This window comes from Micropterus dolomieu, linkage group LG01 (genome assembly GCF_021292245.1).
Source record: "Micropterus dolomieu isolate WLL.071019.BEF.003 ecotype Adirondacks linkage group LG01, ASM2129224v1, whole genome shotgun sequence".
Classification (NCBI taxonomy): Eukaryota; Metazoa; Chordata; class Actinopteri; order Centrarchiformes; family Centrarchidae; genus Micropterus; species Micropterus dolomieu.
The window spans coordinates 10,369,860-10,426,666 of record NC_060150.1 but is presented as its reverse complement, the minus strand read 5'-3'; the positions used below and the strand labels follow the sequence as shown (position 1 = coordinate 10,426,666).

General features: G+C 41.6%; 1 long non-coding RNA gene across 1 annotated transcript; it reads right to left on the bottom strand.

The window, feature by feature from the left end:
• Nucleotides 1-10,355: 10,355 nt before the first annotated feature.
• LOC123977292 lies at nt 10,356-34,269 on the bottom strand. Its single transcript, XR_006826624.1, has 3 exons — nt 34,201-34,269; nt 33,343-33,533; nt 10,356-10,861 (listed from the first exon to the last, which is right to left on the bottom strand). It is a non-coding gene; the product is annotated as an uncharacterized LOC123977292 (long non-coding RNA).
• Nucleotides 34,270-56,807: the final 22,538 nt, after the last annotated feature.

Below are 56,807 nucleotides of genomic sequence, written 5' to 3'. Positions count from 1 at the left end.
GGGCAACCCTGCCTGGTACCCCTCTGGAGACTAAAGCATGGAGAAGTATGATCATTTGTTTTGACAGAAGCTCTTGGGGAACTGTATAAGATTTTAATCCAATCTATGAAAGAGTTTCTAAATCCAAATTTATATAAAGTAGCGAATAGAAATTTCCAATTTACTCTGTCAAATGCTTTCTCTGCATCTAAAGAAACAACTGTAGTTTCCAGGTTATAGTAGAGAAGTAGTAGAATAGTGGCATAGTCTATTATGTTAAGTAGCCTGCGTGTATTGTTGGTGGAGTGCCTGCCCTTAATAAATCCTGTTTGGTCAGAGTGTATTATACCAGAAGTAACCTTCTCTAGCCTTCTTGCTAGGGTTTTGCAGATGATTTTAAGATCTGCGTTAATAAGTAATATTGGGCGATAACTGGACGGGAGTGTGGGGTCTTTGTCTGGTTTAAGGAGCAGGCTGATATTAGCAGAATTCATTGTTGGAGGCAACATGCAAGTACCCCTAACTTGCATAACCATCCTATAGAATGTGGGCGCAAGTATTTCCCAGAATTCCTTATAGAATTCAGCGGGAAAACCATCTGGCCCAGGGGCTTTATTATTCGGCATATGTAAGAGAGCTTCCTGGAGTTCAGCCATTGAAACAGGTGAATCCAGAGCCCTGATCTGTTCATCATCTAACCTTGGCAAATCTATATTGTTCAGAAATGCATCAATGTTAGAGCTAGATGGGTCAATTTGTGATGTATATAAGTTTTTATAATAATCTCTGAATGCATTGTTGATTTCTTCTGGGTTATAAGTCAGATTCCCAGCTGAGTCCTTTAAGGAAGAAATTGTTATTTTTTCTTTATTCAATTTCAATTGGCTGGCTAAGAATCTGCCGGATTTATTGCCATGTTCAAAGTTCTCCAAGCGTAGTCTTTGCAACGGAAATTGGGTCTTTTTATTAATAATTTCATTTAATTCAAGTTTTGATTTTCTCAGATCATTCAGCATGTGCTCCTGTGGGGAGGCAGCAAGGGTAGTTTCTAATGTTTTTATTTTTTGTTCTAGCTCTAATTCACAAGATCTCTCTTTCTTTTTTTTGTATGATGAATAGGAGATTATTTTACCTCTTATGACTGCTTTTGCTGCCTCCCAAAGAAGACATGGCGAGGCTCCTGGCAGGTACCCGAAATGACCAGATTATCCCGCATACTAGGAGCCTGGAGATCGATGATCACTTCTCTAATGTTTTTATTGTCTGCTGAGAGCCGCGTCATTCCCTCCGTGAGGGATTTAACCGAACATTTGAGGACCTTGTTTTCCGCCGCGTGCTCAACCACCTGTTTCTGGCTGAACTCCAGGGATTCCCGCAGAGCCTTAAACTCTTTGTGAAGTACTTCCACCAGAAATAATCGGGCATCAATGCTAGACAATTTCTTGTCTATTGAATCCAGGATCTCTGTGAAATCTGCGCTTTGTGAGGAAACTGCTCCAGATGATGCTCCAGGTGAGTCTTCAGTGCGGTTTCTCTTTGATTTCCCCATGACCACTCGATGAACACTGGTCAATGTAAACTTCATGGTCCTCCAAACACTCGTCCTCGAGGTCCTCCAGTGCGATTTGACTGCTATTATTTGTTAATTCGCTTAAAATTGGCGGATTGTTTGTTTAATGAAATGTTTGTTTAGCTGCGCGCTGCCATGTTTGAATTGCACCAAGTCTCACGAGATTACACAAACGCTCACCGTGTCATCTCCTCACCGTGTTTGTAGCATTCTCAAAAGGCACTCTTCGAAGAATGAGACAAGTGGGCTAGAGAGAGAAGTACAAACCCTGTCAACTTTCTCACCTGACAAATTGCTGTGTGAAGTGGTATCTGTTAGAATTTCGGTATTGAGGCAGCCTGCCCCATCGTCTAATGTGTGGGGGAAAGGGAATTCAAATGTTGTTAGACAGTCCAATAAGCACTTGGTCAGAGGCATACTGACACCTTGCCCTGATCTCAATTCAGTCACTTGAAACTGGATGTGAGCTGCAGACAAGTGGAGTGAGAAACCCTGAACACCAGCCAGGCAGCAGCATTGTGAGCTTTCTGCAGATGTCTGCACCTTTCACTGATTATCTCAGATTTCTGTCAGTTTCTGACCAATTTTCTCTCCATCATCAGCTCCCTTGTTAGGAGTGTACATATGTTTGATAGTATTGTGGGTAGTGTTTCACTTGTGTCTGTCTCATCATCAGCGTGTTCAGAAGGTGAACATGTGTACATCCATAAATTGTATCCATCAGATGGGTGCATAATGTTTTCCAAGTCTGTTTGTGGTGATGAAACAGGAGGAATGTTGGATCTACAAGCTGAAAAAAGAAGAGTCTGAAGCAGTTTAACCTAGTCTTGTGCATATGGCAGTTATCTGGCTTAATTGCCAGGGATTTCCATTGCTTCTCAGCAGTTTAATCATCTCTCGCCGATTTTTGTGGGCCATCTGGAAATGATATGCTCTCAATTAACTCTCTTCTTCCCCGTTCAAGGTTTTAAGACTTTGTTCCACTTTGAAGTTGCTTCCAGGCCTACAGCAGACTGAGACTTTTCTTCAGCTTCACCTAGGCTGTGATGCTAAAACTCCGTTGTAGACGTAGGAGCCGCTGCAACTACCACACATCACTTATCTGTGGGCCTAATTTTTCCGTCTCTCTCACTGAGTCCCACTTTGTTTCATGAATCTGGTCCTCATTACTCCCGAAAGTGGAAAATGGCAAATGATTGAATAACTGTTGGATGAAATTTGGAGAGGAGCATTTTTCATTCACCAAGGTTGAAAGGTATGGTGACGTTTCTCGCAATAAAGCGTGCAAGTTGAGACGTCTGGGGCTTTAGATTGTTGCCTCAGCAACCCTGTTTCTGTTCTTGGTCCCTGTCTTCCCTGAAGTTTTGCTCTTTTTCTCATTGATGTGATCTCATAACCAGCATTTCTACACCTTTGTCAGAACCCCTACAAAGTGGTTGATTCTGTATTACAATATCGTGCCAGCATGACTAATTCTGTGTTACAGACTTTGAAAAATGCCATGGTTGCAATTGTATGGTTTCGAAATAAGGGTATTTGGACGAAGCCAGTATGCCGCGAGTCTAAACAAAGGTGAAAAATGAGCATACTCCTATCTGCCACCCTTGAATAAGAAAATGAGAGCAAACAGCAGAAACGCTCATAAAAATTAATTAACTTCATGAGGACGGAAAAAGTGATGGATGTTTTGCTTCGTTGCGTTTTAGTCTCAGGACCCTCGCCAAGGCTATAATTTGCATCCTTGCAGTGATGTTTATTTAGCAGCTTCAATCCACGCCATCTTCTTAATGCCACAAATCAATCGTCCCAACAGCCCTGTTCCCCTTATAAATAAATGAGAAAATGCATTTAGATGACTTTGTTTTTGTCTGTGCACCCGTGTGTACACGTTTGAAACGCATGTGTGGGATGGTGGGAGCAGGGAAAATCAGACTTTTGGGTATGAAGTCACATGGCAAGTAGCTAGGGGATGGCAGTGGGCCAGTTTTCCACCTAATGATGAGAACCATGTATCTGGTGCAACACATGCGGAGGAAGGTATGGTGTCAGAGAATACCAGCACTGCTGCATCATACCAACAGCTGGATGACCACCTCAGCTGTCCCTGATCCTGCCTTTTCTTCCTTTGTCCATATTATCGCTTTCTCAACTCTATCACCTTTCTCTTTTCGTGTCTACACCTTCTCTTCTTGTACTCTATTGTGCACACACACACCCATTGTCTGGTGGCCTCCTGTGTGTGTCCATATGGGAAGCTAAAAGCAGGTCAGGGGGAACCAGGGTAGGCTCCTTTTCGAGCATGTCACAACAGGATTGAATACTTCCCGCAGTCCTTGACACTCGATAGAGCCCCCTGTTTCCCTGAGCTCTCTGTTTAGATAAGGGGCTGCCCTCCCTTCTTTCCAGGGGCCCCCAAGCACTTACAGCTGAGATGCAGGTTGGAGTGATTATTTGTATGGGGAGACATGCACGTGCGAAGCCCTCCCCTCTCATTCCCCCCAAGTTTTATGTCTGCAAACTCACCAGCTCAGCAGGGTGAATCCCCAGTCCCCCCACTGCAACCTCAGGGCCCGTTCTTGCTGTTTATATGCAACAAACACGTTATTATTTATTTATACAGGAATTATTGCAGCATAAAGCAATAATGTTGCTGTTTGTCATTTTGCTCAAGTCTGGTGGGATTACCTGACTGAGTCATAAATGTGAAGAAAATGATCCCAGTGGGTTCAACGCCCCACAATTCTGAGGTGATTCTAACCTTTTATGTTATTCATAGAACTTACAGTTTATTTCACTTGAGTGAAAAAGCTGCAACATGTGGCTCTCAGTAACTGAGACATAATAAATGACACCCCAAAATCAGCAGTTTCTCTCTAAGACAAAACAAAAGACTTTGGTGGTGGTGATTGGGGGGTTGACTAATTCAAAGTTTTTGTTATTTCTGCTTTTCATTGAAGAGTTGAACATGACTACAGCTCTGTTCAGCATGTGTTGGATCCATGAATTAAGAAAAAAGAAGTGTGTATGTATGTCTGTAATCAGTAGATCTAGTTATCAGTTAGTATAACATGGAATAGCAGAACAAAGCAATGTATAGAAAAGAACAAGTATTAATTGCATGTCTAAAAGTTATCAAGTAGGGTGTCATTTTATGACTTCATTTGAAATATTTGGGAAAGCAAGAGTTCCGGGCAAATGTTCATGATTGATAAGAAATCTTCAGTCTAAGAGCTTGTTCCTATCACCACGACTGTTGTGAATCCTGTCTTAAACCTCTCTGGAACTTCTGTGAGAATATACAGCTGGTCTGATACAATCTTAACTTTGAAAAAACACCAGGATCTGGACTTGGTGGGCTCAGTAACTGAGAAGTGGTGATAGAATCATAAAATGCTCCACTTTCTCTGACTACCCACCATTGTCAAATCCTAGTATATGCATGTACTACTAGGAATAATAAGAGGTACCACTCAAATGTCTGTATGCTAAATATGAAGCTAGGGCCAAAAGACGGTTAGCTTAGTATAAAGACTGACAACAGGGGGTAAACATCTAGCCTGGCTCTGTCCAAAGGTGAAAGAAGAAAACTGCCTAGCAGCACCTCCAAAGCTCATATAAGCTAACGTTTGTGTGCAAGTCTAGCTGTTTCCCCGCTGCTTTTAGCCCAAGCCAAACAAACAGTATCCTGGCTCTTCATAACTTCATATTAACTGTACATACATGGGTGGGCGCAATCTCATCTTACTCTTAGCAAGAATTAATTTAACAAATATAAGAGACAGCATGGTTACTTTGCATTTAGTTTACTCTTTGTGCGTCAGTCTGAACAGTACTAAGAGTACATTCATTTAAGTTGTAGCTGGAGCAGCATTACCTAATGTCCTCTGTTTCTGTTTAATAAATGAAATACGTATTTTCTGTTAGTTACTTTGTTATTTTGACATTTATGCATGCAGGCACATTCCCTTTTAAACTGAATATTTGTTGTGGGAAACAGAGGATCCAGTCCCACACCACAAATAGTAAACAGTTGTTGAGAAAGCCTTCTCCTTTTCCAGCAGCCTCACACATCCTGAATGTGCTGTACTTTCACTCAGACAGAGTAGCCCGATACCCACTTTGATGAAAACCGTAGTGTAATGAGGAATGGCTCCTATGGCCATGACTCACTGTGTTTGTCCTATTTTTTTGGGGTGCCTGACCTCCAGCCACCACTATAATTTATCTAACACACAGTCAGAAAGAATTTACTTTTAAAAATGTTTTTGTGAATCTCTATTGTGAAGCGGGTGATTTATCTTTATGACTGCCCCCATTCACTTAATATCTGTGAAGCTGAAAATGAGTTAGCTTCTTGCTCAAGGACACTGGTCTATGGAGGATCAAACCTGGGACACCAGCTTTTATGGTCATCAACATGCAATGCATTATATTAAAGTTAAAACCACCTTGTGAACCTAAGTATTGATTGTAGATCAGATTTTTTGATTATAGTGTTATTATCCAAATTAAGCTACTTTTTCATGAGCAACACTGAATATAACTGGGTGTCATTAAACAGGGGGAGGCGATTTGTCCACCTGAGCCGCTGTGGAAAGCCAACACGTTCCACAGATTCCTGCCTGGTTCAGAAAAAGAAAAGAAAAAAGATCATTTGTGTATAATTGCAACCACATTTTGAAGACACACTCCAGTTCTTCGATGTCCAACATGTCGGATCGAGCAAAGACTGAGTGATGGGTGATACAAAGGTAAAGCAACTCTGTTATATCATTAATTTTTTAGAAGCTTATGCATTAATCTTGCTTGAGTTTTATTTTATTGCTCCCTGTGGAAGCATGGCCCATATTCCTCTGATCCTCCGGTCCCTTTGTCTTCCACTCTTATCTTTGTCTCTCTGTCATAAAGGGGCACCATTACAGGCTGTAGAAACAGTATTGTACAAGCCATCTGGTATCAATGAAACGGTTGCTTTGTGAGCTGCACTAATAGTCCAATGTATCAGAAGCCCAATGGGTCTGAAACTTGTTTAATGACAGAAAAGGCCAGTCAGCAAAAATGACTGGTTCTTAAATCACACTGTCATGGGTAATCACAATTCTGCAACAGTATACGCTTTCCCTGACAAATGAATAGTTTGCTAATTTGATGACTGAATACGTGCAAATACGTTGTTTTGTGACTCTCAAAGCATGAATGCAGAAGTTACACCGACATTTGTCCCGATACTAAAATGACAACAACGACCAATTTAGGGTTAAAATCAGGATTAAATCTGTACATTGTGTGCCAGTCCTGAATTGATTTAATATCTAATCATTGGTGTATGAGGTACAAAAGACAACAGACAAATTGGGGCCAGTCCCATGATTTTCCATGTGTGTGCATCCCTGAGTGCACTTAGATACATGTCTGCCTGCATGCAAATATATACACTCCAAATACATAGGAGATGATGTATGTGCACATGTGCAAATATACACATACACATGTATACAGACACGTGAGCACACAAACAGAATCCAGGTGCTTCTTGAAGCTGTTGTCAGGTTTTCAATGTCGGCATAGGTTTCAGAGGTCCTGGAGCAAATACCTTGCAAAACAGACTACTCCTCCAGTCCATGTGGATGCAATTCGTGGGTATTTAGAGCGGAAAGTCTCCACAGGGCTACTGGAGAGAAGTCGAAATTAAAACAGCACAGTACATCGCCTGTGCTAATTAACAGTTACAAGTCCCTCGTGTCTACTGTTTGACTGCGGATAGTAAACAGAGACCCTCTTTCATCTGTGCTCTTTGTCTTTCAGCTGGGATGTGGGGTGTCACCGGACATGTGGGAATACAAATTTGTCCTCTTTCGGTGCTTCAAAGTGCGTCCATTCATTCCAGCTCTCACTGGTGGAGCGCAGTGAAGCGTAAATGACATTCAGAAGATCTAGCACATCGCGGGGACAAAAGGAGGGGGGGGGTCTGTGGCACGTTGTTTTGTCTGGGGACGTCTGTCTTGTTGATGAGCTGCACTCATGTGACCCTGAACTCTGGAGGACCTCGCTTTGATCCTGCTTTGCGCAGGCAGTCACCTATCTGTGACCTTGTGCCCTTTCCTCACAAACTGCTGTTTAGCTCTCAAAGCCCAGTCAATTTCTGCCAATTCACTTAATCTATACCAGGCCTTACCCGTGATTTCAAAGTATATAGGGCAGTCTGATAAAATACAGGGCAGTGTTCCTGCTTTGTCCCATTTACAGGAAGCCGAGAAATGCATCCATCCATCGGCCGAGCCGTCGGCCCCATAACTCAACTCTCAGCCTGGGTGTCTAGTTCGCTGCGAGTTGTGCCTCAACTTTGGCCATGTGCTGCCCTGTCCTTCCCTCTATTTGTGTACTCTCCATTCATGCCTGTCTCCCCTCTTTCATCTTTCATCTGCCCATTTCTCCCTCCCCGTCCCCTTGATGGCGGCGGAGGTTTTGTTTGCTGTCAAACTATCGTTCTGGCCCTGAATCTGGGTCTCTGGGACTAGCTCGGCACCTTTCTTTCTCTCTTCCTACTCTCATCTCCTCCTTTTCTTTCTTTCTTCCATCCCGAGGGAATTCTTTGTGTTATTTTCCTCGCAAACAGATTTAGGGAGAGTCGTTAAAACTTTAGTAAAATATTTTCCACTCTATAAAAAGAAATTAAGTTTGGATCTACCGTTTAAGTGTTTGAGAGAGGGGAACGGAATATAGTAAATTGGGACAAATAGCGTTGGCATTTTTTTTTTTTTCAGGATTATGCTTTATTAGTGAGTGCCTACTTCTGAATGAATGGGCTACACAGAGCAATCCTTGTTCCTGTAAGTCTGTGCATCAGCTCTTCTCCCCCCCTTTAAACTCATATTCCTGTCAGGGGCCTCCCATATGTGCTGTGCAATGTGTGCTTTGTCAAGGAGGAAAGAGAGACCGACAGAAAAAGAGATGGATCTTTAGGGAAGGTGCAAGTTCTCTGTGTTCACTGTCCTGCCTGCCTCAATGCTGAGCCCGCACATTTTCCCCTCCTTCAGATTGTAACGGAAAGTTATGGAGAGGCTGTAATGGAAGAATAACTCCATAAATTTGACACAGAAGTCCTGCTAATTAAAGGAATGCAGTCAAGGCAGAGCAGCTGCATTGTTTTTGATACTGATTTAAAGCAAAGAGTGGCTACTGTTACTTTAGCAATTAAGATAACATTAAATTTGGCAACAAACAAGTCAGTAAAGTGAATAATCCAAACTACTAGATAATGTTACTCTCATGCTTAAAGTCCTTGTAGTGTATCACTTTCTTCCATATCTTGCAATGTGTATTATACCTGCTGCCTTTGTGTTTAAATCGTGACTTTAGAGGATTGACTGTTGGAGCAGTTGAGGGATTTCTCCGCCAGCCTCCACTTTCAGTCCAGAAACTATGCATTCCACCGTCTCTGCAGCCCTGCCGATCGTCCAGGTTCCAGCGCTAACAAAAACGTGAGCAAAAGAGGCTCTTTCTATTGAGTTTTCTTTGCTTTGGAAAGCGATTTCCCTTCCCGGCATCCTTCTCGTGTCAAGATGTTGGCTCTCAGTTTTGCATTGAGGTGCCCAGCCAAAGGTACGAGTCAATTTGTCTGTCAGTCAAAATAATAACTGCAAAGCTAATATTGCTCCTTATATGCAGTGATTCGAGGCTGTGCTGTACATCCTCATAGTTTTCTGGAAATGTTGAGACATTTAAGATGATTTCAGGAAGCTCTCAGCTTACTAACTATTTGACACTAACTTGTTGAGGTTTCAAATGAGGCCTCATTTTGGATTTAAAAGTACTGCTCAAGTGGCAATTCTTCAATGGTTTCACAAGGTTTATAGTAATACAGTCAGTGTATAGAATAAAATATCCGAACCATACTGGACGGTAATTCACAAAAACATGAGCTCTTTGTGTCAACACAGTCTTCTGAACAAGAAAGTTTTAACAACACCCCTGATTATTGATCTTTGTCTTACCCTTGACCCCAGCTTTAGAGAAAATTTAAGGCTCCAGTCACCACTCAGTACAAGTGGTCAAGCCTCCACTGGGTTAGATATATGAGCATCAAGGTTCACAGGCTCCAGTCAATAGAAAGTAGCCACTCAAAACTAAACTATCACACTTTATTTGAGCAATCCAATACGAAAAGGAGAATTTATTCCATGGACACAGAAAATTCTGTCTGATTAGCTGGCAGGTATCCCTTAAGCTGCTGAACATGAAACTGCATGAAACTACACTATAGCAACATTATTTTGTTCTACAGTAGGGTTATGTGAAACTAACAGGGTGTTCATCTCGGGGTTGGGTTTAAAAATGTGGGAGAGGTTGAGCAAAGGTCAGGATTAGGGTTACGTAAGATGTTGAAAAAGACACATGTGACCCTTTATTGAACTTTCTACATTTTAAGACAGAGGGTAAAAGAATGTACTCAACCAATTGTCCAAAAATGAATTCAGCTTTTAATATATAAACAAATGCAAAAAGAAAAACAATATGATGGTCAATCTGTGCAATGCTCATTGATTTGCTTATTAACTAAAAATGTGTGCCAAATAACCTTTTTTCAGGTCTTCATTTTCTCACTTGATTTTAGCAAACTATTTTGAAACTAATGGTTTTATAGAGGAGAATGAGATCTGATGGAAATCCGTCGCTGACACTAAACTGGTTTCCCTCCTAGCTCGGCTGGAAAGAAACAGATGGGCCCATATGACTCCAGTTACCTCGGATTCTTGGTTCATGAAAGGAGAACTTTTGTTTCTCATTCTTGAACATGACGGGTTTATTTCAACCAACGCTCAAAGAAAATACACATGAGGAAGTGTGTTTAGGACTTTATGCCCTCTGCTCTCTCATGAAGAAAACAGTGGTCAGGTTCTTGGTTTGTGGGCGTCGGTGTATGTACATGTAGCTTGTGCATTAGGTGAACTACTAAATCATATCAACTGAAATAATAGGGACCTTATCATAGACAACACCTGCATTATTATGCATTTTCACCTACTTGTATGTGTATTAGTTGTATGTTTATTTTTACCAATCTTTGTTCAGCTCATTTTTAGTTGAATGTCTATTTCTATCTTCCTGTAAAGACCAAATCTCAAGCAAAACTGTCTACTGGAAAGGTAGGCAATGCACACTACACAAACAAACAAAAAGTGAATGAAGTTGGGGCTGTATAAGTACTGAGGGACTAATGAGGAATGAGATGCAGGTGAGGAGGTGGGCAAACCTGGGGAAAATCGGCTGAGGGGAATGAGATGATTGCAGGGAAGGTGAGAGGTGAAGGATCTGAAATGACAGGAGAGTTAGTGAGTCAGGATTCAGGATCTGTGAGTCTATCTTCTAGATGGGACCCCTTGTGACCCTGCCCACAACACATAATGACCATAACTTATCAAGGGGGGTGTAGTTCATCAATAACAACTGAACCCTGGATTTTAAAACTTGCTATCTGACCTGGGGTCAGGTTTGGAGCTAGAAATTGCAAACAACTATATTTATTCACAGATGGAAGTCAGTGGACCGTTGACCGATCAGGATTTAGACACTAAAACCCTAAACATGAATAATTTTTGGCTGAAAAGTACTTTGCACAGTTGGTGAGCAGGATTTCCTATTTCACATTTCAAATAATCTTGGCAGACTGAGTTGCTCAACTGCACAAAATTTGTATGTGGTAACTAGGAGACTGTGGGTATTTCTCAGCACATCCACCTCCGGGAAGTGTGCAACAATAACTGGAAGAGTCATAGTGCCCTCTGTTCTTGACCAAAGAGTTGAATCACACCATGTGGCTCGGCATTAGTCAGCCCTCATTGCTTTTGTTTCCTGATGAGCCAAGGCATCATTAACAAGCTACATCAAAAAGCCCCTTTCCTGTTCCTCGCTGCAGCCTCCGTCCTCTGACCAGCCTCTCCCATGGAAACGTTAGGGTGGTGTGCAGGTGTGATGAGCTCCAGACTTGCGTCACTGTTGATATCAGATGGGAAGTTGTGGTTGGGAAGTTATGGCACTTCAGGGAGAGGGGGGATTTCTCTCTTGCTCGTGTTCCGAATTCGGTTCAGTTCAGAGATGATTGTGAAAAATGATTATGTCATTGGGGAAGTTGGCAGAGTGGTCATTTTAAGAAGGATTTCCCCTTTTCTCTTTTTTTTCTCAATGAATACCAGCATTGAGAGAAAACAGAGAAAAGAGGAAACTTGTTAGCTGTTCATTGGGCATTTTTCACAAGAATTGAAAGGGGATATTAATCTGGGAGCTACGTCTGTTTGTACGGTCTTCCGGTCTAAGTTTATTTCTGATAAACTCTCTGAGCACGGTCAAATATGGCTTTGATAGTAGCTGCAGCTTGTAATTACTTCAAGAAATCTTGAAGTATCCTCTATAAAACTCTCTCTCTCCTCTTATCTCAAAGTCTCTCGCTCTATTTGTCTCTAAAGGGTAGAGTGGTTAGGTGACTCCATTAGTATTCTGACTTTGCCTGGGAAATGGTCTCATAAACAGCTGGGAGCCACAGCAGGGACCAGGCACACAATGCAGTGTGTGCGTGTGAAACTGACATCATATGCCATGGCAAACTAAAGGCTTACTAGTCTGTTGCACACCGACCACCACAATAGACTAAGTCACCTTTATTAATTCGGGAACAGGTCGCGTGTGAATGCTAATGCTGTTATTATTTTCACTATGAGACACCCAAGGGTGCACAGCAGGGCAGTTAGCATCACTAAGCACAGCTTATGACGTAGTTAGGGCATGATGCATGCAAGGTTGGGCTGGAGTCACAGAAAAAAAACACATCTTAAAAACCAAGTGACATTTCCCAGGCTAAATACCAATGTCATTAAAGTAATGATCTGCTAGAAAAACTGTTGGGTGCCAGGTTAACAGCTTTTACTGTTCCATGCCATGAGGCAGGATTTATGTGGGTTAGTGGAAATAGTGGTGGCCAGTAGAGGAAGTATTCAGATCCTTGACTTAAGTAAAATTAGTAATACCACACAGTAAAAATACTGTTACAAGTAATAGTACTGTATTTAATATGTTACTTGATAATACTTATATACTTTTACTCAAGAAAATGTACTTAAAATATTAAAAACAACTAAAAACATTTAATGCAGAAAAATGGCCCTTGTAACTGTACTATTATATATTATATCATCAGATTATTATTACTCATGCATTAATGTAAAAGCAGGATTTTACTGTTGCAGTTTTTGAGGTGAAGCTCATTTGGAACTACTAACTAATGATTATTTTCATTATGTTTTGCATCCTTCCAGCTCTTTAAGCTTACGCCAAGTAAATGCCAGTCCGACATTTACTCTTGGCCGGTCTTGTTTGGTCACTCTGTCTTTATCTCTTCCTTGCTTCATCCGACAACGTCTTTTTTGGTCTCTTCATCTCTGCCATGGTATCTGTACATTCCTTTCTAAGAATGACCTGTTTGCTTACCATAAAGCATTACACCGTTGTCGCAAAAGGTTTTGTGCACGGGATTCCAATGCTAAATAGAATAGAATACAACTTTATTGTCCAGCCAAGGCCAGAAAATCATGTTTTCCGACTAATCACATAGCCAAATAGCAAGCGCTGAGTAGCAATGACAGCAGTGAAGCCATTCTCCCTGTTACAAGTCAGTGTACCATCAACATTATTTTGAAGCTGTTTAAGATAAAAATACATGTTGCTTTAAACTCAAGCGATGGATTTACTTGGGTGGCGGGTAGATGTGTAGCACGTCCAATTATCCTGTGGGAAACAAGAGTTTGCATCCCTTCGCAGACCTGCAGTTAATGTTCTTTTTACTTGACCCATACCAATGACGATGGTCATCGTGCACAGGGATCTACGTCCAGGTCAACTTGCCAGCCTTTTCTCTCAACTACCATTGTAATGTCGGAATTTATATACCTGAAATTCCTTTAAATTGTCAAATTTAAACTAAGTACATTTACCATAACCATGATCCTTCTCTAAGCTTAACCATACGGCTACTGACATATTGTAAAAAAATTTTAAAAACATGTAAAGACAAACCCTTCGGGGTTTTGTTTTTTGGGGGAATATTATTTTATGGTGAAAGGGTTGTATATCTATACATATGTATGATTTTCAGCTCTTCCACATTGCTCATCCAAATTCAGGGGAGATCAGTAAGTGATAAAGGCTTTGAGCTGGATTCACCTCAGTGTATTTCATAAAATGTGTGTTCAATATTGCATATAGGCACCGTGACCATCATAACTTACAACTTGCAGATGAGAAATAAACGTCTAATACGTTTCTTTGAAAACCAACCACACAGGGGTGACCGGGAGGAACACATATTTAGGGTTAAATGCAAGTTAAAGATTTATGGAGCTTTCTTTCAGAAAGAGTCTAAGTGGCCAGAAGTGGTGACAGCTTGCCCTTTGACTTGGCATACCTATTAATGGACATTATGCCAGGGTCAACAGCAAACACTCTAGTACGCCATTTGAGACGTGGCTGCTTCTTATGTAACGGGCTGCTTTCGAGAAAGTGGCTTCTGTTTGGCCCATGCAGCTTGAGGACAGCAGATCATCCAGCTGATAAAGAATAGTGCTTGCGAAGGCAGCATGCAATATAAAATGCAAATATATAATTTAACAAACGAGGTGATGTGTAGTGTTTGTGTGAAACTTTGGTAAACTCAAAGACCATCAAATATAGACTGTGACAGGTGGCAAGAACTTTAAATCACATCTTAGTATGAAAAGGCTCATCCTCTGACATGTGAAGCTTCAGCATTTTTCCCAAGTGTCTGATGGTCTGGCTGTGAGCTTCACATTCCTCTCCTCTACCAAAGTGCCCCATGCCTCAGGCGTCCGCAACTGTGGTTACATAACCAGCGCTGAAGCTGTACATCTTTGCAACATATTTACCTGAAATGGCTTGGCCCCTAATTGAGCCTGGGCAGCAACAGTGACAACCAGGGTCTGGTTTTCTTGAGAGCATATCAGCAATCAGAGTCCTCTCAAACAAATATGCACTACCTGGGTCTTCCTGATGCAGCTTTGCTCTTAGACACATTTTATTTCATTAATAAAACAAATATGAATGTATCCCTGCACTGCGCAGAGGGATGTTTATTCAGCTTTTCAGCACTCGATGAGGCTCGAGCCTGTTGAGGCCTTAACACAACACTGGTTCAGTGAATCAGGGGCCAGCAGCTCCCACTGACAGTTACACTCAGTTTGGGTTTATTACCTTCACACATACCAGGAGGAGGGAAGTGACCTCTGGTAGTCTGCTAGGTACCATAACACTGAATGCTGTATGAGTTTCTGCCTCATTGTTCCAACACAGTGTCATCTCTTAGTTTGAAAAATGTATCCAGTGGGGTGAGACCGTCCACTTGCTTCAGAAGGTTTAAATGTCATTATCTTTAAAATGTATTTGAAAAAAGGGTAGAACACTTCATTAGTGTAGTGGAAATTATGCTTAATTATATTGTTGTGACTATTATAAGACTCTTATAAGACCAAATTTACTGACTTGTTATGATAGATATGTGTTGCAGTGCAAGATATAGCACCGGGCAGAACTCCCCATTCTTTCTCATGCTTCAAATTATGTGAGGTATTTGGAAAAAGGAACTAAAATGTGTCCCAAGTGGATCCGGAGTGAGCAAGGGTATAAACTCTCACTTAGGAAAAACACTGAGGATAGGTAATTAAAATCAGAGAGCAAGCATAACAGATGGGATAGACAGCCTTACAAGTTATTACCGAGAAAGAGAGTTAAGTGACTCTTTAACTTTCTCTCCTCTCTCCCTTCCCGCACTAGTGATCCTCCTTTGATGACGGCCCACGCAAAATACGGCAAGTCCCACAGAATGTGCGCTTAGATAATTACTGTGCAAATCATGACGATCAATTACACAAGTATGGGAGGTAAGAAAAACAGTCCCTGGCACAAACATGCAAAAACACAAAAATATGGGATTGTCCGTCCAGACACATGCATGGCTTACAGCGAAGCCCACGTGCAGACATGAGACACCATCATTCACTCCTCCGCTCAACGTGCTCATTAAAATGTCTCATTTTAATGGTATTATGAATGGGGGTCAGGCTAGAAGACACATATACAGTGTGCAAGCAGTGTAATTCTTTGTGTTTGTCAGTGTCTTCAAGAGCGTGTTTGATGTTCATGTGTGTATGCGTGCTTTTGGGCATACAGCACATGTGTATTTCAGAGTGGGGTACATACGCAAGCACGATTGCATATTTCAGAATCCTCTGGTTTTCTTCATTTTCGCTACCGTCCCCTGCTGGAAACTAGGCGTCGACATTAGAACGCTCCTCTTCTCCTGCGTGTAAACAGAGTTATGCAATTGTCCCGCTGCAGATGATAAATGGGCAGGGGCAGCGATGAGAATCTCACGGCCTCCTACGTCAGCACAGAGTGAGAAACCCCAGCGCCAGACCTATCCTTGTAAATCATTTTGTGTGTGTGTGTGTGTGTGTGTGTGTGTGTGTGTGTGTGTGTGTGTGTGTGAGTGTGTGAGAGACAGAGAGAGGAGAAATGAAAACAGGAATGAGAGATGGAGCGCCTGTGTGGGCCAAGGAGGACAACAAGGCATGTAAACCGCAGATAGAGAGAGAAGCAGAATATGTGAGACAGAGCCAAGGACTGACGTCTGCTTGACCAAGCCAGTACAAGCACAATCGACATCAGTGACGTAGAGATCGCCTCAGGGGAAGGATTTTCCACCTTTCACTTTTCTAAGATTAATTTCCCTCCTCCGCTCCAGTACTCTTTGTGGTGTACCTTGCTTGTCTGTACATTCTGCAGGCATCACACAATCTCGGAGATGCTCACCGAAGCTAGAAGATAGTTGGCTGGCGATGTTGTTGTATCACACACTGAGCAACTCTTCTCCCGGCCACGTATTTACTCTTGGCAAAGGGAGGTCTTTCCAAGAAGGAGAATGATGACCTGAGTTATTGCTCTCTCCTGGTGCAGAGGATGACCATATCAACGCTGCAACTTTCAACAATCAATAAATTACAGATAAAATCAAAGCAGTGAGGAATTCATGTCGGGCTATGGACATCTGACTCTGCAGAAGAGAGGTGACGTGGGAATCTGCTGCATCTTGATGAGGTTTTACATTCACATGCAATGCAAATGCATGTTAGGCAGGGGTCTGAGAGAACGCATGCAAGTTCAAATAACTCTACAGCTTTTGCAGTTGCTGAAAAAAGCATGACATTCATGGATTTTCAAGATTGTTTAAGCATTCATTTGCACCAAAGCAATTAGTCAATTAATCAATTGTATCAACATGATGAACGGTCAGCAATCCATTAGCTTACTTATCAAGCTAAAATGCCAGTCACAGATTACACCTTCTCAGATGTGAGGATAATCTGCTTTTCTCTGTTTTCTCTCACTGTACAATGAATATCTGTTAGGTCTGGATTGTTGGTCAGACAAAACTAAGTATTTCAAAGACATCAGCTTGGGCTGTAGGCTGCATTTTTCATCTTTTTTTAAAATTTTATAGATGATTGATCAAAAGGATGGTCATAACTTGCAGCCCTACTGCATGTTCTTATACAGATTCTTACAACAATGGATTCTGATTAGTATTTGTCCCCTATATTACATGTTTCCTTAGGCAATGAAAAGGCTAAAGAACTTGTTTAATAACCTGCAGTGATTATAATACCAGCTATCATCCCAGTCCCATGTGTTATTCACATTCCTGGCTTTTGCTTTAATAAAACAGAATGCAATTGTCTGCCTTCAACAGTCAGAGCAGATCTCAACTTTGCACACAAGGTGTCTTTCCTCTCAGAATAACTGTCCAACTGAAATTTCCCCAACACACGCAACCTAGCCGGCAGCGGTCATTGTTGAGCACGAGCTCATGATCCTGGAAGCCGCAGAGAGCTGCCCCGATACACTGAGGCCAAGAATGCAAGGTGCAAGAACAGCAATTTCCCCCTTCCCACAGTTGTCTTAACACGTTACATACGGAGGCCATCATTATGGCTGGAGCACACTCCCACTGAGAGGCGGCGTGGGTCCAGGTAGAGCTACAGGATGTGGAAGGAGAGATGGAATGAAATGAAGAACAAGCCGAATGTGAAAGCTGATTTGGAAATAAACAGAAGCTTCTAGAAGGTATTCTCTGCTAAGAAGGACAGACTGTGCATACTGTGTGGCCTTGGGTATAATGCTCACGAGTTACAAGCAGTACAAGCACACTACAGTATGTATCCAATCGTAATTCATAATTCCGTATTGTTGTGTTTGTCCAGGTGTGTAGCAGCAGTCTATGGGGCATTGAAGGGGTTTATGGGGGGTCTTGTTTCTAAGATAACACCAAAACACAATTAACCCCCCATGACACATGAGAAGCACTTCCTGAGCTTCAGCTATACCAGCAGTTTCCCCTGCCAGCCAGCGCTAGAAAGGGGTTCTATTGTAAAAAGGTGTGTTTACTTTGGCCTGTCCTCACCTTTTTGCCATTACCTAACCCCCGCCACCCACACCCTCTCCACACAGACTGGAGACTTTGCAGTCGAAATCCAAACCTTATTGCAAATTACCTTTGTCACTGGAAAAAAAGCCCCTCTCATCTCCTTTGGTAAAGAAGCCAAATGTTATTTTGCTGAATATCAATGGCAATTTTTGGTGCGTGCCCCCCGCACATTCCTGGCAAAGTGCTGTAAAATAAACGGCCGGCCACTAACTTTCAACGAGCTGAGATGGAGGGGGCAATAGAGAAAACAAGCACACGCCAGCAAAATGGGCAACTGGTAGAACACAGGGCTCTGCTGTTTGTTGTTACAGATGGCCACGCTCTTAGCAGGCCTCCGTCGATTTTCATTGTGGGAGAGCAGAGTGTAAGAAGAATAAAAGAATCAATTGTGAAACTTGAGAGGTAGAGTGAGAAATCTGTGCTGAAGACACTGGAGGATTTATTGTGTTTGCATTAACTGTAGATGCTGTACAGGCAAGATGGTTCGGGCCTGAAAAGGGCTTTGTGTTGACGTCACCGTGAGCACTGTGATTACTAACTTCCAGTTCTGAGATTGTTGAAGATGAAAAGTATCCCATCACTGTGATGCTTTAAAAGCTAGGATGATTGTTGTGACAAACCCACAGAAAATGATCACCTGACTCTGCAGTTCCTCTCAGTGTTTTAGCATTTTTCAGCTTATTGTTTTGGTTCTCCAGCCCACAACTTTTGGTTCAGCCTCACCGCTCGTCTAGTTACACAAGGCGCAAGATTTTTACAGGAACTGCTCTTATGACCTCACGCCAGCTGCTCAGCGCCAAACAGCTGACAGACATCTTCATCAGGAGTTGGTGGAAAGGAGAGTTGGTGGCTGAAAGGAGAGTGAATACTGGTAATTATGATGATGTTTCTCCATATCTGCTAGGTGTGCCATTAAGCAACTGTTGGCTAACAATTTTGACATATCAACTTTATAAGATTTCACTTGTGTTAATAAGTTTGCTAATGTTTAACAGATAGGGAGATCATTTGGAAGATATGATATTAATTGAAATTCGCAACAATGAAAGACGTGAAGCATCAAGCTTCATTAGATGTAGGCCCATGAAGAGGGAACAGGATCTTCTGGAGTCTAAACATTTTCCTGCGATGTGAGGGATTATTACCAAAATTTTTTCCTCCTCATGCCTCTGCACAGGTAGAAATATGGGTCACCACTGCTATAGGTCAAGCAAGTACACACTAACAAACTTACTTGTTCCTCTCTCTGCTGTTTGAACATCAGTGTTGTTTTATGACCGGTACACATCAAGGCATCAGTGTTGAAAGCAGGGCGCTGCAGGTTTGTAGTGAAGAAAGTTATGATCCTCACCATCCTTGGACCATTATTACATGTGGTTGGACCTCATCTTTTACTCAGGACTACAGTTTAAACACTATCTTCTGTAGAACTGCTAACACACAAAACCATCTATTTGCGGTCGGCTCTGCTGCACAATCTGTAATCAAAGATTTGTGCTGCGGAAGTCATAAATACACACAAACACATGCGTGTGTATTAATCTGGTGGGTGTGCACATGTACATGTATGTAAGTAGATGTTAGGGTGCACGTGTGCATTCATGCATCAGTATTTATGCATGTGTTTTGCAAGAGGGCCAGAGAGGCAGGGGAGGTAACAGGCAAACAGCTGGCAACGGCTTTACACCCTACGCTAACTCAAGCACTGTTTATGCTTCACCGCTGCATCCCGGCAGAAACAGTTGGAGTTGTCACCGCTCAGATGCACCACCTTCAGCATACAGCCACCTGGAGGAAAGCAAAAAGTGAGTGGGAGATGAGAGAGAGAGAGCCAAGTTAAAAAAAAAAATTGGTGCTGTGCTTTCCAGAGAAACAAAAGTACGGAAAGCACAGAAATTAAATTACAAACCAGAGGAAAACAAGTGTGATGTCTAAGAAGAGGTGGGGAGTGGAACAAGGGAGAACATTTTAGAAAAGTTAAGCAATGGGCTAAAAAAAAGCTGAAAAACAGAGGAATTGAGGTGAAAAGCTGATAATAAAAAGGTAAGAAACACAGGTAGAGCTAGCCCTAAAATGTGAGAAAAGGCCAAGCAGGGCCTGAGAAAAAGAAGCTAGGGATGATCCTCTATGTAGGTACAAGGAAGAGCAAAGAGCTCTGAGAAATGGAGAGAGGCTTCCAGGCTGAAGTTCAAGCTCCCCTCCTCTTCGCTCTGTGGTTGCAATTTCCCCTTCTTTACTGTAACCCAAACCCAGGCAGCTCGTATAAAAACACTATCTGTGGGCTTGGAACGCACTTTGACGTCAAAAGGCTTTTCCCATGAGGCCACGGGGACCCTTCTCAACAGCGCCTGCCCACGTCAACAGAGGTAAGAGCGCCAAATCTCTCTCGTCCAATTGCCAAATTACTCTAACACTCAGGACGTCCCTCTGTGTGTTCCTTTGGGATGATGATTATATGGCGGAGCATGAGTTCACTAATGTAGGCCTGTGTTACTGCTATTTCCAAATCAAACACTGACCTTGTTGTGGTAGTGATCAGCTGTAAGCTTTGCTTTTTGTTACATGCGACAGATTAGCGATCTTGAATATAGCTACAGCAGTTCTGGCTAAACACAGAAAGGGGTAATTGTTTTTTTTAATTAGGTGATAGGCACATGTAATGCCTTGGGATGTTTTCATAGCACTTCTCAAAAATCATTGTGACGGTAAATGACACTCTTTCGTTTGTACATTATGGTCATAGTAAAAATACCCGGTACCTTTATTATTTGGTTAAGTGTTAAATATACAACACATCGCAAGGGGGTCCTTTTTATTTTATTTCATTCAAACTTTTGCCTAAAAAGTGAGTCTAACAAGATTAATTTGTATTAAAACTATACATTATTTTTAATAGTACAAAAAAAAACAACTTCAAGTTGACCTTAATGTTTTGGCAGCTAGTAACCAAGCGAGGTGCCACCGTACCTATGGAATGATTGTGACATTAAGGTGTGTATATTATTATATGTGTGTATATAATAATATTAAGATACACTGCTCACTTAAATATGCATGCATTTAACGTTGGTTTAACTAACTGACTTGTATTATAGTCTAAAAAATTATAAATATTACTTTTATTAATGTATCAAGTGATTTTAGGACTGCTATTACTAATTAAGCTCCCGCTTAGCTCCTCCAGTCTCAATTTTCTGCTGTTTCTAATGCCTGGACCAGAGGACAGCAAATGCATGAGCAGAATCACAACTGTGTTATATTAATGTAGATGCAGATTTCTGATACGTTCTGAAGTCTTTTCTAAGGTTTTGCATGCACAGTTAAGTGTATTTTCCATTTTTCACAACTAACTATGAAGTTGATGGACTCAGAGGTTAAGTGAACCCAGTGCCTGGCTGCTGGAAATTCATCGCACACCCAGACAAGAAACAGACCGGGACAACATCTGAGGACTAAGATGAAACACTTCAGGTTCAAGTCCAGCGTTGCAGTAACGTAACCTTGTGCTCTGGAAGAGCAAAGCAACAGCAGCCTATAAAGGTCGCACAAGCCCTACGGTTAACACCTGTTGGAATGTGCAAAACCCCTTTACAAAAAGCATCAACATCAGCATAACAACAACAATAACTGTGGCCTGGAAAACCAGTGGAAACTCTGGTTTCTTCGGCCTCCTTGAAAATTGTGTTGGTCCATGCTAGCAAACGTGGGAGGACCAGCTCCACTCTGTAATCATGCCTTCTCCCTCCTAACAGACAGCTGTGTAACCAGGTGAGTCGCAGAGCTTTCATCTTAATGACAACCCCTGGCTGACTGCTGTCAACGGGGCTAAAAGGGCTTAAGGCCAACTGCAGGGAGGATTAGGAACACGACTGGGAACAGCAATAGGTTTTCCATGCAGCTCTTGGCTTTTGTTACGTAACAAAATCTGCTCTTTTGGAAAGCAGGACTGCACTGGCCGCATAATAATTCGCTGCTGCTGCTGGCGGCCAGTTTCGTCAAACGTACAGAGTGAGAGGCGATACGATCAGCGACGCCGAGGTGTTTTTGAGATGACCTGAGCAACAGATGGACATTGAACCAGGTGCACATTATAAAAACAAAACATTGAGGTGACTGACATTGAAAAACATACATACTTGAATGTCAACATACAACTAAATCCAGCCACATGTCCACCTGATCAGTAATGACACGTCCACACCACCTCAATGCACTTTCACATACGGATCTCTTACAGAGAAGAAGTTAATAAACATCTGTGCGTGGGTGCACAAAATGTTCACCTCACACTTACAGGGCTTACAGGTGTAGTGCAACACAGGAAATTTCTTGCAGGCAATAAAGCTATGAATCGCCTCAGGGAGACTAAATGTTCCCCGCTACGATTTGGGCAGCGTACTACACCAGGTACAGACAAACACTATCGTGATTTTCAGTAATCATTTGAAATATGTTCCTTACCGGTGTGATGGAGGCAGAGTGGTGTTTTTTTACTGAGCATCACTGAAATAAAGTCAATTTACTGTAATTTTAATCCAGTCATCGCCTTTTAAGGAATGTGAGAAGCCTCCCAGATGATTAAGTTTAATGTTGACTAATATTGCCTCAGATAAGACCTGAAGCCACACCAAGGATGCATTATCTCGTCATTATCTATTATTACCAAGATTTCATGGGCCTATAGCACCCTATATGGAAGGATTGTATCTTCCGAATGAACATACAAAAGCAGCCACCATAAAGTCAATAAAGTTTCAGCAGGAAACGTTTGTCCAGAGTATTCATTCAGTACAGCAATATACATGCAATAAAAATCTATTTAATGATGGCACCAAGCAGGAGGGGTTCACCACCACATATCTTGAACAGCAGCCCCATAGGCACATCAGCTCCTGTAAACTGATCAACTCTTGCTTAATCAGAACAATACTGACTTTCTCAAAGAAAAACATTTGCTTTGCTTGCTGATTTTTGTCTTGCATTGTCCCCGTGTTGCAGACACTGTTAGGGGGTTACAGCTTGCATATCTTGACATTGACATTGACCGTGTGTCAGCTTAGTCCACCCCATACACACACACACACACACACACACATATCCCTCCCTCTCTCTTCTTCTCTGTCCAATTCTCGAAAGAGGCACTAGGGAGCTGTGGACAGAGCATAGGCCTGTCTCTCCCTGCTACACCACCACAACTCAACCTCTCTGCCTGTTTCTCTCTCCGTGTGTTTCAAGCTATCTCAACTGACTCGCTGATCACCTGAAATAAAACATTTTCACCTAATTCTGATGTAAAACAAAATATTTAAGTCGACTGCACACATGAAGAGTTGGAAACATGTTCAATTCCAGGAGTTGTGTGATTTCATACATTTCCCAGAATACCTTTCACCAACCCAGAGAAAACAAACCTAGAGTTGACCGTAAACTACATAGACGGATAGTTGGTAAACATGTAAATTGACTCCATTATCACTCTCCTTACCCAAAATGCACCAGTCTTATGAAAGCACTGTATTCCGGTCAACTGAGGCTACTGTCAGTACTAGAAATTGCTGTTTATCACAATGCATTCTTCCTTGTGTGATTTTTGAATGTCAAGAAAGTTCTAACATATGTTTTTCCAGATGGTCACATGACAATCTTTGCCAAAACAAATAACTGTTATAATTGCTGAATATTTCTCGTGGTGACGTCTTCTGCAAGTTGTTGACCCCATCTGGACAGGTACTGCAGAGCAACAGCCATGTCCACCTGCAGATGGATCCACTGGAGAAACATCAAAAGACAAAATGGCCCGGCAGGAAAATATGCCATTTTTAAAAAAAAGCTGCTCTGAGTTGCAGAAACAAATATCAAAATTCAATAACAGTATAAGATGGCCAAGTGGTTCAGCATTCCAGGACTAAAAGCATCATATTGATGGTGTCTGCATCAGCCAAATACTCACTCTCTGAAATCTGTCTTTAGTTTAATTGAGGATTTTCAAACTTGGATATTTTTTAAACATGTGCACTGTAATCTAGATGTTAGTTGCTTAACTCTGGCATAAACAGCAGCGTCCTGCTCTCGAAGGAGCCTTCTGCTGCAAAGAGCAAAAGCTTAGTGTCTGTAATGTGAGAGCAGCTACAAGCCCCTGCAGACGCCTCCCTACAGCTCAGGCAGAAGGGATGAAACCACAATGCCCCCTAGAGACAGAGAGGAGAACTTTTGGACAAAAATAAAATGAACAGTAAAGCATTAAGATTTTATTATTCAAAAGTAGGCTTTTGTGCTGATTCATACACTTAATGACACAATATCCTTAGTCCATGCAATCTTATCTCCATCTGAGTAATGTTACTTTTATATTGCCGTGATTCATGTTAAATTAAGGCTGTTACAATTGCTCAAGTAGCACCACTAATTTTTTTTTTACAAACTTTAATTAAGTAAAGACATATGAATTCTGTCAGACCTGCTGACTTACACTTGTGGACATTCACAACATCCTCTGTCAAGCTGAGAAAACCCATCAAAGCATCAAGCAGCACATTTTGATGACTCCTTGCTACTGCAGTCCTGTTTTACAAGGTATGCTGTGTCAGGAGGCTCAGCAGTTTTTCACAGGCTTCATTTTCACTGTGACTTTGAATGTATTTGTCATTGGAGCCCAGTTTTTTTATTAACTTATGTCAAGGTAGCACTGCTGAATGCAATTCAATTCTCTTAAATATTTTGTATTGCCTGACCTCGAGGGATTACTGTAAAACCAGTTTAGATGTTTGGTGCAGCCAGTGTTCGAAGCCATGATTCTGTTCTTGCATAATTACGTCTCTGTGAAGAGCATGGTGGTTTCCATCATGAAGGCCACGTCAAAGCAACCGCCAGACTGGGGTTTATGATGCTTAGACTTGCTAATTAACTGACTTACTGCGCAACATCACATAATTCAGCCACATGTGGATATGAGCGCAGTGGTGAGTTGAGTCCATACAGCCAAGTTGTGCTGAACCAGCTCCTGCTCCTCCGGCACTACATTATGTGTCGAACTAGCTAGTTAACATCGATTCCACCAGACTATAGGTTTTGAACTCAAAAGTTGTGGTCAGACAGTCAATGAGTGCACTGCAGTGAATTTGATTTCTGAATTAAAGGAATAGTTTTGCCAATCAGCCAAATCAGGCTAATGCACTTTTTTTAGATGAGAAGATTGATATCAGTCTCATGTCTGTACAGTAAATATGAACCTACAACCAGCAGAATAGGGGTTACCTTAGCTTAGCATGAAGACTAACCCCCTATAAAACAACAACAACAACAACAAACAAGATTTAATGTGGCAGTAATTGAGCATAAAAGGTGCATGGGCATACAAACAGGCATAGGTACCATTGGACGGAGCCAGGCCAGCTGTTTTCCCTTGTTTCCAGTCTTTATGCTAAACTAAGCCAACCTGCTGTTAGCTGTAGCTTCATGTTTACCATACAGACATGCACTTGGTGGTATGGGTGGTAAGCGTGTTTCCAAAAATGTTTAACTCTTCTGCAGAAAGAGGTTGACTGAATCAATTAGCCATCATAACCTTTTTGATTTCCGTAAAAAAATACAAAGTTTCAGCAACTGCCTCCATAAATAATGAAATAGCTATAGCATTTGACTAACAGTGAGAGACTGTTTACCAAGTAGCAATACCGCAATAACCACTATTGACCAACCATGAGAGCTCAAAACATGTTTTATACCCCTAATTAACGGTTATACATGGCTGCCGCACCACACTTGGTTCCGTGCAAAAGTCTCAGTTGTTTCATTGAATACTTGACGGCGACAGGCAACATAAAATATAAAACATAGATGCATAAAATCTTTTATAGCTGGCCATTAGCTGGAAACGTGTTGGCTGTTACAATGCCGCAATAAAGGGTGTTTCATTTTGTTGCAAATTGATGGAGTGCTCCATTGTTCAAGTAGCTTGTTGCTGCTTTAGGCCCCTTTGATTTAGCACCGAAATGAACTACAAACATTTGTTTAAAGGCTGTTACTGATGGGAGGACTTGAACTGAGCGCTGGCATTAGTTAACTCAGGATAAGAGGAAAACCACAGCGGCTCTCACTGCTGAAAGGTGCAAATGAGCAAGGCAGTGACCTCTCTTATAGACCTGTGCATGTACCGGCAAATCTGGCTTTGTGATAATTTTCCTGGAGAGTCAGAAATCTAAATGACATGGATACATTTTTCTAAAGGTCAGGAGATCATCCAAAACTGGAGATAAAATGGACCATTGAAGCCCAAAATTTTTATTTGAAGATGGAGCTCCAGTGATCAAAGCACTTTCTGTTTCTGATTTGTCACTTTCATCTAACATTGGAGGGTAAGACTTCCATCCTTCTGCTTCAAATGCACGGCAGATCTGTTTTTATCATCACCTCGCATTTATGTTTGTTACCCTTTCTCAGTAGTTCATCTATCCCTCTACATCTCTCATTCCATTTTGTTCCTCCCTGTCTGCTTTTCTACACCTCTTCCCGTGGGGTGAGTGGGTAGGATGTGACTGTTAGAGTCATAACAAGCCGGTGGAAACGAGTCAGACATGGGAGCCAGCAGAGGAGCCCTGCTGCTTCGCCCACCTCCTGATGACTTTACAATGTGACAAAACCACTCGTCCTTGTATTACTGAAGGGGACATGTGTGCCAACCTGCTGAGGAGCATACAACAAGAAAAGATGACAATAACAAGAATTTGGCTGGAGGTCGGAAAAGAGAGTTGAGTCGTGGTGAATCTGTGTGTGCATCTCAATTTCTGCGTGTGTGTGTGTATGTGTGTGTATAGATATGTGGCTCCCACACACAGTGAGGAGCACCAGAAGGTCCAGGAAGCCTAATAGCACTTCAAGCTTCCTTCCTCTGGGAAAACCCATCGGCCCACTGACGAGCTCAGCAGGCAGCTCAAGCTTCCAGATCCACCATCTATCTATCGTTCTTTATTTATGTAGCTATTGGTTAGCTTGCTAGAGCTAGCTGGCCATCTGTCCTTTAAACTTTAAAAACTATTTAATATTAACGTTAAGAGTCTACGGCGAGCAGCTCAAGTGGCTCTCTGTGGCTGTACTTAAGCATGGGGGTGCTTTGAGCAAAATGCTAACAGGGCATGCCAAACACAGTATGCACTAACATTGCTCACTATTTTATATTTAGCCAATCACTTGCTAATTAATACGAAACTCAAAGTACAGACGAGGCTCATGGGATGTCATGACTTTGCAGGTATTTGGTCATGAACCAAAGTATTGGACACATTAAAAGTTTGATCTGATGGTGGCGCTAGATTAGAAGTTTGCCAAATGATTACAATTCATCACGTTGGGAACATGAACTGCTGTACAGAATGTCAAGACAATCAATCCAATAGTTGTCTCGGAACCACAAATGGCATTTGACCTACTGGTGGTCTTGAATGTCTGTAACAAATGTCACAGCAATCCATCCAATATACGAGATAGTTCACCCTGGATCGAAGTTGAGTTTGAGGGCACAGTAAAACATTAAAGTGAGGCTTTTGTAGAGGACGTAAGATATATTTTCTTCCATCCATCCATCGTCAACCGCTTATCCTGTGTACAGGGTCGCGGGGGGCTGGAGCCTATCCCAGCTGACATTGGGCAAAAGGCAGGGTACACCCTGGACAGGTCGCCAGTCCATCACAGGGCCGCACATAGACGAACAACCACTCACACCCACATTCACACCTAAGGACAATTTAGAGACACCAATTCACCTAGCCTGCATGTCTTTGGATGGTGGGAGGAAGCCAGAGCACCCAGAGAGAACATGCAAACTCCACACAGAAAGGCCGGGGCAACCAGGGTTTGAACCCACGACCTTCTTGCTGTTTTTTGTTTGCCCACTTAAACCATGTGTGTGTGGGCAGACTAACCACCACTTTAATTCTTTATTTGTAGAGCTTTCTGATAGCATGTAGGTATGTAGCAGTGTGTGGCAACAAAATGCAGATGCTGCGTCTACACTGCCGGAAATTAAATGAGAAGAAACAGGTCCTACAGCAACCTTTCCACCACAGCCAAACATAATAATAAAATACTTTGTGATACTGCTTTACATTTTCTGGCATTTCAACTTTTTATGCAGATATTACAAATCGGCACAAGCACAGTTGGGTGGAAATATACTTTGACTACTTTTAATGCTATTATACTCTTAAATAAATACAGTGAAATTCATTTACTGTGCAACAGGAGCCTCTCCAATGAGAGTCTACACACTCACCCACTGCAGGGGTCCTGCTGTGGCCAAGCCAAGAGCAGGAATGCAGACTGGTATCCCAAGGGCAGTGGGTTAAGAATCTCTCTGTCTGCTTCTCTTTTTTTTCTCCTCCACCCAAAACAGTCCAGGGCCTTGGAATGGTGTTAAAACAACAGGGCTCTCTTAAATTAGCCCAGTACAAAAGTCCAATTCAGCATTTCCTTCACGGTTCAACAAAAGCTCTCCCTCGCTCTCGCCAGACCTGTGAGGGGGTCTTCTGCAGGCCACGGCTATGTAAAACCCAGTCCAAATAACCAGGTGATGGAGATGAAGGCCTGGTTCAGCTTGACTTGGATGGCAGTTGGCCAGCTAACCCACTTTCCATCTGACCAATTGTTTACGTCTTGTGCAACTTAACAAACAATGCGGCGAGCATGATGCAACAATGCAACTGCTAATGAATAACTTCTCGGTGGGTGTGTAATTGTCTGTCACAAATTTAGATTTAGTGTTATATTTAATAATACTTTCGAGCTGTAGCAAGTTTAGTGGCTTTTCCTTCGCCATCAAACTTACCAGATGTTAGGATGTCTGTTGTTATGGTTGTATTTATCCAGACTTTATGAACTCAATGCCCGATCCTTGGAACTACACTAAGCATATTGTCAACTCATCAAAGACAGAGCAAACCGCTGGAGCAGGCGATCATCTCCAGATCTGCGATTCTCTGCTCTAGCGAGTCTACTGCCGTCTGTGCCATACTGATGAAGATTGATTTATCTGCTCACCGTGACTGGGCTAAAACAGGACACTGAGCTGGCTGATTTGCTTTACATCAAGGCTCGGCCCAAAAGTGTGTGTCTGTGCATGCTTTCCTGCTGTGTCTGTCTTTCTCTCTGTCACACACAGTTGGATACAAACTTGGACTGCTCTAACTTTTTCCCCCAGCCAAAAATGCCTTTGTGGCTTCTGCATTATGATTATACTCACCCACAGGTTTCTGACCTACTGACCACGAGCCTCGTCAGGCTATCTGTCATCTGCACTAAGGACAGAATGGGGTTGTAACATTGACATCCAGAGCCAAAGAGGGCAAATGTAGGGATCCACTTCCCATCAAACAGACACCCAGACCTTTCCCAGAGTTCCTCTGAGATTCTTGATTTCTCTCCCTGTCTCGCCATCTGCAGTTCGGATACTTCACTCCAGAGTCCATATGTTAACAGATACCTCGAAATACATGGAGTGGTGTCATTTTTAAAGTTCAGCTTGCATGGGATGTTGCAAGTGGGATGGTGAATGAATCTACGCAACCTGACCTTGTTTCCCGCTCTGACACAGAACTCTCATATTGCCACGGCTCATTACAGGCTAAAGTAGAAGCAGCAGATCAAGGGATCTCCCCAGCAGGTTAATTTCCTCAACTAACCAAACCTCCTACATCAAATGGATCATCTTTCACTGCACCTAAGCTCTGGAGCTCTGAAGTCTGTGACTGAAACTCGGAGGACCTCCAACTTTTACTTTGAAGTCATAGAAATCAAAGTAAATGTCATTTGAGCAACAATACCTTAAAAAGGCATTTATAAGGAAGATAAGCTTATCAAATGGACTGCAATTTCCCTATGAAAGATAGACTCCACTATTATCTTGAAAGGGCTAGAATGCTGAATAACCCCCCCCGTCCCATTTCAAATGGCAGCATTTCTCAATCACCGTAGCAGATTTTGCTGAGTCACAGTACAGTGCCCATATTTCCTGCAAGCAGTTTCAGCTATTGTAATGGACTTCCTGACCTCCTTTCCATAGGTTTTATGTCCAGGCCGTAAAGTTTCACTTCCCGGTTGCTGACACACAACCATGCCCTTCCAAAACTGGTCACGTTAATGCTGGGAATAATCAAGGTCATCTCAGCCGCCACCTGACGCCACGCATCTGAAAAGCTTTTCACGGCCCTCACCCATCCCCGCCTGGGTGTCCCAGAACAACAACCTTCCTGCATCACAAGCAGAAGCACTTAGTCATTCACATGTGAGATATGGGGGGGAAGTTTGGGTGTGTTTAAGGGCAGCATAATGAACAACTTCCTCGGACGCTGAATCAAGGTAACGTGTTGTTCTCACATATCACATTCAGGGTATGACATACTCAAGTTTTCCTTCCTGATTGTCCGGAACTGAGCAATGATAAGAATGATTCATTAATACAATAAGGCAAAAATAGAAAAGAATAGAATAAAAATAGAACTGTAATGAACAGAGTTGAAGAAGTCAGGACAGAAGAGTTAAAGTGAGCCAAACTGAACCGAACAGAACATTTAGAAATTCCCACTGTGGGGCTCTCTGATCTGCATTTTAGCTCTCAGTCCACAGAAGAAGCAGCAGCAGCAGCAGCAGCAGCAGGCAGAAACCTGGAGTCTCCAAAAAGAGGTCAACCTTCTGTTTGGATAAAAGCTCGCTCCAGCTGATCAATGCTCTTGGAGTAGATGGCAGAAGTCTGGAGATCAAAAGGCTTCCGCTCCAAAAAGTCTGAAATGTGTAACATCTGAGATGTTCCCCCTTCTTTTGAAACCGTAAAACTTTATCAGTGAAAAGGTTTGGCTGGTCTTTTTAGGAGCTTGGAAACGGCCAGAAAACTTTTTCAAAGGCATGTTAAGTAGTGTTTTTAAGAAATTCCACATTTTTAATTAAAGCCATAGAATCCCCCAACTTTAAAAGCATATTTGTATGGGTTATGTATAGTATAGATGTGGTCCTGAGGTGCATTTTTATTCAGTAAGTGGATAAGAATTTCAGTTTGCAGCCTTCAAAGTTGAACAAAATAATCAGTGTGCTGTGTTAGTCCAAATCACAGACAAGCTTAGAGAACCTCAACTAGTGCCATTTTCTATTTAGCAATTGAGACATATTGTAAGTTCCTTGAACCGCGACTTTTCTAACACCTGTCCTTCTTGTGTGCATGCAGAATTGATAATAAAAGACAGCCAAAGTGGTGGGAAATTCTCACATCTTCCAAGAGCAACTGATGACCCGCAGCTATTTTTCCTCATTTATTTCATAAAGTAGTGGGTTTCTGCATGGGTTAAACAAGAGGAGGATTTGGTGGTTTTCTTTTCTGCCAATTAATCAGAAAAAGAAATAAATGTTGCTGGCATGGAGGCAGAAACGCAGGAAGAAATGTTGTAATAATCCATAATCTTTCCACAAGACACCAACGTGATGATAGCTTATTAGGTTGTTTATATCCACAGGCTATGTGCTTAACTGCAGTTGCTTCACTGGACATGTGGTTCTCCCCCCATGAAAATGAACAACACCCTGCTACACAATCTAGATACAGGAACCAGGCTTATACAGGGAGATAGGCAGAAATGGCTTCCATGTGTGGCTTATCTGTGCTACAACCCAACAACGGAGCCATGAAAATCTCCTAGATTGAGATCTTTGTTGAAAATAACAACAACAACGTAGTAGGTAACTGGGCTAATGACACTGGCCTAAGTTTCAACCCCGGTGATCTGGCACATAACCGATGACTTGATGCTTCAAGGGGTTAGTCAACAATCACTTAATCACTCCGAGCAGCACCTAAATATAACCTCGCCAGTAAACATTTGGTTTCCCTAACTGCGCCTCTGCTGTGCCACAGGCTCCTGAGCGAGCTCAAAACAGCCAAGGTGTTGACAGTCCTCTACCTCACTGGCGTGTACTTCTTGGCAGAGGCTGCTAAGCAGCCCCTATGCCCACCCCAGCTCTTAACATCGGACTACTGGAACTGTGCGCCCATTCCGGTAAATGTCGTCAGAGAAAGTGGCACCACCGGAAAACATCAGCTCTGTAACAACCGAGAACTGACGAAGACTCACCTGTTACTCAACGTCACTCAACTGGCTAATGCATTAATTGCCTGTCACTGTACCAAGTGTCCAATCATATTAAGGGCTGAGATAAAGAGTGACGGTATTGTAGAGCTTAGTCTGCAGCCTCAGCATTTTACTTGGCATAACTCACATCCCACAGAGATTTTCTGTTCTGGCAGGGCTCTTTATATTCTGCAAATTCATAATCGGCTGCCAGGGAGTGAAGGGAAAGTGTGTCCACGCACAGATCGAGTTTAGATTCACTCAAGGAGTCAAGTGTCGCAAAATGCAAAACAGGGGAATCACTACACTTTATGTAGGGGTTGAGTTCAAGGGGTCTCTTGTGTGGTGTAACTCAAAACCTAAAAGTGTGACAGGAAATACAGTTATAGCTCCACCATGACAATCAATGGTGCTGTAATTATCCCTGATGCAGCCCAGGAGTCTAGTAGGAAATGATGATGATATACAGACGACACACATGCACCAGCGCGCGCACACACACACACACACACACACCGGAAACGCGCCCCCATCCTTCATCAGGAACATCCTTTTTCAGCTTGACTGGATAACAGGTCAAGGATCTTGATCCACTATGATGACATGGGGAGGAAGATGGGGGAAGAAAGTAGAAGAGAGAGATGGAGACAGAAACTGAGAGAATTAAGAGAGGGAGATTGCTTCCCCTCGTCAGATAAAGGCGATGAGAGGAACAGCTGTTGGGAGCTTCCTTCTTGGCTCTGTGAATCCACACGCCCCACACGTGCACATCTTTATTCAATTGCTCAGTCAAAAGGTCTGAGTTCTCCTGGGTGGGGTGATGATTGAGGGAAATTTTGATGACACCTTGCCGAGACCCCGCAGCTCACATAACAATATGGATCTGATCTTGTCTTTCTGCTTTGTCGTGTGTCTACCTATAACCATCCTGCATTCCAGCATGGTCACCACAGGGGTGCCCTGACGTCAAATGGCTTCCTGACCAAATTGTCTGTAGGGTGGAGGCACTGCACGGGGAGGACTGCATGGGGATGCACTGGGTGTGTGCACAGTGAAGGCATGGTGAGAGGAAGGAGGGGAGGATGGTTATATTTTGGTATCGGATACCGAGCCCCCCCCCTGTGGTTTTATGGCCTACTTACCGGTAGCAGACTTTCATCTGTCTATGAGAGGGGATCTCGGGCTGATCTGTTGCAGAGATTTTGACAGGGGCTCCAGGAGGAAAGGCGTCTCCAGCAGGGCTCCTGTGCTGGACCGGATAGCGCAGAGAGGCTTGCAAGTTCTGGGGCGATTTAACACCCCTGGGTGGCCCATTAAAGTCTGTTAGGTGGGCCTGGTTGTGCACAAAATACTCAAATCAGCAGATCGTTCAAGGGCAACAATGGTTTCAGAATATTTCAAAACTGGCTGCAAACAAGATGCTAATTTTGTATAATTTCAATGTCTGAGAAATCTGATACCCACCTCATGCGCTAAATATGAAGCTGAAGCTCAGGCATGATTAGCTTAGAGCCCTAAAGCAGGGGGAAACAGCTAGGCTGGCTCTGTCCAATGATGGTCAAAAACCTCCTACCAGAACCTCTAAAGTTTACAAATTAACACATATCTTGTTTCCTCATACTTCTAAACAGAGCCAGGTTAGCTATTTCCCCCTGCTTTCAGTCTTTAAGCTAAGCTAACTGATCTCTCAGCAAGAAATCAAACAGTGTGTTTTAGCATCTTCGAGCTTATTGTGAAGGTTTTTACAACCCGGAGCTTTACTGTTTTTGTTTACTCAGTGTGTCCGGCTGTTTTCAGTGAAAAGGCTGGGATAAAACTACTGTATGCTACCTGCCCACCACCAAATGTCAGAGAGAAAAATCTAGCTAGAGAGACCGATATTTCCCTCTGGATTTTGTGGAGACACAGCAAAAAGGAAAGTGAATATAAATTCATGGTGGCTAGCCATGTCAACTTTATACGGTGATCGGATAAACGGATGTGTTTAAAGCTGGCTTTACCTGCGATTTTTCTCATGCATTATATTGGACAGTCAGCAGAATCAACATCCAACCTTCTGTACACTGTTGTCTGTGAGCTTATAAAGTGCAAGGAAGTTACAGGCTACAGCACACCTGAAACTAATTAAGCAATTAGCTGAGCAGGTAGGAGACAATTTTAACAAGTTACTGTACAAACTGATAGCATGCACAAGGTAAGGGCACCACACAAGTAGAGCAGCAGCACAGACTTTTTTGCTAGTTTGCTTCATTAGATAGATTAAATTAAAATCATCATTATGAAACAAACTTGACCCATTCTGTAAAGATATACAGACTCCAATGCACGAGTTACAACAACTGGGAAAGACCTGGACTCTACAAGCGAGACCTGTGTTGGACAGATGGAACATGTTAGAACCATGTTGAATTAGATGTGACGTGGAAAATTCAAACACGTTTCAGCGCTCTGCAAATTAAATTTTCAATAATGGCGCCTATTATGAAGCTGTTCATATAAAAAAGCCATAAAAGGGCTTGTACTGTAGACAGCATGACTCTCAGTCATCATTGGAGGATGGGTTTCATTACTGAACAGGGCCACCCAGGCTCCGCACTGCTAGCTTATGGTGTTTTGGATAAAATCACATATAAGATCTATACTACATTGTACTATAATGCACTATATGTTAACTCATTTCCAAGGCCTTTCATTAGGCCTATAGATTATGGCGGAAGCTCTGTCATCACCTGCTTTGTGTTCTTCATTTACTAATCATGCACTAGTTAATGAATAACAAGGGTTGAGAGAAAGGGGGAAACAACATTTTTTGGGAGAACGTTCATTGTTTTGCATGGTGAGTTCCTATTAATTTTTTTAATGGCTTGACAACAATTTAAAAGAAAGCAAGAAAGAAATATGAGCGGGATGACAGATTTTTTTTTTGTTTTTTAATTTTGTAGAGTGAATGTAAAAGTTTGAACCTGGGAAAACCTCTGGCCTCTCTCTGTAGTCCCAGAGCCTGATGCGAAAGTCAAGCGTGACACAGTAAGCACTGGGATCTGGATCACCTGAGAGAAACTATGTGTGTGACAGCGAGAGCGAGACATGAACGGACACAGAGAGTGGGAAAGAAATACTCTGATCCATGCTCTGTAAATCACGCTGGGATTGTTGTCAAAACATCACTGGGTCTCCATGAGTCTCATGGCCTTTATGTGTGGGAGAGTGTGAGTACTGTTGGTGGCTGTGCTCCTGGGTCAGTGTGTGGGTGGGCAAAACTCTCCCAAGCCACCCTGTTTTTTTGTTTTTTTTCCTTTGTCGTCTTTGTGTCAGTAAAGTGTGCCATTCTGCAGATGCTCAGCTACTTCAGGAACAGTTCTGCTTTTTGACTTTGATTAGCTGCAGCGTCTTGACTGAATAAGGCCACAGCTCTGTGTTGCTAGCAAAAGTCCTACACAAGTGGTCTTGAGCAAGTATATCTACTAGTGTGTGACCTCTGACCTCCACCTAGGGAAGAGTTACCCTGTAAGGATTGGGATGGAAGTGGCATGTACCGGCACTCTAAGGAGCAGGCATGTCAACAAAAAAAGGGGCACTGCTTCTGCATGCCTATTTAGCGTTAATGTTTACCACAAGGTCACACCAGGTGATTTACGGGAGCACAAACAGGACATTTTGCAGCATCTGGGCTTCTCAGTTGCCCCCTTTTAACACAATAGACAAGATTTGACAGAAATATTAAAGGGGTGTTGCAGTGATTTAGTATTGCCTTTGAAGTTGGGGGTCTTAAAAATCAAAGCGGATCAACAATGAAGCTGCCTCAATGTCTCATTATTGGAGACTTGTGCTGATTAAACAAATGATTCAAGAAAAGACAACCCACAAGTGACCTGCGCTGTGTAATTCATCATTGAAAAATACATTTGATTGTTTACTTTTCCATTTGACAGGTGTTTGTTTGGGACCTTGCCTGCAGCCATTTGGTTTTTGGTGAGCCGCTCTACCAAAACTAAGTGTTTCAGCATTTCCCCTGCTGGTATACAGTATATAAACATTTAGACTTCATTGGGTAATTTTCCTGTCAAAGAGAGATTATGTGTCTGCTCCACAATTCCCTCTGGTCTCGTCAGAGAAGTGTGTCACCAAAAGTGGATTCAAACAGAAATCAGATCACTTTTGTTTTTCTCAGCAGTGCAAATATTTTGGGAGTGGGGAGATGGGGTTTCATTTTTTGTACTCTCTTTCTTTTCTTTTTTTATAACTGCCCATCGCTCCAAATTGTCGTATTGGAAAAAATCCTCCACGTGGAGTCTGAGCCAGGAAAGTTTTCCCCTGAGCTGCAGGCTCGGCCTGTTTTTATGGTGCGCTGAGAAGCTAATTGGCTTTGCAGACGGCCTTTCCCCGCATTGACCCACGGTGCTAACAGCCTTAGCACTCATCCAGGCAGTGACAGCTTCACTTAGCTAGCTGACTGGCCTAGGAAAATGAGCCGGGTCAAAATAACTTAAAGCCTCAAATGTGTGTGTAGCCTACTGTGTGACTGTACTTGTGTGTTTAAGTAGACAGGTGAAGAGTCCCTGCAATGAGTCACCAGGAGACACTTCTGTCCAGAAATCTGCCTCAGCAAAAAGGTTGGCTCACGTTTCAGCTTGATGCGCTCGCAAATAAAAGACTGAGTGGGACAAGAGGGCGGTTTTGTTAAACCCATATGGCTTCCACTTGTCATTTTTGCATGTCTTTGGTTTTCTGCACTGATAGAAATGGCATAACGTGTTTAAAGTCTCTCACAGATTTTTTAGGCAAATCATTTCCAAACCTCCTACGTACAACTGAATCACTCTTCAAGAAAGACCTTTACAGTTGGGGCAGGAGCCAGATCTATATTTTATTTTATTTGCTTTAACTGTCAGACTCCCACATAAATGGCAGAGTACTGACACGGTGGTGTACAATAATCCTATGTGGGAGGCAAAACTGCAGCATGTCTTAGAACTCAATCAAATTGGTGGTTGAATGGTAACTAAACACTTACATGATAAAACAACCAACTAACCTACCACAAGTGTGATGGTAGTCAAGGCAAGTTTATTTGTATAGCACATTTCAACAACAAGGCAATTCAAAGTGCTTTACATTAAACATAAAAGCAACATAGGGAAAATGACAAAATACACATTAAAATATAATTTTGGAAAGGATGAAATAGAAAAGAAAAACAGGATTAAAAAAAGGGTAAAACAGGACAGTAAAAGTTACAGTGCAGTGTATATATGGTAGGGGGAAACATGTGGGCAAGCTGGTGACTCCAACCCCAACAAAACAGTGGACAGGGTGATCTGCCTCTGCAAATGAGCAGTGACCTGAGGCCACAGAGAGGTGGAAGCCCCATGGTCCCTCCATGTGGGATGTGGGCCATACGAGGGCAGGGGTAGGGAATTTGAGTCAGTTGATAGGTTTGCGTCTGGACACATCAGTTTGTAGATTACCAGGTTTACATGGAGAGCCAGTGCAGGAGAGGGAAACAGAAAGTGTTTGTGTTTGTCTGTGTTTGAGCCCTCTTGGCTGTTAAATTCACACCTTAGACATGAACATTGATCATAATTTTAGAGCTAATAAATGTGTGATATTGTTTGAGAAATAGTCTCCTAAATTAGATTTTTGCATTGTCATCTGTAGATTTTACTAATACATTTGTGTAATTTATAATGATTCAATACAACTTCTCCTGACCACACCTACAAGTTCAGCCTAATTTCATATAGTTTTCAACCCGCTGATTAACAGCAGCTCAGTCATAAATACATCATAACAGACCATTATTGTGCACCAGTTAAAGTACAGATTTTGATATTATTATGCTTGTAATCCTCCAAAAAACACATTTTTCCTCTTTTACAATAAGAACTTGACACAACCTTCTCCAGGGAACATAACAATGTTTTAGGAAAGAATGTACACTTGTTATGTACTTAGCAAGTTTGTTGCCACCACATGCAAATATCTGAAAAAGATGCACTTGTCACATAAATTGGTTTACTGCTAGGGTTCTGTACTGTCGCAACAGGATATAAAATCTACTGTACAAAAGCCCTCTGTTTATTCTTCAAAACTAACTTGAGGAAGATGTAGCACTAGGAAAATAGGTAGAAATTGATAACAGTAGAGAGTTTTCCCAGGAGAACATCTTTGACTTTCCTCAATTATATTTGACCTATAACTTAATAGCCAGGGCACAAATCCAGCTATTTTCTATTCTTATAAACTTTGGCCGACTATACTTGTCAATAAAGGAGCTTTTCTACACTATTTTCTCTCTTTATCACCATCTAGTATTGTCTCATTGTGTGTTATACATAAGGTTTACCAGCCTGAAGACATTCCTTTCAGACAAAAGCCTGTTTCCCAACCATCTCAATTGTGTATTTTATCAACAAATGTGTTTGGTAACCTTGCCTCCTCACTCTAATGGATATGTTAAGATTTCCCGCACTTGTTTTTTGAACATTGTTCACCTGATTGAAAGTGGAGAAATTGATTCCTTTCGTGGTCCTACGTGTTCCATGAAGCAGTCCATTAGCAGTTGCGTTTCATCAGAAAACGTCAAGCCCCTGTCATATAGAGAGGGTTGGACTTTTGACAACATGTTGCACCATCTTGATCCAGATTGAATCAGCCTTCCATCAGCAGCCCATGTCTGGGCTGGACAGGATGTGATCAGACGCAAATAGGCCTCAGCTGTTTGTCCATGTGTGAATATGTGTGATGGAGGAAAAATTTAGCTTGTGGTAGTTGATTTGGCATATGTGTGTTTGCAGTGTCCCATGGCTCCGGCGTATTTATGAGCTGCTGTCTTGTGCTGAGCTCCTGACCTCTGATCAAGGTATCCACATTTACATGGTTACAGAGACACACACATCTAGATAAGTCTGTATGAAAATCCCCTGAATTTATATGATTAATGTTGCTATATCAACAGCAGAGCTACACAGTATCAGATAACCAGAAGCAGACAGCCGACCAGTGCTGACTCTGCAGACTTTATCATCATGGCAACAGTGACTTAACTGGTTTTGAAGCAGTCGAAATTACTAGCTCTGCTCTGAATTATCATATGACATGATTTATTTAAATCTGTGGTATTTACACGCTTTTATAAAATTGAAAATTTTGCCTTTCTGTTGTAGGCTCTTAACTTGATCGAATATGGACACACTGAAAGTAACACAAAAACAAGGATATCAGGGAATAGCAGGGTGCAAAGATATGTACGTAACGGTATTCCACTCATGTATCTGCTATACTACAACTGTATACAATACATGTTTTATACAGGAGAGCTACTGTAATTAGCTTAGGTGGCATGGCAAATGATTACTATATTTTGTTTTATCCTTTATAGATTTGAACACAGTCAAACCAGTGCTTCTGGAAGCTTGAAGATGTAGTGAGTATTCGCAGGACTAGCTGCTAAACTACTTTAACTAGCGAGCTAAGCACCGTACGCAGCTGGGACATTCTAGCGCTGGTCAGTCACAACAGCACTCTGAACTCTGTTGCTCTGTACTGAGCCTTTAACTCCCCTCTGGCATTTTGTTCTGAGGATTGTACATAATTTAATTTAATAAAGAATTATTCATGGGTGGAGGGGTTCTCTGAGCTAGCAAGTTTACTAACTCTCTAGTTATCAAGCTTGTTACCTCTTGCGCTAACGGGACAATAAGCTTACACTGTTAACTGATTCAGAAGACGTTTGACTGCTGTCTGCAAGCCATATCTCTTCTGTGGAGCAGTTTATACTCTAGGTTGCAAACAACTGGATGGTGCAACAGAGCTAATAAGCTACAGCTTCCTCCATTTTGGACGGCTGCCTCAAAGTTTAGCACTGTAAGCATGGTCAAGATACTTTGCTATCAATCAAAAGTGTGTGTCAAAGTTCATCAAGGTTGAACTTGAAGCGAAATATCCATGCTGATTTACCCCATATGATTCGTCATAAATTTATTTAGGGGCAAAATTCACCCCTTTTAAATGTTGGGGTAGTACCTGAGCAGACTCTAGATGAAGACTTCTTTGCTGTATGAGTGATTTGTGTAAAGTTTTACAGGTATTTTTGAGACATATTCATTGTGAAACTGGGTTTCCATCTGAATAAACTAACTTTTTTGAATCCAAGCAGACTAAAGGTGCTGTCCTTCAAACTGCAAACCTTTCAGAGCCAAGTTTCAAGCCAAGAGTATTTCTTAAAGAGGACATGTGCAGTGATAGCAACAGCAGACCCAGTTGATGTCAGCTTCTGGACCACCTCCTGGAGCCCTACTTTTAAAAAGAAAATCACATTTCTCCTGTAAGTTTTAAAATAATACCCCACAGAAACACACTAGTCAAATATTATTGATGAGTCATTCTAAACCCCAAGTGATTCATAATGGAAAAACATGCTCCACTGAAACAGCACCTTTTTTTTTTTACACAAGACATATTAGATTATCATGAAGTCAAATCACTGGTTATTTTCAATGAAAAGTCTGACACATTTGGCTGTCAGATGGCCTTCAGTGCAAAGAAGAGATCTTGCATTGCTAATAGGCCTAATAAACAACTGGAAGCAACACTAAGAGCACTCCTGGTGTGTATCTATACGCTTTAATTCTGTTTTGGCTCTCACGAACTCGATGCTGTCGTCTCAATGTCCAATCACACCAAGCACCTAATCGGATTTCAAACACTGCACACTGCATGACCAGACAAACTCAAACAATGCTTATGTTATTTGGCCCCTCCTCATTTTTGTTTCATTGCAACTGGGGCTCAAAAAATTAGGGCAATTTTTTGGAAGATTACCCTCATTCTGTTGATATTCTGTGCCTGAACTTTAACTGGCTGCCAGATTATTGAGTAATTTGAGCAGAAGGCTAGTTAGCTCATAAGTCAATCATACTCAACATTTTAAACCCAGAACAATGCAAGTGCTTAGTGTGTGGCCTCATGTGTACATACTGTTGTGTGTGTAAGTCCACTCACGTGCATAAGGACTAATACAAAGCGCTGTAGTTTGTGCAGACGTGGCCCATGACCCCTTCTGAAGGACCAGAAACTGTCCAGCTGCTTCACACTGACTCACATCTGGGACGGCTCTGGTAGTGGTTAAATGGTGAGCACGTGCAGACGCAGACTGCCACACACACTCACAGACACATAGTAAATCCCCCTACACATCCAAACATACATAAGGCATTTCCACTTTCCCGAAAATGCCTACCTCAATGTACAATGTTTTTGTTTTGTGGCCTTGTGACCTCCTTATTTCAATTCTGTAAAATGTGAACAGATTTCAAGGAGAAGTGGGGAGCTGTCCCAGAGGAGTGGCAGTGAATAAACACACCCACCAACCAAGCTCCTCTTCTCACTTCTTCTCCACTTGTTTTTTACCTTCACCTCCTTCTACCTATAGCCTACAGCTCCATCAGTGTTTGTCTGCTCCAGTGAGAGTGACCCACTTGGCAAAAGATCAGCACTGTAGTTAGCAGGATAGATACAGTATCCCTAACACCCCCCCCCACACACACACACACACACACACACACACACACACACACTTCACTGACTTGCTACAGTTACAGTTATTTATCAACTACTCCTGGGAGTGACCGTGGGCATTAATACTATAGGCCTAGTATTTTGCTATACAGGGAAAATTGTAGAGACATGTACAAAAAAATGTTAACATAGTTAGCTTTTTCTTGTATCCTACCCCAGTAATAATCTCATAACACCTTAGATTAATTTTAGGTGTTCCAAAAGAGCAGGTGGCAAACTAATACTTTATGTTTTAAATAAGGGTTGAATAAAAATAAGAGTCTATTTCAGATGATACCCAAGATGCCAAGATGTGAGGCTCTGTTTGACTTTGATGTGACAACGCATTCAAATATGATAGTGGATTCTCTTCAGCAGAACATAAGACTAATATGAGGCTGAGTAGATAGAGAGGATTTTCACTTTGTAGTGAAATGTGAAAAGCTTTAGAAGTTTTTTTCTACCGTGTCTAACTCTAATCTGCCAACAGCCTTTGGTGTCTCACAGAAAAGCCAGTTTACCAAAATCTCACTACTAAACTGTCTGGAAAGGTTTGCCTCTTAGTCTTTTAATTTATTAATTAAAATACGTCTGAAAATGTAGATTTTTGAGATCTTCTCAAGTTTAGAGGTTTTATTTGAGTGGGGGATGCTGTGAAAAACCACAGTGCAGACAGACTGACACAAATACACCAATTTACCCACACTCTCTGACACACACAGTCACATTTTAGCCATGTTTAGACACACACACACACACACGTAGTAATGCTTGGTTGCATAGACAGACACTCGCTGCTAACTAGATATGCAAATGCACGTGGATAAACTGATACTTGAATGCAGACATGCGCACTCAATGCTCTACCACTGTCTTGCCGCACTCGCTCACCCTCTCGTCTGAAGCACGGGGTAGCCTGTCAGTGTGTGAAATGAGCTGGAAAAGAGCAAAAACAAGAAGAGGAGAAGCGGTTTGAGAGGAATTCATAAAAATCTCCCAAAACGGGCAAACTGCTGCCGACAAAACCACCCTGCAGCACCGCACAGCAAAGCTCGCCTTTCAGGAATGCAAATATGCCTGAAAATGATCAATGTAGATACTTTTGGATGAACTTGTCTTCTTGCAGGCTTGACAACTGACTCATAGCTTTCACCTCAGGTGATGCACAGGGGCTCTGAGTGGGATGTTGCCTAATTGCCATATGCTTTCAAGCAAGGGGAACGATACATCATCATTGGACATATGCACACAAACACCCATATGCACGGGCAAGCATGCATACTGGGTTTGCTGAGGCCTGAGCTGTGATAAATCTATTTCTCCTCTACAAGGTGTGTAGCAGGAGAAAGTTTTCTTGCCTGTCACATCAAATCCACCCTGCGCTGTGTGCATGTATCTGGGTCTTATACAAAATACTGGAGTGGTGTGTGTGTGTGTGTGTGTGTGTGTGTGTGTGTGCGTGTGTGTGTGTAGGTGTGTGTGTGTGTGTGTATGTGTGTGTGTGTGTGTGTGTGTAGGTGTGTGTGTGGGGGCTTATACAGTTGTTTTTATTCTGGTTGGATGCCAGATGGGTGAACTTTTCCTCACAGAATAACATAATGAGTGCCAGAGAAGTTTCAACAATCAGAAAAGTATTTGCAATTTAGGAAACTTTTTTGTCTGAATTTCCCTGATGCGGGAAACACCATGAATCTGGCTCTCAAACCAGGTCAAATCAAAGTAAAAGCATGTGGAAGTGTGTGTGTGTGTGAGAGAGAGAGCGAATGATTGAATGAATGAATGAATGAGGCCATTATACTTATGATACTCTATTCTAGACATTATGTAGTCAAACAGGAGTAGCAGTCGTCCATCGCCTGGCCTCCCCGTTCCTGCTTTGGTTACGCTCACACAGCGGGCCGTGTTGACTTTGGTCAGACTGACGTTGTCGCACAGCAGGAGTGCAACGCCTTGCTAGCGCTCATTTCAGGGTGGAAAGTCACTGCTGTATTCCTCTCCAGAGAGAAGCCGATCAGAAATAGGTGATCCCTGCTGCCAGAGACCAACCCTACTCTGAGAACACCACTGTTCTTCTGAAAGTCAGTGAGTGCATTTGAATGATGGTAATTTTTTGATATCATGCAGGGGAGTAAAGTTTTGGGCTTTGTCCCATTTACAGGACCTCACAGAGCTCAAAACCTCAATTTGCTGGCTTTAAGTGATTGAAGTTGGGGTACTGACATGAAAACACCATTATTTGTTTCCAACTAGATTTAAAGAATAAGATGTGAGAGGAAGAAACATACTGACATGTCATTGATGAAGCATGAACATTAATGTTAAACTTGTGGCAAAGAATTGTCTTCAGTGGTAGTAGTATTTAGTGACTCAACCTAGACCTAGGCCTACTATAGTTGTGTCAAACCTGTTATCCAGAATAGTATATACTTTATGATGAGCTAAGTGTGGCAAGGCACACATTTCCATCTCTTACAGTAGGTCACATTCACCACATGCCCAAATTTCACACACATTTGTAGGTCAGTTATGTGGGCTGCAGAAAATAACCAAAAAACACACAAGGCGGCCATGTGCCAAACTTGTAGTCAAGCCACTCGGTCCTGACTGGAAATTCCCAACATGAACTTTCCATGGAGGGTGTACAGCGAGGCATTAGTGCTACTACTACTGTGATTCATTCTTTACCTCAAATGGGGTCATGGTTGCTAACATAATATTGGAAACAACAACTCTCCAAACTCAGTTAAAAGTGCAACATGTAGCATTTTTATACAGAAATATATCATTGTCCAATTAGTTGTAATACCGTGTTGAAATTTCCATAAACAGATGAGATTTGTAGCCTTTTTTTTGCCAGTGGTATTAGTAGTGTTATCCCTCAAATCAAAAAAAGGAGTTTGTTTGAGGATTTGCACCTGCTTTGGTTTTGTGCCATAAAGCAACTTCTCTTTGTGCTGGAAAACAATGTGACAGATGTTTTGTCACAGCAGCACACGGTCGTTGATGAGATTTTTAACGTGCTACCATTAACTTCCACTATTGAGCTCCTCAGCAGGCTTATCCATCATTCAGAGCTCATTTTGATATTATTTCTTGTTGTTAACTGTCTCTAATTGCTCGGTGCTTGTCATCGTTTGGCTTTACAGCTCTCTCCCTCTCAAACAGAAACCAACAGCATGCAGTCGAGAAAAGGCCTGACTCATCGAAGCAAACCTTAAACCTCAGTTACCCCAAACCTTTGCCCTAATGAGGTGGATGCATGAGAGGGGAAGTTATTACAGTATGGTGGGTGGCTGTTTTTTTTTTTTTTTTTTTTTTTTTACAGCTGTGACAATTAAGATTACGGATCAAAAGCATTATTAATATAAATGTTCAAGGGACGCTGCCTGTAGCCATTAATTATACACAAGTAAAGATTTAATTGTTTTTTCAAAGTGATTTTCCCTGTAGGAAAACAGTCCTGACATGTGTTTAAAACATGGAAGTGGATGCATGCGTAATCTGCCCTGAGTTAAACAAACTAGCGATCTCAGGTACGGGAGGCGGACATGCTAACGAGGAGGATACAACCTACAGGCCCTAGCATTGGTCGCTAGTGCGTCTCTTAAGACGTCGGGGAGTGAGGTTTACTCACTGCACATCCTCGCTGGCTACCATTACACATGCAACAAGCTAACATGCCAACAATGTCAATGCAGACAAGCTGATGTTTAGCAGGTATAACAATTACGACGCTAACATTTTCTAAATCTCTAAAAGTACAGCTGAAGCTAATGGGAATGGCATTAGTTTGGTCATAAAAAAGCATGATGAAAAGTCAGGGAAGTTATTCCTTCTGAAGGGAGCACAAAAATCTGCACCATGGCAATCCATTTAGTCCAAAAACATCTACCTCATGGTGGTCAGGGGATCACCAAAGTTAGTAGGATTTGTTCTCTGGGGACCATGAACTTCTGTAAAAATTTTAATTACTATCTATCCAATGGATGGACCAAAGTGGACCAACCTACCAACCGCCAATGCCGCTTTTATAATTGCATCGCTAGCAGCAGAAAGCAGCTTACTGATGTGGTGCTTGAAGGCATGTGTAACAATGAATGAAATGGATCAGAAGTTGAGCAAAGGCCTAGTTTCCCATTTTCTCCATCAACCCACAGCAGGAATAGAGGATGAAACTACAGCAATTTTCCTATTTAATTTTAGAGGGATTATTGGAGCGACAACACTGATGTCCAAGCAGAGAGAGAAAGATTAAAAATTACATCTTCAAAAAAAACTCTAGAAGGATAGAACGTGTCTACAGAAACAAGAAAAAAAACAAGCTACAGCTTTTGTATCTTACATACTTTGTGTTACTGGATCATATCTGTGCATAGTCTCCATAAAGGGCCTAAGAACCCTTACAAAAAGATTGCCATGCAATGAATGGAGAACAGACAGACAAAGAAAAGGTGGGGGATTGTTCACACCAATTAAACTGCCTAAGCTGATCAGTACTGTATGGTTAAACTTAATCTCTTTCCACATCAGGCGTTCCTTCAAGGGGTGAAGAAAATGAACAGGACAAGTCGATCTGACCCAGTTTGCTGCTTTAGAGAACAGAACATCTCATCCTGACTGTTTCTGACCTCAAAGTAAACATTTGCTGGTTTTCTCCTCCCTTCAAAAAATCCCCTATCAGCAACAGAGGCAAAGTGATCTCTATCTTTGTTTCAAGGTGGTTGGAGTAGCAGATGGCAAAATTCAAAGATGACAGAAAAGATTTTACTCCGGTGCACACAAACAGCTGCAGACACGTCTTCTCATTATCTTGCCACAAAAACAAACCCTCTTCAGTTAGATACTCAACTAAACTAACTAGAGATACATTTGGACTGTAACTTCAAAGCTTGTCCCCACCCTGTCTGTTTAAACTGTTTCTGTTCCTGCAAACAACAACAACAAAGTGTGAATGAAGTCCATGTAGTTTATCTGCATGAGATTAACCATATCCCAGTTAGACAATTTTTAGACACAATTGAAAACAAGTAAAAGCCATTTATTGAGATTTGGTGCATTCCCAAGGAGAGGATTCATCAGGCCTGACAGGAATGCCGCAGGGACAAAGGTGATAAGGGCCCAAAGAGGTAAGAGCGTGTGTGGCTATATACACGTGTACATATGCTAAGCACCACTAGAGCATTATTAGGAAGCAGCTATTGTTTTTATTGGGGCTCTGCTGAATGTAGGCCAAGTACTGGGTTTACAAGACCCCCCCCCCACCCACACACACACACACACACACACACACACACACACACACACAGTCAGCATCTTAACGACCCCTCAACTCCCCCCACTTTATCCTCCCACGGCTTCGCTATAATGCAAGGCTGACTCTTAACAATCTACAGCTGTTTGAGCCTGTGGGCCCAAAACAATGAGATGGGCTCACATGACCCCCCTGGTATCACACACACACACACACACACACAGTATAACTGCACGGAAATATGCTCAAATGGATACAGATTCACATACAAAACACACACAAACACACACACACACACACACACACACACACACACAAGGCATTTACGCTAAGGAATTCAATCAGCTAATACAAGTGCAATGCCTGAACAAACGCTACAGAATGTTCCATCTTTGGCATCAGTGCGCATCAACCGAAGTCAAGTCAAGTCGAACAGCGTCTGAAAGCTTCCAACCATTTCTGTAACTGACATTCACACCTACTTTACACAACAAGTGGCCAGGCTCTACTTCTGTTACTTTTTGTATATACAACCAAGTGCAATACTATGAATGCCTTCATGGAGAGTGAGCTGTGATCCCCCTTTTGATGACTATCGCATCTGAATCTAATTCTGGCAAATGCTCCCTAAATCTGAAATTTAAACCTCGTCAGTTGATGAGTTGGCCTAATATGATCAATTTGGGACAAACGCTCTAACTGCACGGCAGTCCAGTTTTCTAATTCACAACTTCTTCTCCTTTCACAATAAATACTGTATATTACAATCTAGAGCACTCTTTTGATGAAACATGTTTCAACTTTGTTCTGTTTGCATTCAGTCGGTCACATTAAATGAGAAGCTTGACTTTTATGATTGTGGGCTTGCCTCTGCAGCAGTCAAGCTGAGGCTGGACGCCTACTGCGTTGCCGCTGTCTCCTGGGTCGCCTGTTTTCATGGGTGACTTTTATACGAAGCTTATTTGATTGTCCTGGGACTCTAACTGGCCACAAAGTGACACCATGACTGGGCTGTGTCGTCTGTTCTTCACTAGGCCAGGGTGAAATAGTAACTGTACAAAATTCTTAGTGTAATCTGTTTTGAGTAGCAGATGGGTGGGGTCTGCTACATCGCCCCTTTATGAGACAATCATAACTTCCAGGGACTTTTTATAATTTCCTCCAATGCAACACCCAAAAATACAAACATTATATCTGTAAGTCTGGTGTGAATTCAGTTTCAAAACCTATGATGCAACATGCAAGCAAATCCAGGTACATCAAATGCATTATAATGATTAGAGAAAGCACAAACTACAACTCAAGAACTCAGGAAGGGCAAGAGATGTCTAAAAATGTCATTTTAAGGATTGTATGCTCATTGTATGTATATTAATGAACTGATAGTGTTGGCATGGAGGTTTCAACCTGTAAGAAAAACTGAGATCTCCCAAAACATGCAAACTGATGTGCACTTGACCCTCCTAATCATTCCAAGTGTGTGATATAACACACAAATCTGCTAGGGAGTAAAAAAAGGCATTCTATATGGGCTATCTCCAGCTGTGGAGAACCACCACCTTTCAACCTATCAGAATTGCTTCTACTTGGCAAAAAGCTATTGAAATAATTCTAACTTTGGTCAAAGGCTCTTTGCACTAGTCAAGTGTCTTTGAGCTGCATTGTAACAGATATTTTCACCTTTGCCTCAGAAGTCGTTCTCGTGGTTGTTTTTGTTTTCATCTAGTTTCAGACCCGTCTCCCAACAGTACTTGAGTCAACCAGTCAACTTGCTTGACAGGTAGGGCCACACAACACGTAGATTTGGGAGGTATATGCGTTGGCTCCTCTGCGACCTCCAGTTACCCAACACCCTCCTCTGCGTTGGTTCTCAGAGATGTTTACCCCGGACTCACACAAGTGGCGTGTGCGCCGCGTTACGCTTCAGCTACCAGCTGACGCTTCAAGCATGATTCCAGCTTGATGCAGGAATAATTGTTATTGTTGCAGTTCCCACAGGTTACCAATAGAGGCAGATTAGAAATGTATAAATAAATGTATTTGCCATACAAATAACATATAGTGTGCACTACTACGGACCATTTTCCAAAGAATCACCCACAGCAAAATAACCAATAATGCTTTAGCTTGTTTGACCATCAATTTCCTATGGCAATTGCAATAAGTGGCTTTTTTTGAAAACTCTCCTTGCCAATGCATTTTTATGGCAGCTTTAATTGGCACCAAAACTATGTGTATGGATGGCTCTAATATAAAGTGGGCAATTTATACTGTTAATGGTGATGGGCTAAAACTTGCCAAGCCATCTGTGTGGTCCTTTAATGCCATTTTGAGAAAAACAACAGTCTACAACAAAATGTGACAATGAATGTCTTCTCTCTGGATGAATAAATTTGGCTGTGTTGAAGCAGCCGCCTTGTGGTCAGAAAGGTGGACTTGTTCAAACACTTGGGTAAAGAGTGGAAATAAAGGAATCTCCAGTGCAGTTGCCCTGGGACTAACACCGAACCCCTGGCTGCTCCAGTGGAGCTCCTCACTGGCCGACTGAATGAGACTTTGGTTGTACTGGGCAGCTCCCAGGTGAATGTGTGGTGTTGTGTGTGTGTGTGTGTGTGTGTGTGTGAGAGAGAGAGAGACGCTCCTTTCAGCATCTCCAACACGCTGTTCCTAATAAATAAGAGTGTGCTCTCAGGTAATATAAAATAAAAAAATATAATTACAGCTAAAGATCTTAAATTTTCCATCTCTGATTGGATACACCCGCAGCTTGCAAACGTCACAAAACCATCACACAAGTTCTAGTCCAGAACATCCAGTCTAGTCGCAGTGAAATTAAATGAACTGTACCAAGACAAGGATTAGCTGCAGCCTCTTTAGTCTTTCACTGTGCTCGCATTGATAAAATCAGACGCTGACTTGCCAGCTGCTTTGGTCTTGATAATCATCACTCATAAAGATGCCACTCTGACATCTGAGAAAGGCAATTAAAGGGGAGACGAGGAACTAAACATCCCAGTAACATCAGTCTCTATTAGCATCAACTCTGGAGAAAGTCTCGGCAGTGATGCTTTTGCAAATCCTCCTGGCTCAGAACTCGGAACGTGTGCCTGGTGTGAATTAAAATGACTGCGGTGCATCCTGTCGCTTGTAAAAATTGAGTACAATGACATTCACAGTATCAAAGCACTAAGAATGACTTATGATAGTATTATATTATATATTGAGTGTCTTCATTTTTGTACCTGACTGAAGTGGTTCATTATGCAAAGTAAGGCTCATGTGGTTGTGGATAGATGTTGTGTGCAGCATCTTTGTTTTTACCTTCACTGCCCGTTTGTGTTTGGAGGGTATCTGCAGGGAGTTTGTTCCAGAAAGTAGCCTGCTGAGTGATTATCAGAGTGTGTGTGTGTGTGTGTGTGTGTGTAGAGCAGGAGCTCATTATGATCACAAAAGGAGATACTTAGAAAAGAGAGACAGAGAAACAGAGAGGGAAGGAAGAGGATGGGGTTGTAAAGATGTGCACTGCCCTCCAGTGGCGTTGGATAGAAATCCCTTCACCACACAGTGAATCAAACATTTTACCATACATAAGTTTGAATAGTTATGTCTCTCAGGTAAGAAAATGTGCCTTTAAATAGCTGATGTTTGTCCAAGCTTGAATATGTTCCCAATATATGCCCATGATCATCATGAAAGTTAGCTCACTTAGCTGTAGGAATATGTGGCCATTCAAAAAGTTTGGGTTTTATTCACCTAGGTGTTGGGATTTCTGCGATGTCTGCTTCCACCCCAATACAACGGAAGTGAATGGATTTGAACAGTAACAACTCTTTCCAGGAAAAGGGTCCCTGATTTTCAACAAAACACTCTGTTAGCAGTTTTCATAGAGACTATTAATTATGAAAAAGGTTTTTCCTATAAAAAGTAGCAGATATTAGCATGCTAACACACATGGGCTGATGTCTGAAATCAGTATACTATGTAGTTCTTTATAGTTAACCGCTGGCATTTTACTGAAGAAGATTAAAGAATTCTAAGTGTTCATAAACTATACCCTCAAAATGTCCATGGCACGAACTCTACTTTCTGCTAACAATCACAAAATGCATTATGTTATATTTAATAAATGAGAAAATTACTATTGTGTGGCTACACCACACCTATACATGTCCAAAATCTCAATTTACTGCTCACTATGGAGTTAACTGCAAGGTATCTATTATATTAGAAGTAATGAGTGCGTGAATGAGGGAGGAATTTCAGACACAGTCTTGGTGTACATGGTAAATGGTGAAAAAGTCTTGTTGTATGTCGTTTGGGACGAGGCACAGACGACCTTGTGCTCTTGATCTGCATTTTTATTTTGAAGATGGGTCTTCCGTGGTTAAATAGGAAACATTTAAATACCTTGGACTGTGGATTGATCCTGAGCTTACCTTGAAACCTCATATTGATTACATCTCAAAAATTACTTATGGTTGTCTCGGCTCACTTGATAGATCTGTTAATTGTTTTACATTTGAAGTCAGGAAATAGTTAATCTCTCAGTTGATATTGCGCATTATTGACTACGCTGATATCATCTACACGAACACTAGTGACACTGTTCTTAAGCCACTTAATGTGATCTAACTCTCTGTGTAGATTTGTTCTGAGGTGTCCTTTTAAAACTCATCATTATGTAATGTATAAATCACTAAATTGGCTTCAGCCTAATTCAAGAAGAAACTTTCATTGGTTCCTACTTATTTTCAAATGTGCCTATTTTGATTGTCCTCCATATCTGAAAGAAGTTTTTAATGTACCAAGAATCTTCTCAGCTGATGGACGTAAAGCTTTTCATTATAAGGCTACTTGCGATTGGAACAATCTCCCTCTTTCCTTGAGATCCATCTCATCTTTTCGCAGATTTAGGTTATCTATATTTAATTATCTTAACAACGTGTGTGCATGTTACTGATGCTGGTCTCAACAGTATTACTTGTAATTTGTTACATAATCATCTAATTGATTTGACCTCTACTTTTTTATGTATTATGGGTCCTGATTGTGTAATGGGGTAAATGAGATGTACTTATTGTCCTAGTTATAACAGGCTTGAACCATGATGTGTCTAAAAATCTTGTATTCATTGTCTGGGGTGAGGTTGTAAGCTGTTTAGCAACTCAGTTGTTTTGAGTATTTATTTTGTGTATTTGTATACACTGATGATTTCTTCATTGACCAAATGTCATTGTAGTTCTATTTTGATGAGATGGCAAATACAGCCCATTTGTTTTGAGGAGTTTTTTTATCTCAGTACTTTTTATCCAATAATGTAAGATTGGATGTTTTGTTACCTGTGCAAATTAAAAATTAAACGAATAAACTGTATTAATTTCCTTTTCTATTTCTATAACTCAGCTCCAGAGTACTGAAGTGGTGGCACAAATCCCCAAAACCTGGAATGCAAGAGCTATATACCACTAGACAAAATATGATTTTCTTTGTCATTTGGGTGAACCAAATTAAATAGTGAATGAAAGAGTATGTAAATGCGCATATCATCTTCTATGAAAATAATAAGTAAAGTAAGTTAAGTTCTCCTTGATTTTCTGCTCACTTTAACTGAAAATGACACATTTCTTCTTCCATTTGCTCTTCTGACACTAGAGGGAGGCAGACCTTTTCAGGCTGCATGACTATAAAATTGGATTCACAGCTCTATTTTCAAATAATACCTGTTTATCAGTCTGCAATCCACCAGACCTGGATCGAATCCTTTCCACAAGTATTAGCATTCAACTTATTTTATCTTGAATCAGTAGCCGTCTGGTGTCCGGTGCATTAAGACAACTTCCAGATAAAGAGTAGATTTTTAAATGAACATTTAAGAATGCCTGAATGCTTAGGCACTCATTCAACTTTCCTCTTATTGGCAAAACATTTCCAATTGGTGCCAAATACACAGAAAAGCAAACACTTCTAATTATTTGCACATACTGTTTGCTCTCTGTCTGTGCTGCAGGTTTTAAACTGCACAGTAACAACCTTGGCAGAGGTACAACAAGTGGCTGTAATTTGCTGAACTCTCCACTAGGGGGGGAGAGGAGAACAGAGAAAAGTAAGGACCAAGATCTCCTCAAACCTTCACAAAAAGTAAATATAATGTATGCATACATAGTATTCTTTGATTTATGAACAGGTTTTTATTTCACACATGCTTTGGTAATGTAAACATCTGTTTCCCATGTCAATAAAGCCCCACTAAATTGATAATTAAATTGTATCTGATTACTAATCTTGTTTATCTTGAGGTTCTTCAAGTATTTGTTAAACTCTTTCTGGTAACTTTCCGTTACACTCGCTTTAGAAATATCAAAGTTTTAAACAAAACAAAATGAACAAATTGCAGAAGAAGGCAGGCTTTGGCGACAGACGGATAAGTTTCACTGTGCTTTCAGATTAATGTGTTTTGTGCAGTTTTGTGTTTCTCTGATTTGTAATTGGTATGCAGTGTGTGGTATGCATTTTCACACACACACACAGATGTTGTGTGTGAATTCTCTACATGCACGTTCCTAATTCCACACTAGTCATCCTGTATACAGTCACGTGTAACATGTGACAGTAAGAATCCCAGCTGGGAAAAAGTGGGCAGGAGAAGGAATCGGATAAAGTTCCCATCATTATGAAAATGCCCCTCAGCAGGGTGCTGGACTCTTGGGTGTGAAAAAATGATGCCATTGTGTTTCTTTGTGCAGCACTGTGGATAGTTTTTCCATATGTTGTCTGTTAACAATAGACAATTGTTACAGAAACTTTTCTCCACTAAACAAGTTTGAAATCAAAATCAGACAAATCTTTACTCTTGATGATCCTTTAGCTTTTTTAGCTTGGACAGGGTTTATTGATGGATTTTCCATCCAGGTTAAAAGTCTTGTTGGTGTAACCCTCATTTAAAGCGGTAATCCTTCCTTTCTTTGTATTTGTTTATTTGCTGTGTTTGTTCTGTCTGGCGCTCGGGGATCATCCATTTCTGGTTGTTTGCATTGCACTTCCCAGAGATCACTCGTCAATCAAATAGTGTAGGCAGTGCTATGATGTGTTTTTCCTTGGATTTTGTGTTGATGAAGTTTTGTCTGGTAAGCTTTGGTAGTTACGCTCAACTCCTATTCATTTCACATACTTTGTGTTGACACTAAACTAGTATCAATCCTTTTGACCACCAGAGGCGATGCTTTGTACCATGATGTCCCATAATGCACATGCATGTTGAGTATCTATAACAACAACAAAGTCACCTGAGACCTGGGTGATGTGTGACTGGGTGGTTGTTCATCTGCCTTAACTGTTTGTTGGTAGAGAAACTCAGCCTGCTTGAGGGCATGATGGGAAATCTAATCCAGGCACACAACAATTACAGTTAGATTTGCAACTCTTAGTAATAATAATGAACTCGTCAGGTTTACTTACTGGTCAGACACGTTTAATGAAACTGGAATCCACTTGATCTTCATCATCACCTTCTTAGCAGAGCAGAAGTCTTCTCTTACCTGTTAACACTTTTTCATTTGTTTCACAAATTTTTCACACCCTTTTTGAACACAGATCTCATTGAAAGACCGTATACTCTATTGGATTAACTGTGTGATTAACAGCTGATACGCATATCTAATGCAACTGTGTGAAACTCCTTTGCATAACTCTTCAATCACCAATCATCATCATCATCATCATCATCCAGCTATAAAAGATACCTCTGTGTTGCTATTTGCAAACATGGATGAAAGAGGCCAAAGTAACAGGGCATGGTAGTTAGTTTATGAAATTGGGTTAAATTCTGAATTGGTTCTTAGGTGAAGAAAAAATGCATTACGAAAGTGCTACTATAATGAATATCCAAATTTGTCTAGTCAAAGTGCTTACTGTAAGTCTAAAGCTGATGATACACAGAGCAACTTTTAGAGCAATGGTGCTACCATAATCTCCTTCCCCCATCACTCCGCCACCCTCCCCGCACCACCGCTATCCATTGAAAACATAGTTGGACTTGCCACCAGCAAGATTGCCCAGCAACATTGCTCAAAAAGTTGCCCTGTGTATCATCAGCTTTACACATCAATGACACGGGCATGGAAAGATATGCATGCAAGAATACAATGAAAGAAGAATGAAAGTTTTCTCAACAGGCGTCTATAAAAATTCATGCTGTGAAATGCTTGCTTGCCTTTTGTGGCACATACTATAACTATGTAAAGTATCAATAAAGGGCACAGGCATGTGGCTCAAATTAAGGTTGAACTGGTTCATATCGATTGCTGTATCTTGTTAGTCACTGTGTAATGACTAATTGTAAGAATATATTAATTTGACCACGAGTTGTGTTGTTTGACGGAAATATTTGCTTTTTGTTGCATGTTTTTAATGTTTTGTGAGCGTTAGAGCATTTTGGCCAGTGACTTTCAGTTTAGGCCTGTGTGTGAACTGTTTTGAAAATGTAACTTCTAAATGGAAGAACTGTATATCACAAAATGCTTTAGACACATTTCTACGAAAATCCTTACTCTTTAATCTGGTATTGTCTGTTAGAGAATGTGCATTTTCCAAACTAAGCCACTTTATATTCTACACTGAGAGAGCCTATTAGTCATTCCCATTGTGACTAACAGTTGATGAGTCCTCCTCTTCTGACTGCTTGTGGGCAGTACAATAGGCTCTGATTGCATATATGTAATCATCTCCAGCTACATTGTTATGAACGCTTTAAGTTTGTCATGTATTTTCTGCTGCTTTACTTTTCAAAGCATTGCATTTTAATGATTTTACATAGCTGGTGACGAGTGTTTGTGGTATCATTGTATCATTGATGCATCTGATAAAATGCCCAGCCGATATCATCCAATAGCAGAGCTCCAGTTGCAGCAGAAAACCAATGGTAGCAGTTTAGATTTTATGTTGAGGTGTGCCATCTACAGGCAAGAAAATAAAGCTTCTGTAATTTAGACATTTGTGCGACCCACAGACAACAAATGTTACACCTTTGTCAGAGATATTTAAAGTGTCAAATAAACAATAAATGAACATTTGCAAGCTATAAGCTGCATTGTATTTCCATCTGAGTAAGTGTTGAATGTAAAACCTATAAAAAGACACTAACACAAACGAAGACAGCAGCTATAAATAAAAACCACAACAAAAAAAAAGAAGAAGAACTGCAAAAGTAAGATTAGTTGCCTGTAGGTGGCACAGCTATTACTTGGACATGTCTTTTTTATACAGGTTTCTACAGGTCTAAACACCTGTCAGTACCTTGCCTTCCTATTGACCTTATGCATTTTGGCAAGAAGTGCTCCAGATCCGTTATTTAGGTTTTTAACGTCCTGCACCAGAAATGCCATTTTGGTGCATTGTGACAACCTTGCGCCCTACAATTTTATAAAAACAAACTGCGTGCACTAATACAATATCTTCATCCAAAACACAGTGACATTGATCACAATGTATAGCAGGCTGTTTAAACCAATCAGGAGTGAGACTTTTTACTCGTATTTACTATAGCCAGAACGTATGTAACCCTGGTTCCCCGAGAAGGGGAACGAGACACTGCGTCGGTTACGACACTATGGGAACGCCTCTAGGCGAAGCAGGTCTGAACGTGAATGAAATCACTCCAATCCTATTGGCTTGTTGCTAGAACGGTAAGGTGTGACGGAATAACCGGAGGAGTATAAAGCACACCTGTACACACTCATCATTAGCTTAAACTATGAAGCAGGCGCTTCAGGCGGGGAGAGAGGTGCGGCGGACCGACGCAGT